Source organism: Neltuma alba, unplaced genomic scaffold (assembly GCF_004799145.2).
Source record: "Neltuma alba isolate B1F8T4 unplaced genomic scaffold, ASM479914v2 tig00002324_pilon, whole genome shotgun sequence".
In the NCBI taxonomy this organism is placed as follows: Eukaryota; Viridiplantae; Streptophyta; class Magnoliopsida; order Fabales; family Fabaceae; genus Neltuma; species Neltuma alba.
The window spans coordinates 1-71,710 of record NW_021632821.1 but is presented as its reverse complement, the minus strand read 5'-3'; the positions used below and the strand labels follow the sequence as shown (position 1 = coordinate 71,710).

General features: G+C 34.3%; 5 protein-coding genes and 1 pseudogene across 8 annotated transcripts; 2 read left to right on the top strand and 4 right to left on the bottom strand.

The window, feature by feature from the left end:
* Positions 1–5,567: 5,567 nt before the first annotated feature.
* LOC114722128 (putative disease resistance protein At4g11170) lies at positions 5,568–9,634 on the bottom strand. Of its 4 annotated transcripts, XM_028908078.1 has the most exons (5): positions 9,503–9,634; positions 8,672–8,903; positions 8,070–8,591; positions 6,907–7,984; positions 6,278–6,797 (listed from the first exon to the last, which is right to left on the bottom strand). In XM_028908078.1, exons 2-5 carry the CDS (start codon positions 8,794–8,796, stop codon positions 6,603–6,605), a joined length of 1,920 nt encoding a protein of 639 aa, XP_028763911.1. In that variant the 5' UTR covers positions 8,797–8,903; positions 9,503–9,634; the 3' UTR covers positions 6,278–6,602. The 4 variants fall into 4 exon arrangements, with proteins under 4 accessions (XP_028763920.1, XP_028763911.1, XP_028763929.1 ...); XM_028908087.1 differs by lacking the exons at positions 6,278–6,797; positions 9,503–9,634 and adding an exon at positions 5,568–5,894 and having other exon boundaries at positions 8,672–9,492; XM_028908096.1 differs by lacking the exon at positions 8,672–8,903.
* On the bottom strand, positions 9,350–23,714 carry LOC114722118 (disease resistance-like protein DSC1). The gene is made up of 9 exons (XM_028908057.1): positions 23,466–23,714; positions 23,132–23,219; positions 20,714–21,589; positions 20,098–20,625; positions 18,264–19,359; positions 17,621–17,926; positions 16,997–17,536; positions 9,503–9,577; positions 9,350–9,373 (listed from the first exon to the last, which is right to left on the bottom strand). Exons 3-9 carry the CDS (start codon positions 20,827–20,829, stop codon positions 9,350–9,352), a joined length of 2,685 nt encoding a protein of 894 aa, XP_028763890.1. The 5' UTR covers positions 20,830–21,589; positions 23,132–23,219; positions 23,466–23,714.
* An 8,886-nt stretch (positions 23,715–32,600) lies between these two features.
* LOC114722108 (protein LURP-one-related 8-like) lies at positions 32,601–34,027 on the bottom strand. Its single transcript, XM_028908047.1, has 2 exons — positions 33,612–34,027; positions 32,601–33,460 (listed from the first exon to the last, which is right to left on the bottom strand). The coding sequence occupies exons 1-2, from the start codon at positions 33,864–33,866 to the stop codon at positions 33,089–33,091; spliced, it is 627 nt and encodes a 208-aa protein (XP_028763880.1). The 5' UTR covers positions 33,867–34,027; the 3' UTR covers positions 32,601–33,088.
* Positions 34,028–40,742: 6,715 nt separating this feature from the next.
* LOC114722097 (bifunctional protein FolD 1, mitochondrial-like) lies at positions 40,743–48,147 on the bottom strand (annotated as a pseudogene).
* A 4,027-nt stretch (positions 48,148–52,174) lies between these two features.
* On the top strand, positions 52,175–57,492 carry LOC114722088 (hsp70 nucleotide exchange factor FES1). The gene is made up of 7 exons (XM_028908025.1): positions 52,175–52,508; positions 52,750–52,841; positions 53,795–53,945; positions 55,600–55,727; positions 56,124–56,282; positions 56,456–56,644; positions 57,029–57,492. The coding sequence occupies exons 1-7, from the start codon at positions 52,292–52,294 to the stop codon at positions 57,236–57,238; spliced, it is 1,146 nt and encodes a 381-aa protein (XP_028763858.1). The 5' UTR covers positions 52,175–52,291; the 3' UTR covers positions 57,239–57,492.
* A 2,741-nt stretch (positions 57,493–60,233) lies between these two features.
* LOC114722081 (probable galacturonosyltransferase 7) lies at positions 60,234–71,179 on the top strand. Its single transcript, XM_028908013.1, has 10 exons — positions 60,234–60,549; positions 61,069–61,100; positions 61,226–61,288; positions 61,877–61,936; positions 64,955–65,027; positions 65,125–65,174; positions 65,274–65,575; positions 69,234–69,589; positions 69,687–70,228; positions 70,551–71,179. Exons 1-10 carry the CDS (start codon positions 60,375–60,377, stop codon positions 70,827–70,829), a joined length of 1,932 nt encoding a protein of 643 aa, XP_028763846.1. The 5' UTR covers positions 60,234–60,374; the 3' UTR covers positions 70,830–71,179.
* Positions 71,180–71,710: the final 531 nt, after the last annotated feature.

Sequence of the window (71,710 nt, the reverse complement as noted above, 5' to 3'; positions counted from 1 at the left end):
CCTGCAGTAAAAAGCCAACTTTTGATCATCTTCGCTAATTAGCAAGTCTTGTAAATTCTGAATCGCACATTTGCTTCCCTCATTAAACAACTTGTAAAAGTAAGCCTCACATCTGTCCTTAATATCACTATCAGTAACTAGAACTTTACCATCTTTATCCTTTATGCACTTCACTTGGTTCATATCTCTCTTTTTCCTCTCCTTTTGCTTCACAATCTTGTAAATATTTCTTTCCCCTGCCTTTGTTCCTAACTCCTTATAACACTCCTTATAAGCTTTAATACGTGCTTCGCTCATTGCTCTCTTCGTCTCTTTTTTAGCCAAACGATATTTTTCCCAATTTTCTACACTATTGCACAAATATATGGCCTTAAAACAATCTCTTTTCTATCTGACTTTCTCTTACATACTCTTATCCTACCACCAAGTCTCCTTATCCCTCTTACCATGACCTCTGGATTCTCCTAAAATTGGTTTAGCAGCCATACGAACCCTTCGTAGCCATCTCTTCCCACATAATGTTCATGTTTCTCTACGACTCCCAGATCCCTTGCTCCGAATTTGAAAAAATCCTGCTTCTCACACTTTAACTGCCACCACTTGATCCTGGGATTTACCAGTTGATGATACTTTTATCTGATACCCTTAAAATGCACATCAAGAATAAGTACTCTATGTTGGGTAGTCAACTCATCCCTAGGAATCACTTTGCAATTAGTACACAGTCTTCTGTCCAGGTTCTTAATCAAAAAGAAATCAATATGTGATTTTGAGGCTTCACTCTTGTATGTGATTAAATGTTCCTCTCGCTTCTTAAAACAAGTGCTAACAACCTCTCGCTTCTTAAAACAAGTATTGACAATCTTGAGATTGTATGTAAGAGAAAAATCAAGATGGATTGTCCTTTATTGTTAAGGTTCTCAAAACCAAAACCCTTCTTACTCGATACCTTCTCCTTTGATTCTTCTCTCACCGAAACAACACCCTTCCCTTGGACATGGATCTCATCTCATCTCCTTGTTGATTTACCAATCTCCCCTAATTCTCCAGTCTCTTTTGCTCACAAGCCCTAGTCCCTCTAGCTTCAATAGCTTGTATACGTTTTCAGACCCCAAGTGGATCTCAATATTGGGGTCTCCTTTGTCTCTTGTCACCGATTGCTAGGAGATGTCGAAGAACCAAGGAACAAAAAACCGAACCGGATATTGAACCGGTCGAGATAGTTGGTTAAGGGTCAATGGTCGGATTAGGGTCGGACTGGCCGTATTAAAATAATATAATTTAATTGGCAATAATAAAATAAAATAACATAACATTCATAAATAATAATCACTCAATAAAATACAAAAAACTACAAAAATCATTTAAATGTTTAATTGTACCAAATTAACATTAATAAATAGAATCCAAGAAGCTTTGGGATCTAATTAATTCCAAGCAGGGAAGCTTCTGTTGATTAATTATTTATTTGATGAAATAATTTATTCTATTTTAGAAAGCTTTTTGAATTTTCTGGCCATCATCTATAGACCTTGTGATTCAAGAAATTGGTTTAACATTTATGAAGGCATACAGCTCAACCGACACAAATACATAAAATATTATCTTAGATTAATTCATGAAAATTTTACCTTTAGTTATCTTCAATTATAAAAATCAAAGAACTTAAATATAGAGTATCGATGTATTGAATATATGGGTAATTCTGATTAGTTAGAGACTTGTGATTGCAACAAAAAAAAAACAGAAAAAGAAAAGAAAAGAACACAGCACCACAACTTCCAGTAATTGATTGAGCTACATTTGGTGTTTTAGATCCCACGCTGCACTCTAGGTGTGAATGCCTTTTGATTCTATTATACTCAAAGTATTTCAGATCCTACATAATAGTAATTCCAGCAACCTAAAGCATATTTAACTGAATGAAAACAACAGCATAGAAGCAAAAAAAGAACTGCAAATCTGCGACCGTGAAGAACAAGGCGACATGCGACGACTTGCGACGAGATCGAAGAAGAGAAAAATAGAACAGCGATTAAAGGATTTGTGTAAAACCCTTTACCTCAAAACATTATAAACTCGTCGTAAAATCACTACTTGGTAGAAAAGGAAAGCTGTTAACATGAACTACCATAGTAGAAAGAAATTTGCATATTTTTAGAAATTGACTTTCAAACTTGGGTCAAACCCAAACTCCGTTGCATGCAACTAAAAATCATTCATTAACATCTACTGGGCCTCCGAGCCTCCGGCCTAGGTAACAAAAGACATCATATCAGCCCATCCAAATGGTTTTCAACAATCAGGCCGGGTAATCAAAATATTTCAAAAGGGGTCCTAGATGTGGCAATATATACTAGCCATACATATACAAGGGCTAGAGACCTAAAGCTAACCAAGCTCAAGCCTCTGTGTCTCTTCCCGATGACACACGCCTAGAATCTTCACCTGAAAACATTGTAAACCACGGGGTGAGACAAACGTCCCAGTAACCAATCTTTCCAATTCAAGGTACTACTAAATAGGTGCTCGTGAGGTATCAAGTGGGGCAGTTCACAAGTAATATGATAAATGATAGCCATACAAGTCATGCAAGTGCAATGATGCAATCCCATCAACCATATCCCTCACTTTGGAGGATTTTCAAGAGCCGAACCTGGCCTATCCCTCACTATGGGGGACGTAAGGAGCCATAGAAGGCCTATCCCTCACTCTGGGGGACGTAGGGAGCCATAGAAGGCCTATCCCTCACTCTGAGGGACGTAGGGAGCCAAAAGGCCAATCCCTCACTATGGGGGACGTAAAGAGCCAACCATCATGCATTAATGGAGGCCTTACCACGTGGTAGTAACAATCAAAACTCTCACCAATTCCCAATTCATGCATCATGCTCAAACCGTAATCAAATAGTAAATAATCATTTCACAATTAACTTCTTTCAGTGGCCTATCTTTCACAAGTTCCAGATTCAATCAATATCAGTTTAAATCCCACAAGACGGTTTTCCTTTTTAATATACAAAATACACTTTAAACACAGTTGTTACTCGGAGCACAAAACATAAATCCACTCACAATACCACAAAAGCATGTACAAAGGATTGGAAAGTGGTTACCTCTCGCCTGAGTAAGGAATAACAAACCAACAATACGGCCCCGTGCACCAACAATGCTCACAACGGGTCTACACAAACACACAACCATCATGTATTAGCTTTCAACTAATAATGTGGCCAAAACAACATTTGGGGACACAAAATTCCTAACTCCAACCAAACTCTACCTAACTCAAAAGGGTATAACCATCAAGGCAACACTCCAAGGTCATAAAATCCATTAAAACCTTAATTCCTTTCTAAACATCAATTAAAACTCATAACCTCAAGGACCCACTATAGGAATTCAACACTCAAACATCCCATTTGAACAATTGAAGTCTTAACAACATTCTAAACCGATTAAACATCTAATTTATCCCTCTTAACATAACCCAAATCACAAAACTCAAAATCAACCTCCACATTATCATTCTCAATCACAAACCTCCCATTTTCATAAACCCTAATTTCAAAAACTCAAGGTTCTTCAAATCCAAGAAAACTACACCGATTAAATACTTAGACTAATCCAAAGCAATCAATTAAACTCAAAACAATCGGTCAAAAACCTCAATTCCATAACAACATAGAAAACTCTAGGGCTTCACCATAAATCCTCAAAAATTCCAAGAAAGAAAGTAGATTAGAGGTTAAATTCACTTACTTGAGGTAATGGATCCTTAGAAACACCTTTCCCAAGCCACAACACCGAAACCCTAGCAAAGCTTCTCTCTCCTCCTTCAGATTTTCTAATTTTCGCACATCTGACCCCTCTAGCGACTATATAGATTCGACACCTTTTGCCACGGCAAACCCAGAACTTCGCCGCGGCGAACTAATCCCGAGAGGGATTACTCGCCTGAAAACCTGACTTCACCGCGGCGAACTTCGCCGCGGCGAAAGCTTCCCAAGAGGAAACTCTCGCTTGCGCAGAAAACCTTCCCAAGAGGGAAACCTGAATTGTGCAATTGTGCAATTGCACACAGCAGATGATATGTTGCACTTGCGTGCAATTGCACAATTCAGGTCCTTCTGCACAATTAAATTTTCAAATGGGTATTTTGCACCAATTTTCCCTAATTTATTTCTGTTGTTTCTCTTTTCAGCATTTCCCAAACTTAGGAGTAATGAACCTAACTACCTCAAAGCATATGATTGAGCTTCCAAATCAGTCTCAAGCCCCCAATATGAGTATGATATATCTTGATGAATGTGAGAATTTGACTCAAATTTATTCTTCAAGTAGCTTGAACAAGCTTTCCCATTTATCCATACGAGAATGCAAAGACCTAAGACATATAAACATTGTGGCAATATTAAGGAGACAAGTTCAGGGTTAGTAGCTGTCTACTATTTTCTGGATCTTAGCAACTCATTATTCCATAAATTGACTGTGAAGCTCTTCGTCTCAAATGACAGCAATATTTTCTCTGGGTTTTGGGTTAAACTTGTGTCAGTATTATTGTCAGAGATATTATTAGAAGATCAGCGCTTGAAAAATATGGAGAGTTCAAAGTTGAAATTGTCATCTTTACTTCCATTTGTTACTTCACTTCGCTGGTTAGACCTTACTGAGTTTGGCAATTTCATCGAACGTTTCAACTTTCTTTCTGAACATGCAGAGCTTAAGAATATGCTTTCAAAAGATGTAGTCAATGAACTCAGAGCAATGGTGAGAAAGCCATTATTGGAGCTTGAAGAAAAGACAATAACAGAAGAGGCAATTATAGATTATAACTCTTATCGTGGAAAGAGGAAGCCATTATTGGAGATTGAAGGAGAGATAATGACAGAAATGGAATGTTATTGTAGCAGTACTACAAGTAATAGATTATTAACCAGAAGAGTTCCTAATAACATCACAGGCTGGCCATTGTTCACACAAGTGACATTACAGAGAAGTGAGATTACTGGTACTCAAGTTCAGGACATTCCGGGGATTTCAATGTTGAAATCACTGGCAGGATCTAGTTGTTGCAAAAGGATTAAACCTATTATAGATATAAGAACCTCACTGGATAAAGAAGCAATAATATGGGGTGGCAATGATGATGATATTGCAGCAGCAGAAACAAAATGGGACATGCCTAGTTTTAGTATCGACATATGGCAAGAGTTGGCTGGAGATTTCTTTGTTCATTTTCCCATTCATGTAGATCATGACTCCATTTTGTTCCTCCTATGGTTTTCAAGAAAAAGTATCAGCAGGTGATTGACTTTTGATGGTTTTCAATATGCATCGATGTGTAGATATTGGTTTTTGTACTCACGTATTATTGCAAGACATCGACTCTATTGTTTTGCTCTATCTTTGATTCCTTTTTTGTTAAATGTAGCGTATGTAATCATTTTGTGAATGTAATGTGTGTATATAAGTAGGAAAGATCTTGTTTCCAAGAGACAGTTTTGATCAATTAGTTAATTTATATTCGTTGGTTTCAAATAAAAGATGCTCATAGGAGAGATATACTTAATTCAAAAATATACGTGACTGTTCTAATTTTTCTAGCTCATTAGTTGAACTTTTCCATTTTGACCTCTTGATATTAAAATCTATGATACTCCCTTGTTTCTAGACCTATCTAACTAATAACTGGTTAAAGTTAAAAAAAAAAAAAAAGTGTGACTTTACATCAAATACCCTTTACAATAATTATGTGAATGAGAATTCTTGTTGATACAGTAGTATGTGTTACGTTGTACAACACTCCTTGTGCCATTAACTCATCATCTTCAACTTCCAATCTCATCTTCTCCTCACTATCATTATCCGCTTCTCTTCTGAACGCCGCGTTCTCTGCCAAGAATCACCATCGCAAGAATCAAATGATCACGCCTATGACAATAGTCTCCATAATAACAATCATAGGAATAATGCATTTTGAAATTCCCAGACTCGAATCTCTAACTTGTAAGGTTTGCTAACAAATGGAAGTAAAGAAGCCAACTGTCTCCCTACTATGTCTCACATTGAGGATCTTCACAATTGAAATATGATTTATAAGTTTAAGGACTCTACTGCCAAATAGATTAGTCTTTTGGAATAGACTCCCTTTATGAACTTGTGCTCGCGATGGTCCCCAATTTTGACATCACTGATATCTCTAACACGTTCAAATCGAACATCAGAGACAGTCCCTCCTGATACAAAGATCTTCATTGTCACCTGGAATGAACTTGTGAAGATCCATATAATAGTGCACAATATCATTGTCAGTGCAACTTCTCCCTTTAATAGTGCCACCGATGTTTATTCGCTTTGGCCCATCATCTCTAAGACGCAAATAGGTAAGCTTACTAGGACAGTTTGAAGAATGGATTTGATCCAAACTTACACAGCCATCAATATTTAAGCATTCAAGATCTGGGGGCTTGAGACATATAGGAGTACGTACTTGATCTCCTTTCCAAAGTTGCCTTATATGACTACTAGGAATTTGAAGCTCAACAAGATTCTCCACACAAGAAGCTTAATGGCACATATGGTGAAGGATATTCTTCCCAACTAACAACCTTGAATTAGTTCACCTGGAAGATAACTCATGTCTTTACCCATAAGCAACTTTGAAGGCCCTCTCCCATCAGACCAATAAAATTTTAGAAATATTAAATTATGCATCTTTCGAAGGTCATTAATTGTCAATGGAATCCTTTTTATCTTGCTCATGTCCAATGACAAGCATCGAATAGACTCAGTCACCTAGTAAGCAAGTCAAAGGAAAAAAGAAAGAACAACGATTATTACATAAAAATTACCAAAATACCATAGAAAATGAGATAAAATAGTAATAGACAGATTAAATTATTACCTTGTTACAAATGAAAAAATCATAGATGTCCCTATGACTTCGCAGTCGAACAGAGCCTTTAGGATTAGAAAATGACTGTTGTCTAGCAATTTCAACGCCCATGTCCCTCACAAGATTATGCATTTCAATATAGCCATTGTGATCAAATGAAGTGAGGGATCTGTCTTTAAGAACATTTACGTCAATATCTACAGAAGAGCCATATAATTGTCCTATTAGGTCCAAAGAAACATCAACTTTTTCCTTGATGAAAAATGCTATGTCAAGAAACATATTCTTCTGGTCCCTATCAAGTCCATCAAAACTCAATTTCAGAACATCAATAATGTAATTGGGTGGAGTTTCTTCTATTTTTTCCAAAGAACTTTCCCATTCTTCTTTTCCTCTGCCCTGAAGAAAAGAACCCAACTTTACAAGGGCAAAAGGATTTCCTTGACAATAATCCACTACTGATTTTGATAGCTCCACATAACTTTTAAATGGCTCATTTTGCTTGAATGCTTTCAAACTAAAAAGATGAAGGGCGTCATGGAAATCCAATCTTGGGACAGAGTATATTGAAAATGCAAAAGCATTTTGAAGTACTTGCATGTCTCTTGATGTGAGAATAATTCTACTTCCTTCTCCAAACCAATGATACACTTTAGTTAAATCCTCAGCTGGTATTGAATTGTCCACATCATCAAGTATCAGAAGAATTTTTTTGCGTCGAAGCCTATTTCTTACAAAAGTGGATTTTATGTCAAAGACATTAATGTCCTCATCTTTTATTAATTCTTTGAGACATTCTTGTTGTAATCTGTCAAACCCAATTATTCCTTGTTGTTTTCTTACATTTTCAACAAAGGAGAGAGCGTTAAACTGTGCTTTCAACTTGTGGAATACAGCTCTAGCAAGAGTAGTCTTACCCATACCTCCCATACCCCATATTCCCACAATGCGAGCTTCATCGAGTAGCTCTTCAATTTTCTGGATTTGATGACTAATCCCAACTAATCCTTCTAGATGAAAGGACGGCTTGCTATTCAATTTGCTCAGAATATCTTTCACAATCTTTTTGATGAGTTTGGGTTCAGTCCTAGCATCAATATAAATTAAAAGAATGATCATGTTTAATGCCCAAAGAAAGAAAATATAAGTGATGAATGAGTAGAAGCTGCTACCTGAAATTCTTTGAATCCCATCCAGAGAGATTTGTTGATTGGTTCAAAGCTTTTTTCCACTCCTGCACTTTTTCTTCGTTGTGCTTAAATCTTTGCTTAAGCTTAGCAAATCCATCTCCAAAACTCCCTTCTTGTTTGCGAATATTTGATGGATCAACGTGGTAGAAAATAGGTATGACATCCCTTTTGTATTTATCCCGACATTTCATAATATGAACGAGTTCATCCATACACCATGTTGAAGAGGCATAATCTTTAGAGAAAATAATCAAAGATATCTCTGATTCCTCTATTGTTTCCAAAAGAATTGGTGAGATGTTATCTCCTTTGTGGAGCTTGTGATCCATAAAAGTATGAATGTTTGCATCGCAAAGTGCTTCATAGAGATAACTTGTGAAGTTGTCATGCGTGTCTTCCCCTCTAAAGTTAAGAAAGACGTCATACTTGGTTGCAAGAGGAGCATCAATGATATGAGAAGGAGAAGAAACTGTGGGAATCGGATCATCAACAACATCCTTACCACTACAGATGGAAAGAAATCATGAATAATATTGCACTAACAGAAAAACCGAACAAAGAGAAATTGCTATAGAGGATGTTACCTATCATCAACAGAAATAGGATGGGTAGCATGAAGTGGAGAGATTAATCTGATAGCTTTAGAAATTGCTATTGCCAGCAAAATCAATACAGCTTCTATGAGCATTAAAACAATGGTTGCATCCATGTCACAGTAATTCCTTGCTTCAACCTCAGACTAATCCTTGTTTTTTGGCTTTACCTTCTCATGAGGTGCTATGGTTTGGCTCTTGGTTCACGTGATGATAAACAGATCTAACAAAAATATTCAGCAAGTGCACAATACACAATATCTTAGGTATCGTTATCCTAATATGTTATAGCATCTTCTGAAGACGCGGATCTAATACTATTGGGCTTCACTGATGACCTTGGTTATTGGACTTCCATTAGGCTATTCTGTTAACAAAACCAAAACAATAGACCAGCGTCCAGGGGTCTGAACTGTGAAGTGAAATATAAAATTCGTAAAACAGCTTGTTGAACTATTGAGGTTGAGGGACCTAACAGTACGGAAAAGGGTATGAAACCGTTTTCTTTTCCAAGGGAGCAAAATTTCCAGAGAGGCATCCGCCGACCAGAAATAAAAATGACTAAGAATTCACCGAACAATGGGTACTCCTAATTCAATGTAGTTTATGAGGATTATACAACATACACGTAGTAAATATAGCATTCAGATCTCACGTGTTTATGTTCCATTAGATACGAGTAAAAGCAGACGACTGCAAGATAAAGATTTAACACTAGAAGAAGAAACTAGCAGGAGTTTTGCACAATTCGTAGGTAAAATAGGAGATGGATGGGATGAAGCAAGTGAATGAAAGAAGAGAAATGCGTTAGGCAGTACTAACCTGGATCTGGAGGAAGCAGAAGAAATAGCTCACAAAGATAGCAAAAATGGCGGCACCGGGATCTGCAGCTTCCTCCTGATCTTCAAAGAGATCAACAGTTGAATTTCTTCGAAGCAAGAGTCTGCGCGTAGCGTTGCCGTGTAAATTCTAGCTTTTTTCTTCATCCAGTCCACACATCTTCCACTTTGGAAAATAATACTCCTCCTGTCCTTAATATAAGACCCATTTAATTAATTTGATTAGATTAAAGAAATTAGGTAAGTTAGTTAATTATAAGAAATGTGACACATTTTTCCTAAAACACCATAATCATCTTTTTTAATACCCCCTCTTCCTCTTCTACTTAGTTATGGTTGAGGAGTATCTATAGGGGTAATTTAGCGAAAATTGATAAATATGAAAAATGGGTCATATATTTAGGACCAAAACCAACTCAACAATTGGGTCTTATATTAAGGACCGGAAGAGTAGTAACATATTGTTAGGTAATTAATTTATTGTCAAAAAAAGTTTATTAGTATCGACAACAGCCTGCTGTTAGTTACTCCCTCCGTTCCTTATTATAAGAGACGAATAACCGAATTACGTTGATCAAAAAAACAGTTAAAATTAGTTAAGAACAATTAATGTGTAAAAAGTATAATTTTTTTTTCAAAAATGCCCTCATTAATAAGGAGAGAGAGCATGAAAGAGAACAATAGTAAATTCTTAAAAGAAAGAGAAGTGGGAAGGAGAGAGAGTGTGAGTTGGAGACAATAAATATGGGTAAAATAGGAAATCAACACAAAAAAGTAGAGACAACTTTTAAGTGTCTCTTATATTTAGGAACATGCTATAAACATCAAATGTCTCTTATAATAAGGAACGGAGGAGTACTATTGAAGAAAGGATTTAAAGACAAAAATAACAATTGATAAAACAATTCCAAAAAAAAAAAAATGAAGTCAAGTTAGGCTGCATAAAAAACCATGGAAGGCTTATTGCAGTTCTTTGTTCTCTACATGTTGAGAGATTCTCTATATGCTGAGAGATTCAGTACTTTAGTTTTTAAATTTTTTTCCTCTAAACATAGGCCTCCCTCTATTAAATGTAATCATATTTAAGATATTATTAGATACTAAATATAAATATCTTTCTCAGCGGAGATTTGAAGTTACAAAGGGATTAATCCTTTTCACTTTGTTAACCTTTCATGGAGTGTTGTTAGTTTGGGCCAATGGCCCACATATAACCTTTAATCTCAACTCAAATGGCATCTTAACTGATTTAATTTTTTTTTTTGGAACTGACCTTAACTGATTTAACCATCCCACTAATTTCATAACATTGCATTATCCTACTGATATCAGACCCCACACACACACAGATCAAATGCATTTCCAAAATGTTGTTCAACTAACAATTTTTTTTTGGCTAAGTACTCCTCTGGTCCTTAATATAGGACCTAATTGTTGAGTTGGTTTTGATCCTAAATATAAGACCCATTTCTTATATTTATCAATTTTTTCTAAATTACCCCTATAGATACTTCCTCAACCATAATCAAGTAGAAGAGGAAGAGGGGGTATTAAGAAAGATGATTATGGTATTTTAGGAAGAACGTGTCACATTTCTTATAATTAACTAACTTACCTAACTTCCTTAATATAATCAAATTAGTTAAATGGGTCTTATATTAAGAACCGGAGGAGTATATGCATTTTGATGTTTGTGTATGGCCTGATAATTCATATGCTACTTCAATACTTAAGTCCTACATTGTTTGGTGTACATATTTTATAATTAAATATGTGTAGATTTTAAGATATATTATATTAATAAATTTATAAATATTTATAGCTATTTAATTTATTTTATATATTGTTCTCCGTAAATTTAATTGTTAGGTAGAATAGAATTTAGATAGAAATTTTATTCATATTCTCTCATTTTGTACAAGAAACATGACAAATGGAGTAGGGAAAAAAGTATTCAAAGAAAAGAAATTAAAAAAAAAAACAGAGAGATAACAGGCAAGAAGCGTGGATGCGGCAGCCGTAGGAGAAGGAAAAAATAAATGAATTTTAAAAAGGGAGAATTACATTTAAGTCCCACATAAGAGAAATAATCACTACAAAGTCCCAAGTAATAATCTGAGCAGCCTGTAATAACAAGTCCTACAGTGAGAATAACAACCTCTGGGACTTGTTTTTTAATTACTTGGGACCTCATTGTAATTCTCCCTTTTAAAAAAGTCAATTATTATCTGAGCAAGACTTCATTTACGGTATAAAAATAGGGAAAATTTCATTGTACACCCTTTGTAGCAAATTTATATGAGATTTCCTTCAAAAGTTTCTGAAATTTCACTCCAACCCCCGGACCAAAATGAAATTAAATTTTTATAAGTAAAATGACATTTTTGCCCCTTGCTTGTTTTCCATTTTTCCCCTTAAATAAAGGGCCACTGTTGCTGTGGTGGGAGCTCTAGACACCGATGATTGATTGGATCTCTAATCAATCCACTGGTGGTCGAAGCTCCAATGGCTGAAAATATGTTTGTTGTTAATTGCCTTATTTTTGGTGTAAATACCCTTATTTTACTTGTTAATGCAAATATTAACACTTGCATTATGGGAGTTGTTAATTTTCTTATATTTGTTGTTAATCGCCTTATTTTTATTGTAAATATGTTCATTATATTTGTTAATGCTGACATTGACACTTGTATTTATATGAGTAGTTAATTCCCCTATATTTGTTGCTAATCTCCTTAACAAGTGGAATAAAGGGATTTACGACAAAAATTTGGTGACAAATAACAAATATAAAGGATTTAACAACACCTTTGAATGCGAATGTCTAGATATACATTAACAAGTCCAATAAACAAATTTACAACAAAAATAAGATGGTTAACAAAAAAAATAAGGGAATTAACAACTCCCATAAATGTAAATGTCTAGATCTACATTAACAAGTGGAATAAGAGAGTTTATAACAAAAATAAGGTTCTTAACAAGAAACATAAGGGAATTAACAACTCTTATAAATGCAAATATCTAGCTCCGCATTAACAAACAAAATAAGTGGATTTGTAACAAAAATAAGGTGATTAACATAAACATAAGTGAATTAACAACTCCCATAAATGCAAGTGTCAATATCTGCACTAACAATTGAAATAAGGAGATTTACAATAAAAATGAGGTGATTAACAACAAATATAATCAAATTAACAACTCTCACAATACAAGTATCAATGTTTGTATTAATAAATGAAATAAGGGAATTTATAACAAAAATAAGATGATTAAAAACAAACATATTTTTCGGTCACTGGAGCTTCGACCACTAGCGGACAGAGATCCAGTCGATTGTCGGCTTATGGAGGTTCGGCCAGTAGTCAAAGCTCCGGCGATGGGCCTTTTAATTGAAAGAACAAAAGAAAAGAAAAACAATCAAATGGCATATATGTATTTTCACCTATAAAATTTAATTTCATGTTGGTCCAATGGGTGCAGTAAAATTTCAGAATCTTTTGGAGGGAATATGATATTAATTTGCTAAAGAGGGGTTGCAGTGAAATTTTCTCATAAAAATATAAACCACACTTTTTTATATTAAATGGACAAATTCGTTGACCACGGCTTATTCTACTTGTAACAATACACGACTTATAAGACCAACTAACGCACAGGAAACAATCAAGTTTTGTTTCAAGGATTAAAGTGGTAAGTTCAAACAATCAAAATAGAAGTTATTTGAGAAAATTATTACTAACATGTTCTATCTCATATATAACAAAAAATAGTTGTTAAATAAACAGAGGTAGGAAGAGTAATACTCCCTTGATCTTTGATAGAAGATATATCTAACTAATTTAATTATATTAATGAAATTAGTTAAATTAGTTAATACGATTTTTTTTTTCTAAAACGCCCTAATCATCTTTCTCAATTCTTTCATTCTCTCTTACTTGATTAAAGGACACCAATAAAGACACTCTGGAAAAAATAGATAAATATGAAAACTAAATTTTATATTCATCGTAAAGATTAACTCCCCAATTAAGTCATATATTAAGGACCGGAAGAGCATTATATAATATTACGGAAAACACATATGGCAATAATTAATGATAAGTAAGCATAATTATTAGTACTATTTAACCTAAAATGATTTAACTTTGAACCACATAAAACATTTTTTTCTCACACAAAAATATTCAAAACATAATTGTTTGAAGGGCTTTATGTCAAACAGTTGTTTGGTCAATGGCTATGCCCCATGTTCCGTTATCAAAAAGAAAGATTTTGGCAAAACCATATAGAAATATAACGTATGTCAAATTTATTGACTTTGAAAATTAAATACACATAATATCTTTGGTCAATGGGCTTTACAATGCATTGTTCTTGTCTCAGTACGCGGCAAGGTGGTACGACAGAGAAAAGAGCATGGGAAAGCGTATGAATTGGGTAAGGGGATTCTATGACTACATGACTCCTTATGCTTCAAGCATATGTGAATTATAGAGAACTTGGTCTGGGGATGGAACAATTCAATGGAACAAGCTTCCTGAGGTCAAGCACTTGGGGATTCACGTAGTTTAATAAGGATAATTTTATAAGGATGGTCAAAGTGAAGTCTAAGGTTGATCCAAGTAATTTCTTCAGGCATGAGCAGAGTATCCCTCCATCTCCATTATTGGAAAGTAACAAGGATTAAACAAGTGAAAATCTTTATTGCAATTTATTTCATATTGTTTGTGTGTATGCATATGCTTCAAGCATTATGCAAAATAAATTATTGGCATTCTAAAAAAGGTGTATCACCATGATCATTCATGATTGTCGATCCATGTTTACTTAATTACTTTGATGATGATATTAATTCTTTAAACAATTGTCTGATTGAGGCTCCTTAATGTCGAATAGCATTGCACAAGAGGGATTTTCTTAAAATTGTCATTTATTTTTAGAGTAAAATATATTGACATCCCTTCAATTATGTCTTAATTATACAGACCTTCCCTCTATTTTAAAAATATATAGTTTCATCCAATCTCTTAACACAGTTAGAAATATTCTCAAAATAAATTTTATTTACCATTTTACCCCTTTCTAATAAATCACTACCTATATTATTATTTTTACCGTTACATAAATCTTATTTAGAGAAAAAGAAAGAAATAAGATGACTTTATTTTGTATTGCATATTTTGACTAAAATCATTAGAATAAAAAATTGTGTTTAATCCGGCCAAAAAAATTTATGTTTGATATATATTTTTAGCCATTTAAAAAATAAAATAAATAAATTTAAAAATATAATAAAAAATTAAAATTACAAATTTTTACAATAAATCCAAAATTAATTAATTTTATAATATATTAAAAAGTTTTAAAATTTATGTATTATAACTATTTTTTGTTGTATAAAGTTTTTTGGGAATATAAATGCTTAATTAATTCTAATGATAAAGAGGGGTATTTTGGTCCAGAAAAAGGTTTGAAAGTTAGACTAACGGTCAACTAACGGTTTGGGTAGATGGAAATGGAATCTTAAATATATAGGAGAAATTAGTGTAACATGTATTTTGATTTTGAGAGAGGTCCATATAAATTTTCAAAATACAAGGGAGGTTTGGGTAATTAAGGTAAAATTGAAGAGCTAGAGTATTTTACTCTTATTTTTATTGTATATGAACAACGTTTTATGGAATGGAATGCTAATTTTGCTTTTTAATATGTAATTCACGGAAGGCTTCCGCAATACTGGTGCTTTATAAATTACTTAATGTTGCTTCACAATTGCTGCGGGCTCTATTGTGTGCGTTACTCTCCATACGTGTATGACTTAACCAGAGAAACAATTTTCGTTGATAAAACTAGCATATATGATTTTTCATAATTTGTCATATGTAGAGTATCCTTTAACTTATAATACAAATTAAAACATGTATTTCCCAAATCTTGACTACATAGAGTTTGCAAAATGGATATTTGTCAATTTTGAAATCACAAGCAGAATCTGATTACTGCAAAAGGATTCATCAGACTCTGATACATGTTACACAGTATCTGAATATCAATAAGCATCACAAAAGAGCGCCAACAGTTAAACTCCTCTCGGAAACACAATCCCAGCCCGCTGTACTATATATTCATTCACATTTCCATGCCCATCACAATTCTCAAACCAGACACCTCACTTTTATTCAATAAACCTATTAGGCCCTATGCTATGGCAAAGTTGAGTCTTGAGAAAGACCTGGGAAAAGAATGTCGATTATTCTCTGAGATTCCTCAGGAAGTTGTGCGTGTGGCAAGAGATGAAGAGGCGCAGATGATCTGGAGAGACACGGGTTGAGGATGTTAGTTTTGTGTTGGTTTTGTCTTTTCTTGTTCTAGGCCCTGGGCCTCCATACTACCCAAAAAAAAAAACCTATTAGGCCCCAACCTAGGCCGAACAATAGTAGAATATCCATCGATGGATAGAATATAGGGAGAATCACTGCAAGATCAAGCCAAGGAAGCTATTTACCGAAAAGTCTTAGAAAATGTTTAAACTACTAAAAAGTCCCTTGGGACATAAAAGTAATAGGTGAAAATAATGCAGTTATTATTATGTTCTCACTTGTCAATGCCTGACCTTCATATGTCAATTGTTGGATAGTCACTTGTCAATTTCTGGACCATCAGTTGTCACTTGTCAATTTCTGGACCATCAGTTGTCAATAGTTGCTTGCGTCATGAGAGTTGTTTAATATGCACATACCGAGCCAGTTGTCAATCCCAGAACCCACACTTGTCAATTGTTGGACAATTACTTGCCAATGTCTCGGCCTTGAGTTGTCATGTTTGGTTAGTTAATTAGAATTTATACTTAGTTATATTTTGATGTGCAGTAGCTTGTCAATTTTTTTTTTCTCTCACTTGTCAATGCAATATCATATTGACAGAACATATTGTCATTGCATGAACTCTCACTTGTCAATAGTTGAGTTTACAGATCTAATTGTCAATGCCAAGACCATCACTTGTTAATGCTTGGTTCCTTACTTGTCAATGAGGATAGAATGATCATTGCATTATTTTCAGCTCTCACCCTCATGTCTCAAAGAACTTTTTAATTGTTTAAATATCTTTTGGGACTTTTCAGTAAACATTTTTCTTGACTAGGACAGTGATTTTCCCTTAAATATATTTAGCCACAATTAGAGTCGGTAACATAGGTTGAGCCACCTAAAAATGGCAGCTTAAGGCTTGGTCAAATGCCACCTTTTCAAGGGGACAGATTCTTCCAACCCGTGACGCTTGACCTACTGGTTCGCCCGCATTGTCGGCTATAACCATAATAAAATGCTTTCAAAATTAAATCTCGAGGAATATTCTTATTTAATGGCTCCCGATAATTCATCAATTCCTTGGGAGTGATGCTGCTGTGATACCTTGTTAATGTAACACTGTTATTACTATCATAATATTCCGTTGACGTGGTCGTAGTTGCCATCGTTGTCGCCATAGCCGCCACTTGTGTTGTAAGTGGTAGGTCATTATCTGTGGCAAGGGAGTAAAAAGGATCGGTATAATGCAGATGGTAGTTATAATGTTGGTTGAAATCATCAATTGCACTCTCCGACCATTCAACTCTCTTCACATATGGAAGTAAACACTCCAATCTCTGTCTCAATTCTGCATTCTCTTCCACGTGTTTAAATCCAACACCCGACATGATCTTGCCACGTACCTCGACCTTCATTGACAAATTATCGCAACCGTCCAAACTATAACTGCGAACAATCTCAAACCCTGATGGACTAAGCCCTTCCATTCTAAAAATGCCCTCAATGTCCATCTCCAATGGCCTACTATCTTGTATATATAGGGTCACATTCCTTCCCGAGACATCTGAAGAATAATGGATATGAGCCAAACTCACACAACCATCAAGACACAGCTTTTCAATCTTAGGGGTATGGCATAGATCTGGGATAGCAGTGAGATCTTTTGAATACTGTACATCCATTCTCCTTAGATTTGGAAAATGCTGAAAAGTAGAAAGCACTTTGCATTGTGAATGATTTAATCTGGTCAGTGTTTGATGCGATCTATGAAAAATGATAGTACATACCTGAGTCCCATTGCCCAGTTGTCGGATATTACTATTAGGTGTTCCAAGGATAACAAGATTCTCGGCACAGAAATGCAATGGTACATATGGTAGTGGATATTCTTCCCACCTAAAAAACCTTAATTCTTCTGGGAGATAATCCAAATGTCCAAAAAGGTTCAGCTTTGAAGGCTTTCTCCTTTGATCTGACTTGTAAATTCTAAGGAATATTAAATTGTGCATTTTTTGAAAATCACTAGACCTCCATTTAATCATTTTCATCTTGCTCATGTCTAATGACACGCATCGAACTGCCTCCACCGTCGCCTAGTAATAACAAGTTAAGGGAAACAACAGTTAAGTATATCTGCTTTCAGAAATATGAATATTAATGACGTTATTGTGCATTTCATTAAAAAATTCCTGAAAATTCATGTTTCCCTGATAATAAATTATTTTCCAAAATTTAAGAAGATTAATAAATTACACCCAACACAAAGGCTCTGCACCCGAACCAATTTTAATCAAAGCAGGGAACATTTTTTTAAAAAAAAAAAAACTACTTAGACAAATATTGAGACTTACAGAGGATTTTAAATTTCTAACGAATGAAAAATAAATTTTTAGGAAAATAAATGACAAGAAAATAAAAATAAATTATTACCTTGTCATTGTTGAAAAAACGATAAATATCCTCGTGCCTCCATAGTCGAATGGGTTTTTCTGGGTTAGATATGAATTGTTGCCTAGAAATTTCAAGCCCCATGTCCATTAGAAGAGCATGCATCTCAATATCACCATTTTCATTCACTAAAATGAGGGATCTCTCTTTAAGCACACATATGTCAATATATGCAGAAGAACCATATAAGCTTCTTAAACAATCTAGAGAAACCCTCCATGCTCCTCCCTTCAAGAAAATTGTAAGGTCAAGAAATACATTCTTCTGCATCTCATCAAGTCCATCAAAACTCAATTTTAGAACACTAAAAATGTCTTTATGTGGGGCTTGTTTTAGTTTTTCCAATGCACTTTCCCACACTTCTTTTGTTTTTCGATAAAGAAAACAACCCAACACTACAAGAGCTAATGGATTTCCTTGACAATAATGACTCACAACAAACTTTGATAACCCCAAATAGCCTTTAAATGGCTCATTTTGCTTAAATGCTTTCAAACTGAAGAGATTTAGAGCATCATTGAACTCTAATCCCTTAACATGATATGTTGTACTTGCAGAAGAATTCTTAAGAATTTGCATGTCTCTGGAGGTAACAATAATTCTACTTCCTTCTCCAAACCAATCACACAACTTGGTTAAATCTTCTGCTGTTAATAAATTGTCCACATCATCAAGTATCAGAAGGATTTTCTTGCGTTGAAGCCTATGTTTCACAAAAGTGGATCTCATGTTGTAGATGTGAAGGCCCTCATCTTTTAATAATTCTTTAAGGCATTGTTCTTGTAATTTTTCAACTCCATTTCTTGCAAGTTGTTCTCTTACATTTCCAACAAATGAGGAAGCTTCAAATTGTGATTTCAATTTGCCAAACAAAGCTTTGGCAAGGGTAGTTTTACCTATACCACCTGTGCCCCATATTCCTAGTATCCGAGCATCAATCAAGAGTTCTTCTATTTTCTCAATTTGATGATTAATGCCCACGAGTCCTTCAACATGACATGATGATGTTGATGATGTATAGTAGTTCAGTTTGCTCAAGATATCTTCCACAATTTCTTTAATGAATTTGGTCTCAGGCCTAGTAAAAATTCATATTTTTTTAAGAAAAATATTCAGTATAAAAATGTCAAGAAATTAGGTAGACTAATGAAATTAAAATGGATTAGCAAATTTACAGTCTTATGGTCCTAAATATAAAAGCTAAATAATTAATTTACAGAGAATAAGAAAATTGGTTAAATTATCTATTTGTAAATAATGTATATCTATAGTTTCACTAAAGTATCCATTTTAATTATTTCTTGGTGTCTCGAGACCTCCAAATTAAATCCTTATGATTTTACTATGAAGACTAAATTTGTTAATACCATTTTAATTATTTCTATTGACTACTCTCTTGATCAAAAACCCCCCAATATGTGCAACTAATAAGGCAATAGTTTAAGAAAAAAAGAATATAAATTTAGTCGATAAATTGAATTGAGGTCTTACACTTACCATTAATTTGGATGAAAAGAAAATTGAAAAGAAAAGAATATTATGAAGGATAACTCCTAAAAATAGTTAACAAAAATTATTACTTTTTGAGGTTTTTCTTTGTAGTATTCTCTCCCTGATTTTCCTAATTCTCATTTTTCCCCATTCACACCAAACTTTAGAATCAAAACAAACATAGCTCTTACTATTTAAGATCGAAATGAGTACTAAAACTCTATTAGACATGATCAAATTAAAGCTCTACTTTCTTTTTTTTTTTTTTTAATATATACAAGGCACGTGATCTACACTAGTATATCAAAGAATGACTAGAAGGTACCTGATATTCGTGGAATCCCATCTAGAAGAGAGGCTTGTTGACTGGATCAAAGCATTTTCCCACTTATGTAGTCTCTCTGGGTTGTCTTTAAATCTTTGCTTCAGCTTAGCAAATCCATATCCAAAGCTCCCACTTTGTTTGCTAACATTTGATGGGTCAACTTTGTAGAAAATAGGTACCACAATCCTTCCAAATTTTTTCTTACACTCTAATATGTGAACAAGCTCATCCAAACACCAAGTTGAAGAAGCATAATCAGCAGAGAAAATAATCACAGAAATCTCTGATTCCTGTATGGCTCTTAGAAGAATGGGTGAGATATCATCTCCTTTGTGGAGTTTGTGATCCATAAAAGAGTGAATGTTTGCTTTACAAAGTGCTTCATAAAGATAACTCGCGAAATTTTTGCGAGTGTCTTCGCCTCTAAAACTAAGGAACACATCATACTTGGTTGCAGGAGGAGGATCACCAACAGCAATACGATCAGAAGAAGAAACTGTTGAAACTGAAGCATCTTCGCCTTTACAACTATAGACAGACATAGATAATTATTGGTCAATGGAGCAAGAAAATAAAGAATATAAAATTAATCTGGGGATTATATATTAATAATCACCTGATCTGATGAACAACGTGAAGGGAAGGACAGAGAAATCTGAGAGCTTTATTAGTTGCTATAGCCAATAAGATCAACAAACCTTCTATGAGCGTTAAAGCAATGGTTGCATCCATGTCAATATAATCTCTTGCTTCAACCTGAAACTAATCCTTGTTTTTTTTTTTTTCAGCCTTACTGAGAAATGATAAGGGTTCTTGATCAACGCGATATACAGAGATTAAGCAAAAATATAAAATATTTCCAAAATGGGACAAACTTGCGAATGATCAACAGCGACTAGTTAAGTCCACCCAACATCTTTACTTATTTATTGTGCAAAATACTCTAGCTACCTTTACATCTTGTCTTCTATTTTAAAAATATACACCTAAGTTCGAGCTGTCAACTATATTAAAAATATTTTATGTAATTATTTGTTTAATATTTTTATCATATTGGGACAGAATGTAAACTAAATTAGTTAATATAGACTAAAAAACTTGATTCAAAGTTATACTTGAAAAAAATAAAGAACTCGAGCAGTTTGCTTTTGCATTGACTTCTTTAAAAAATTCTGAATAAGATAAATGAAGATCTTAGTCAATAGATCAGGTCTACAGATCTACGACAGTAAGGTAGCCAACAAGGAAGAGCCAAAATCAACAACAAATCTTTTTTCAGAATTTCCCTGAGAAAAATCCGGGGAAAAAGGGCAAGCAAAACAGAATAATAAATAAGTGAAAGAGAAGAAATAACCTGGATCGATGTAGAGGGAAGCGAAAGAAAGAGCTCAAAAATGGCAGATTCAGGATTTGCTGAGATTTGCTTTCTCTTCAAAAAAGATGCCTCTCACCTATTTATGTCTGTGGGGTTGCCGTGTTGCAACTTGCAATGCTGTTCCAACAATGATGTCAATTTTATAAAACTAATATCCGGGAGGCAATTCACATGTTTTATCTTTCACCAGAGAAAAAAAAATCCATATTATATTTATATATAAATATTTAGTGGTAGGTGTTATTATGAGAAAAGGAGAGAAGCAAGGAAACGTGTGAAATTTTTTAAAGGTAAAAGTACAATTTTAACACTAAACTTATATAGCAGGGACATATAGTATCATTAACTTTTTAGGGGTGCAAAGAATATACATAAACTTCATAAAAAGGAGCAAAATTATCATTTCGGTCAAGAGAAAATTAATGAAAAATACTCATTTAAAAATTTAATTATACAGAAAGACCTGTATTAATTTTCTCTTCAGTTAAAATGTTAAATGTTCCAAACGTCCGTTCCAGTCTCACCAAATGTAACATTCTCTCTCTCCTCCTTCATCTCTCTCTCTCTCCTTCTCTCACAAACCTTCCTCCGTCTCCGGCGTCCACCCACTGGTCTCTACGAAGAACTTGGAGGCCGCCTATGTTATCTTGTAGAAGAAATGCGAGGGACGACGGATTTGAGTGCTGGGTTGTATATGTTTTGCTTACTCACAAATTTTGACGAAATGAAAACCTTTGCTCTCCTTTTTGAAAGCTTGCTTCTCCTCTTCTCTTCTTCAATCTCGTGTTTAGGGGCTTTAGAGACTGTACTGATATCCCTGTAATTATCCACTTCTTCACTTCTGATTCTAACCCCGATTCTCTCTGTGACTTTTTGGAATTGGCCGAAAGAATGAAACTCGATTCTTGCCTGAGAAACTGAGAACGAAGGGGATCGGGAGTAACATAGGCGGTAACAGAACAAAGAGGGAGGGAGGGAGGGAGGCAGGGAGGGAGAGAATGTTAACGGACGTTTGGAGGTATGGTAATTTTGCTCCCTTTCACAAGGTTTATATACCGGTCCTAATTATAAGACTCAATTGATTTATTTGAGAAGATTAAGGAAGTAAGTTAAGTTGGTTATTTATAATAAATAAGTGTTGTCATTCTTAAAATATCCTTGCTAATTAAGTATATTGGCTAAAACTATCATTATTAGAAGGATTATCTTGAAAAAAAATACATAAATATAAAAGACAAAATGGATTGGGTCTTATAATTAGGACCAAATAAAAAGTCAAATTGGGTCTTATAATAAGGACCGGAAGAGCATATTTTTACAACTCTAGAAGGATAATTGTGCCATATGCCTATAGCATATAAAGTTATTGTTAAATTTACACTTTTCTCCTTCTTTTTTTTTAATTAGGAATGAGGGGGCGTACAGAAAGAGAGAGAATGGGGAGGGAGGATTTGCGGGGTTACTTAGAATATCTGCCATCTTTTCAGAAAAAATAGTTAAAAAAGAAAAAAAATTAGAGCTGAAGAACTCGTTCTCAAGAACAAGTTCTTTGTTGATCTAAAATTCACTTTGCCAAGAACAATTTTGCCTATAGCATCCTGATAGTCGTTGCAGAATTTTTTCAGAGAGAGAGAGAGAGAGAAGAATGGAAGTATTAACCTGTATGTGAAGGGAAGATCGTTCACAAATATCGCAAGATACTTCCACCGATCCTGATCTTTAAACAGATCTACAGTTGGCTCTCAACCTGTAGAGTTCATATATATATAAATAAAAGAAAGTATATGCATATAAAAATAAATGAACTGGTCAGAGGACGTGGAAATGTGATTAGATTTCTTGCTTCAATAACCTCCAACTTTAAGCCATCTGAAACTAATTATTAAGTCCTTGCTTTTCAGCCTTAGTGAGAAACAATATGGTTTGGTGTCTTGATTAACGTAACAATAGAGATCAAACAAAAATATTTCCAAGGTGGGACGAAAGAAATAACCTGGCCAATGTGGAGAGAAGCGAAGGTCTCAAAAATGGCAGCTTCAGATTTTGCGGACTTGATTTCTCTTTTCAGATTCAGAGATCAGCGAATGTGAAATGCCTACCTCGTATGTTTATTCCTTGCTTCAGCCTTTGTGGTGAACAAGTCAAGTAAACTAAAGTCCTCCGGCGTATTCGTCGCTTTTGTGGATTGCCGTGTTGCTTCATTCGTATCTGTCACTTTTGTAATCTGGGGGGCCTAGTTTATGGGGGCATGTGTTCTCTTTCTCTTCCTAAATATTTCGAAAGGGGAGCCAAATTGAGCATGATTAACGGCAACTAAGTCCACCCAACACCTTTACTTGTTTATTTTATGTTTCTAGAACAAGTTGCGGTGAATAAAAGTAAACGTGTATTCATGGCTGTTGTTCCTTAATTTCTTTATTTTGTCTTTTACATTAAAATTTCCAAGCTCTTGCTGCCCTCACAAACACGGGTTCTTTGTGCGCGCCCCCCAGGGCCCGGAGTCCCATCTCTTTCAAGTATGTTTTTTTTATGATATTTACTGGATCCATCTATCGAGGTTTGTCTGTCCTTATTCCTTATTGATATAGGTGTTTTATCTAAAAATCGAAGCCGATCTTTTGAATGATGTTTGTAATACTTCAACTTCCTAATTATTTTTTCTTTTGATCTTTAGATTTTAAATCGTATAAAAGACACTTTTATTTCTCTTATTTTAATTTATAAAGTGGCATGTGCTGCCGGTCTTATAAGTCACATTGAGGGGGTGTTTAGATGGAAACAAAAAACCGTCGTTTTAAAAATAATTTTATGGTATACGAAATAAATATGTGAAAAAATTAATCTCGATCTACAAAAAAATACTTTCTAAAAGTACTTTTATTAAAACCTAAACACCCCTTGAATCTGTGATCTTTTATTTTGGGGCATAACCACTTGTTCCATGACCCATGCTTTCAAATGTTTGAAGCCATGGTTTTACAGAAGTGGTGAACAATAGCTTTTGAGGATAAAATTCAGAGATTCCTTATTTAAATGTCAATTTTGCACTTTGTCCTTTTGCTGCCAGACTGATTTGTTTGAAATTTAAAATTACACTTTATGTAATTATCAGATATGGTAATTTTGTTCCCTTTCACAAAGTTTACATATATTTTTACAACTCTCAAATGTTAATGGTGTTACATGCCGATAGCATATAAGCTTATTGTTAAATTTATACTTTGCTTCATTCTTTTTAATTAGGAATGAGGGGGCGTACAGAGAGAGAGAATGGGGAGGGAGGATTTGCAGGGTTATATAGAATATCTGCCACCTTTTCAGAAAAAATATTTAAAAAAGAAAAAATTAGGGATGAAAAACTCGTTCTCAAGAACAAGTTCTTTGTTGATCTAAAATTCACGTTGCCAAGAGCCATTTTGCCTATAGCAGCCTGATAAATAGTTCGTACTGAGTAGTATTTTATCCTGTAGAAGAAATGTGAGGGGTTGTATATGTCTTGCTTACTCACAGGTTCGGTTCTTTTCTTCTATATATTATCTCTCTCTTTCTTCCCCCCAAAATTTCTCCGGCAAGCGTCTATTAAAAAAAAAACAAAGAAAGAAATCCACAATCAGGCAAAAACCCTTTCCTCTTATTATGTTATTCCCGATCCCCTTCATTCTCAGTTTCTCAGGCAAGAATCAAGTTTCATTCTTTCGGCCAATTGCAAAAAGTAACAGAGAGAGTCGGGGTTAGAATCAGAAGCAAAGAAGTGGATAATTGCAGGGATATCAGTAGAGTCTCTAAAGCCCATAAACACGAGATTGAAGAAGAGAAGAGGAGAAGCAAGCTTTCAAAAAAGAGAGCAAAGGTTTTCATTAGATCGTCAAAATTTGCAGCAAGAACTGGGTTTAACGCATCAGAATAAGAGATGGGTTCATCTGCCACTGATGATTTGTGAAGCTCTGAGAGCGTTTGGGGCCGAGATTGATATAGAGAAGAAGAATGAGGATGGAGAAGATAAGGCGAGGGTGAGTAAATCTGTAAATGTATTCTTTTGAAGAATGCTCTTTTCTTGATGAGGTGCAGATCTGATCCTCTGAAAATGGCTGCTCTCACTAATGGCTTCTGGGAGCCACCTGCTCTGAAAGATGAAGTCGGTGACAGAACAAAGAGGGAGGGAGGGAGGAGAGAATGTTAACGGACGTTTGGAGTATTTAACAGATATGGTAATTTTGCTCCCTTTCACAAAGTTTATATATATTTTTACAACTCTCAAATGTTAATGGTGTTATATGCCTATAGCATATAAGTTTATTGTTAAATTTATACTTCGCTCCATTTTTTTTCAAATTAGGAATGAGGGGGCGCACAGAAAGAGAGAGAATGGGGAGGGAGGATTTGCAGGGTTATATAGAATATCTGCCACCTTTTCAGAAAAAATATTTAAAAAAGAAAAATTTAGAGATGAAAAACTCGTTCTCAAGAACAGGTTCTTTGTTTATCTAAAATTCACTTTGCCAAAAGCCATTTTGCCTCCAGCATCCTGATAAATAGTCCGTACTGAGTGGTATTTTAGTAATAAATTTTACTGTTCAGCCTTTACAGCATTTGCGTAAAAAAGCCCAACGTACGTACACGTAGTCTATATAGTTTTCAGATCTCACGTGTTTAAGTTTCATTGGATTTGCGAGCAGAATTTTTTCATAAAAAAAATTCTTGCTAAACAGTGTGTGGATGGGGTGAAGGAAAAAAGAAAAAAGAAAAAAGAGGGAGAGAAGAATGTAAGTATTGACCTGTATGTGAAGGGAAGATCGTTCACAAATATCGCCAGATACCTCCACCGCTCCTGATCTTTAAACCGATCTACAGTTGGCTCTCAACCTGTAGAGTTCATATATATATATATATATATATATATATAAAAGAAAGTATTGTCACCAAAAAAAAAAGACATGTATATAAAAAAATTAAAAATAACTGGTCATAGGACGTGGAAATGTGCTTGTGGATTCTTGCTTCAATAACCTTCAACTTTAAGCTATCTGAAACTAATTATTAAGGTTCCGTTTGGATCAGCGATTGAAAAAGTAACTTATTAAAAAAATAGCTTTTGAAAAAGTGAAGTTGAGTAAAAATTAAATTAGATGAGTTGAATTGTGTTTGAATTGAAGTTCAGAAAAGATAATTTGTAAAAGTGATATTAGTAAAATGTTGTTTGGATTATGATTGAGTAAAAATAACTTTGGTTATAAAATGACTAAAATGAGTCTAAATTTTAATAAATAATGAAACATGATTTAAAAAAATGATATCACATAATACAATGAAATTAAAATAATTTAAATGAAGAAGTCAAATTTAATAAGTGAATTCAATTTTAAAACTCTAGAGAAATTATAAAAGATATTTTAAATATAAAGTGAAGTATGAAAAAGTAAAAGTATATTTCTATGAGCATAATTAAAAATAAAAGTATATTTCTAACTTATTTATTACTTTCAACTAATTTTAATTGATTTTTTTGTTATCTACAAATTAGTTATTTGAGGCTTATAATAAGAACCAAAGAAGGTAATAAATTTCTTAACTTTTTCTCTCTCTATATTTTAGAAGTTATAAATAATAAGTTATAAGTTATAAGTTGTTAATTTTAGCTTATAGTTTATTATATCTTTTCATATAAAAACCCGATTGCAAAAAAAACCCATCCAAATAGTATTACCGTGTCAGTCGGGCTTATGCTTATAAGCTATTTATAAGCCCATAATAATGGATACCATACAGTCATTAAGTCCTCGCTTTTCAGCAACGACATGGTTTGGTTTCTTGATTAATGTAACAAAAGAGATCAAACAAAATATTTCCAAGGTGGGACGAAAGAAATAACCTGGCCAATGTGGAGAGAAGCGAAGGTCTCAAAAATGGCAGCTTCAGATTCTGTAGACTTGATTTCTCTTTTCAGATTCAGAGATCAACGAATGCGAAATGCCTCTCATCCAATTATGTCTTGCTTCAGCCTTTGTGGTCAACAAGTCAAGTCAACTAAAGTCGTCCCGCGTATTTGTCGCTTTTGTGGATTGCCGCGTTGCTTCATTTGTATCCGTCACTTTTGTAATATGAAGGGCCTACTTTATTGGGGCATGTGCTCTTTTTCTCTTCCTAAGCATTTCGAAAAGGAGGCCAAATTGAGCATGATTAACGGCAACTAAGTCCACCCAACACCTTTGCTTGTTTATTTTATGTTTCTTATCGGCAACTTTATTCATTTTAAAACAAGTTGCGGTGAATAAAAGTACACTTGTATTAATGGTTGTTGTTCTTTAACAGAAAAATGCTACTTAAACTTTATAATCCCCTAATAGTATGTTAAATTTCATAAATCCCAATTTGGTCTCAAGAGACCAAATTGGGATTATCATGTGAAAGGAAAAGACCAAATTGCTCTTAATTTTAAATATTGTTTTTAAAATATCACAGTCCCCACTGGCCGGCCGGTCACCGGAGCTCCGGCGACCGGCCGACAATTGGTCACCGGAGTTCTGTCGATCGAAAAAAATTTTTTTGAAAATTTTTACAAGTTTAGTATAACGGTTAACAACTTTTGTAATGATATTAACAACTTCAGTATAGCAATTAACAACAGGTTTTCTAGGAAATTCAACAAACTCCGGCGACCGGAAACAATTTTTTTGAAAATTTTTACAACTTCAGTATAACGGTTAACAACTTTTTTAATGATATTAACAACTTCAGTATAGTAATTAACAATAGGTTTTCTAGGAAATTCAACAAACTCCGGCGGCCGGAAACAATTTTTTTGAAAATTTTTACAATTTCAATATAACCGTTAATAACTTTTGTAACGTTATTAACAACTTTAGCATATCAGTTAACAATAGATTTTTCAGAAAATTCAACAATCGGTCGTCGGAGCTCCGGCGGAAGAAAACAATTTTTTTGAAAATTTTTACAACATCAGTATAACAGTTAAGAACTTTTATAATGCTATTAACAACTTCAATATAGCAATTAACAATAGGTTTTCTGGAAAATTCAACAAGCTCCGGTGACTGGAAACAATTTTTTTGAAAATTTTTACAACTTCAGTTTAACGGTTAACAGTTTTTGTAATTATATTAACAACTTCAGTATAGCGGTTAACAATAGGTTTTTGAGTTTGTTAAAGGCATTACTGAAGTTATAAAAATGCCACTTTTTGAATTTTTTGAAAAACTTGTTGTTGACTGCTATATCGAAGTTGTTAACCGTTATACTGAAGTTGTAAAATTTTTTTTAAAAAACATAATTGTTAACGTTACACTGAAGTTGAAAATTTTTACAATTTCAGTATAACGGTTAACAACTTTTATAATGCTATTAACAATTTCAATATAGCAATTAACAACAGGTTTTCTGGAAAATTCAACAAGCTCCGGCGACCGGAAATAATTTTGTTTGAAAATTTTTACAATTTCAGTATAACGGTTAACAATTTTTGTAATTCTATTAACAACTTCAGTATAGCAATTAACAATAGGTTTTTCGAAAAATTAAAAAAGTGACATTTTTATAACTTCAATAATGCCTTTAACAAACTCAAAAACCTATTGTTAACCGCTATACTGAAGTTGTTAATAAGGTCATAAAAGTTGTTAACAGTTATATTGAAGTTGTAAAAATTTTCAAAAAAATTGTTTTCGGTCGCCGAAGTTTGTTGAATTTCCTAGAAAACTTGTTGTTAATTGCTATACTGAAGTTGTTAATATCATTATAAAAGTTGTTAACCGTTATACTGAAATTGTAAAAATTTTCAAAAATATTGTTTCCGGTTGCCGGAGTTTGTTGAATTTCCCAGAAAACATGTTGTTAATTGCTATACTGAAGTTGTTAATATCATTATAAAAGTTGTTAACCGTTATATTGAAGTTACAAAAATTCTCAAAAATTTTTTTTTCCGATCGACGGAACTCCGGTGACCAATTGTCGGCCTGTCGCCGGAGCTCCGTTGACTGCCGCTGTCAGAGCTCTAGTGACCGGCCGGCCAGTGGGAGCTGTGATATTTTAAAACCAATATTTAAAATCAAGGGCAATTTGGTATTTTCTTTTTACATAATAATTCCAATTTGGTCTCTTGAGACCAAATTGGGATTTCTGAAATTTAACATACCATTTGGAGATTATGAAGTTTAAGTAGCATTTTTCTGTCTTTTTTCCTTCTTTAATTTCTTTATTTTGTCTTTTACATTGAAATTTCCAAGCTCTTGCTACTCTGACAGGCGCGAGTTCTTTATGCGCACCCCCGAGTCCCATCTCTTTTGATTATTCTTTTAGAGAAAATTATAATTAAATTTCATAAAAAAATTGAATTACTCTAAATTCTGTTGACAATTTGAGGAACATGTATTGACAAGTTTCAGTATAGAAAATGACAATTGATTTATGCTGTTTAGTTGTTATTGAGATTTTTTAGTAATTAAATCTTCTTCGTGAGATTTCATAGTAATTCTCCTTTTTTTTTAATGATATTTACTGGATCCATCTATCAGGGTTTATGTCTGTCCTTATACCTTATTAATATAGGTGTTTTATCTAAAAATCGAAGCCGATCTTTTGAATGATGTTTGTCATCCTTCAACTTCCTAATTATTTTTTCTTTTGATCTTTAGATTTTAAATAATACAACAGACACTTACACTTTTATTTATAGAGGGGTAGGTGCTGACGGTCTTACAAGTGACATTGAATCTATGATCTTTTATTTATAAGGAAACTTTTATGTCATTAATTACAAAGGCCACTTTGATACCATGTGGTGATGGCTACATAAAATTGTTCAGTTATCAGATTTCATGCCCTCGGAGCTGATGGTTTTAATGCAAGATTTTAGTCTCCAAGTTTTTTCAGGCGGATCAATTTTCGCTAACTCTAGACTACAAGGATTGAGATCTGTCCATATCTGTAATAAGCTTTACGTGTAATGTTAATTAATTTTGCTAAAAAATTTAAATGTTTCATCTTTCATACGTAGTGTTTTCAAATGTCTTTGTAATTTGGTGATATGAAAAAAAATTTTATAAGTGAGAAGTTACAGATTTTATCTCGCATGTAATTTGAAATCGTTAGTATTTGTTTTCTTGATTAAAAAAAAATATAAATTCACCATTTCTAGCCATATATTTTTAAGGATTAAGGTGCATCTAAGTATTTCTTAAGCAGGACTCAGTATTCAAAATTAATTTGTAGATTATTCGACATTCTAAAGGTAGAATTACACGGAGATCTCATGGTTTCAACTTTATCACCAAAAGATCCCAATCGTCATTGACAACTGATTGGGACCTTATCGTAATAGAGTTAAAATCATGAGACCTTAGTGTAATTCCTCCTATTATTTATGTACCATTCAATATTTTGAGTTTAAGCGTTCATCGTTGCAAAGAAAATACTATAAGGTCAAAATTTGTGCCAAAACCACGTTAATAGTTTAGTATATAATTTGGTGTTATTAAAACGATATTTCGGAGTGCTAGATAAATCATAAATTAGTTTAATTATATGTTGAATGGAAAGCTTGTGATGAAAATGGATTTTATTTTTAGAAGAAATCGCATTGAGATCTTGCCTAAAGAAGATAATTACTAAAAGATTACAATCAGTTGTCAATAATAAGTGAGGGTATAAATATTAACAAGTGATGGTTTAATTATTGATAATTAATTAAATTTTTTTAGTAATTATGTTTTTTTAGTTGGATGTCAACACGATTTTCCTTTTATTTTTTTGAAACTTTTCAGTTTTTACCCTCCTAGCCTCCACTATCGCTCGTAGTCAATTCGTCCAGCGTTGGTCAATTTTGTGGATTGGCGAGTTGCTTCATTGCATTTGTACCGCACCGACCCTTTGCTTTTGCCTTTCGGAAAATATTATTGGGCTCTGGAGGGCCAACTTATTTGTGTATCTTAATTCGGGCGTATGCTTGTTTGGATTTTTTTTTTTAAATGCTTTAAATACATAATGCCTGAATTAGAAACAAAAGTGAGAATAGGAGGATCACTTGACTCTTAAAAAATTTGGATTAGTTTTTTGGAATTATTTTAAATAAACATATGAAAGAAGTTTAGTATAAAAGCACTCCTGAAACTATGATTAATTTGGGGTTATCCAAACGTACCTTAATGTTCTTGTTTGGAATGGAGTAAAAATTTAGTAATAAATACTGCACTGAACCGAACCACTTTTATTACGCCATCTCCCCATATCATATCCCAATTTAATGTGCCTACAAATGCAGCTATAAAGTGTAATGGTATCTTGATTAAGCATTACTCCTTCCATTCCTTTTTATAAGAAACAATTAACCGAATATCTGTAATCAAAATATTAGTCAAATGCAATGAATAGGTAAAACTTATAACTCTTTCTTCAAAAATACTCTTATTCATGTGGAGAGAGGGTTGAGTTAAAGAAGAAAAGTTAGCTAATAGCAAAAGGAGACTCGTTAACAATTCAGTTTCATAATAAATACAATGATATTAATGTGAGTAATTAAATGAAGGTAAAATAGGAAAATAACAAAATTTTTTAGAGACATCTTCTAAATATCTACTCCTCCGGTCCTTAATATAGGACCCAATTCTTAAGTTGGTTTTGGTCCTAAATATAAGACCCATTTATCATATTTATCAATTTTCTCTAAATTACCCCTATAGATACTCTCTCAACCATAATCAAATAGAAGAGGGAGATGAGGTATTAAAAAAGATGATTATGGTGTTTTAGGAAAAATGTGGCACTTTTTTTATAATTAACTAACTTACCTAACTTCCTTAATCTAATCAAATTAGTTAAATGGGTCTTACATTAAGGACCGGAGGAGTATTATAAATAGAAATAAGAGATATATAGAAAGTGTCTCTTATAAAAGGACGGAGGAAGTAAAGAAATAAAGAGAATAATGAAATCTCATATCATGATATCTAACACAAGATGGAGTGTTTTTTAGCAAGGATATTTTAGGAAAGATAACAAATATTTATTACAAATAACTAATTTAATTAATTTTCTTAATCTTTCTAAATTAGTCAACTAGATTTTATATTAAAGACTGGAGGGAGTATACACATAATCTAATGGCCGGATAAAACACTTCGAACAAAACTGAGATATTGCTGACCAAAAAGAAAAAGTTGCTACATAACAATGGGAATTTTCAAAATGACGTGAGAAAAGCAGCATTCATGCATGTTTTCTTTATTGATTCTTGTGTTATTCTCTTTGAGAAGAGTACAGAGTGAGTTTGGAGGAGCTTGGAATTTTAGATAAAAGAAAGAAGGACCAAGCTCGAGCCAAGAGGGTGGTGGGACGTTTATGTATATACATAACACTGAAGGAGATGAAGGATGTTTATAGAATGGGGGAAGCTGCATATATATAGATGGCTGGTGCCCAGTACTCCTTATAGTAAAATGAAGAAGTAGGGCGATGGAACCCATGAAAGATGCATATTTGCTTTTGTGTGCGCCTCATGATTCGATCTTTGATATTAATGCAAATATAGAATTGGAAAGGGAAAGAAAACAAAGTGGGAATAAATTTTAATATTAATGGAGGAACATGATCATTATCAAGTGCGTGCTAGGAAGAGGAAGAGCCGAACATTTGATCAAGAAGGATGATGAAAGCCATGGCAAGGGCGGAGTCCATATCGGGGTGAACGATGAGACGGAAGACGTCAGCCCCAAAAGCCACTCCTCCTACCGCGGCTTCCTTCTTCTTTATCTCCGCCACCCTTCTCCTTTTCTCGTCGTACACCTCGCAGCGGCGCTGCGTGTATGATCCCCCTATCTCATACTTGCTCTCACCTCCCGACGACGACGGCGGCGACAAGCTCATCACCTGAGCCAAACACTTTGCTTTCAGCAGATTCACCTGCCTTTTGGCTGAGTATCGAGGTTTCACCCCGCTCTCTCCTTCGAACACTAGCCATTTGTCTGCCAAACCCAACCTCTGCATGGATGGCGTTCAAATTCAAGCACTAAAAAAGTTACAATTCATTTTCCATGATCCTAATCATTAAAAAAAAAAAGTGTATATATGTACAAATCAAATCAAAGGAAGCACTAAGAAATGACTGATAAAGTAATATATGTTGTGATACCTTGCGGCGGATGGTGAGGAGCGGAGTCCCGGCGGCATCCATGAGGAGGATCTCATCCTTAGATCGGGCGGAGTAGTTATCGACCCTGAAAACAAGATTGCCTTGGCAGTCGAATACCGTGAACCCGTTGCAGTTTAGCAGAAGGGACTTCTTCCAAACTGTGAGCACCACCGGCACCTCGCCGTCTATGGAGGATGTCTTTTCATGATCCGAGCAGGTTGCAGCGGCAGCCGCGTTTGGGTGGACCTTTGTCATCGCCGAGCTCAGGATTTCCAGCTTTTCTATTGGAGATCTAGAGAGGGAGAGAGACGATTAATTGGCAATAATAGTTTCCCGATCTACTCTATTGACTTTGTTGGGAAGGTGTTAGAAAATCCTCCTCCTCAACTCTTCTAATATAAAGCTAGGAGTCAGCTGGGGATGACAATGTCAATACACGAGCCAGTCACGAGTACATGAAAGAGGAAAAAAAATCGATATGGTCTGGGTTCAGTTAAACATTATTAACTGAAAGCTCAGCTCCACCAAACATCGAGTCTTCATTGGACCACGAGTGCGCCCCCATTACATGATGCGTCATCCGACCTGTTGACCCGATTAAATCGCCCTAAATTCACGTCCGGACAAGTTATGGTGATTGCTTTTCTACGCCTAACATGTATGTTTATGATAATGCATTCAATTAATTAATTAATTAAACTAATTATAGTTAGCACTTAGCAACCGACATACGCACATTAGCTGATTAACCCCATCCTGTGGCACTTGAAGCTTCAAAGTCACCTTTCAACATGATTTTTAATTGATTAGCATCATCATGCATAATATTATACCATTTACGATACAAATGGGCAACACATTAAAGAAAAAATTTGTGTGGCTCAGGAACGTTTTGCGGTGCAGGGGCAGGACGGCCCTCCCATATTCCTCCCAAGATATTTTTTTTGCATCTTGTCAACTTACTTTCTGTTTATATGCTTTTATCACCATTATGGCTGTCGAATATTTTCATTATAATAACAATTGTAACATTATTTTGTTATTAATTAGTCCATCATTTTATAATCCTCAAGTGATGCAGACCATTAGACTGCATCTTATCCTGGCTGGGTCCGGGCGGTTTGAGCGACTCCTCATTTCTCCTAAAGACAAAGGAAAATGGCAGACCCTGTAACTCTATAAGGGCATTAACTAATTACAATGAAATTAAGATCACGAATTTTAAAAATTTCATAACCACGCCATTTGTATATTTTTAATAGTTAGATTACACAAACACAACTAAGGGTGAGTTTGGATTAGCGGTGAGAGAAGAACCCGCATCATGCATTCTCTCTCCTCCCTCATCATGGGCCCCACCTATCGAAATGTGCAGTGGAGAAGCTTTCTTTGACCAGCAACAGCGGAGAAGCTAAAAGCAGGAGCTTTTGGAAAAAAGTTCGTTTCCAGTATAAGTGCCTGTTTGGGTCAATGTTTGCTGGCACGTAGCATAAATTCAAGATAAGCTCAATTCAATTTTTTGGTATTGTTTGGGAGGGCTCACTTGCATTAGGCTTATTGAATTTTAAGGTGTCTAACCGTGCTTTTAAAATAAGCCAGAGGAGGGAGTTTATTTTCAACTCTGAAGAGCTTATTACTGTTCTACGTGTGTTAGAAAATTTTTATTCCCTCTTTCTCTCCCTTATGGCATTATTATTCCCTTGTGATTTCACTTGTTTATTTTTATCCAAACACTACCCACAAGTCCTCTGCCATTCCCACTTGCTTCGTCGCCTCCTCCCAGAAGCTTTGTCATTGGTCGACGTGAACTGCATTGCATCACTAGCGTGAGATGTAGTGTTGGGTGTGTAGCATGCTGATTGTTGCTCCTTTATCGTAAGTCCAAGTTGCATTCGCCTTGTGCGAGCTGGTGTAGCCATCTGCAACCGAGTTCGCCACCGTTTGTTAGTGCATGTGACTTATGCGTCGAGATCTCAGCTTCTGAGTGCAATACATTGTTAGATCTACCTCTAGCAGCCTTCAGGTGGTTGGATCTATTACAAGTTGGCTGACTTATTTTGTTGTCCTACTTTTCCCGTTTGATCCCTTGTGCTTGCTTGAATGTGCCGTCGTCCATTCTCATTGGTGGAAGGCTGAAAAATAAAACTGATTTCTAGGTCGATTGAAAATAAGCAACTTGTTTTCCATAGGGAAGCTAAAAATTATAACTGGAGGAATAAAATTCTTGTTAGTTTGTGATGTCCTATGAATTCATATTTCAACAATTGTTATTCGTGCTATTGAATATTAATTTTGTAAGACTCTCTTTGTTAGGAAGAATATTCTTGGCGATATCAACAAGTTTATAATTTAATGATAACAAAATTATTAGATGGTAATACAGTTAAAAATGGTAATATAGTGCAACAATTTCCATTCATAACCTTATAAGAAGACATTCAAGCTCTGACACCTTTTTTGAACAAGTTGAAAATGGTAATATAGTTGGCGAATATGATCAGGCTGAATCTAGTCAACCATCGTCTTCAAATGTTACATCACAGTCTTCATCGCATATAAATTGTGTCCGTGATGCAATCAGAGATCAAATTATCCATAACTTATCAGTTGATTAATTATGTAATACTATTTCGTTTCACTTTGTTGCAATACTACAAATTGGAGTTCAAAATATTTTTATCCATTCAAATTATATTTCGCTTTATATTTGCAATATTTTTTTTTCATGTCTCTGATGTTTTTAAATTTAATTCACTCAATAAATTTCACTTCTTCATATTAAATTAATTTAAATTCATTGTATTATGTTAATTTATTTATTTTTATCATGTTTCACTTTATATTTAAAATATTTTATATGATTTCTCTAAAGTTTTCAATTTTAATTCACTCATTAAATTTCACTTCTTCATTATATTATCTCAGTTCAATTTTTTTTCATGTTTCACTTTATATTTAAAATATTTTTTATTTATGTAAAGTTTTAAAATTTAATTCACTCATTAAATTTGACTTCTTCATATTAAATTATTTTAATTTTATTGTATTATGTAAAATTATTGTTTTTAATTATGTTTCATTATTTATTAAAACTTATACCTATTTTGGTCATTTTACAACTAAACTTTTTTTACTTAACCATAATCCAGACAAACTTTTACCAATCTCACCTTTGCAAATTAACTTTGCTAAACTCCAATCCAAACATAATTCAGCTTATCCAATTTAGCTTTTATCCAACTTTACTTTTTCATAAGTCAAATTGACAATAAGTTACTTTTTTAATCCTTAATCCAAACGGACTCTAAGTCCATTTACCTCCACGGTGAATTCAAACATATGTTTTAAGAAAAAAGTTACTTTTTTCAGCTTTTACCGGTGGAAAAGTCAGTTTGGTGGCCTTCACTGTGATCCCAAACACAAGCTAATACTATTGAAAATTCCCAAAAAAAAAAAAAAAACTGCTGAGATGACAAAGTTTGTACATGAAACTTACATAACTTGATAACTAAAAAGCTCATTAACTAAATTATTCCAAGAAGTTTTTTCCCCCCAAAAGATTAATGATCTACGAAAAGATAAAGTTGACCTTGCCACCCAAAAGTTACCTAGTGACCGGTCGATAGCTGGCGGCGGCGGCGATAGAGCTCCAATATACAAGAGCATCCCAGTCCACGCCTAGTTTCTTTCATCCCCATACGAGAATCTTGGTCTTTTTCCAAAATTTGAAGCCTTTCATTATAATTAAGGCCCTTTACAGAGTTTTATAAATGCCATTGTATACTAAAGACAAGTCCCTTTGAATAATACACCTTTAATTTAACCAATCACTTCTATACAAATTCTATGATGGTGTTTTACCCAAAAAAAAGAAAAGAAAAGGAAGTTATTATATTATACTCCTTCCAATCTTATTTATATAGGCTTACGTGTTGGTTCTTAATATATGATCATTTACTAATTGATCTTACCCTTCTCTCTAATTTTGATAAGTTGTAAACGTCTTTAAGATTTAACAAATTACAACTAACGGTATATTTGCGTCATCACTTATCTTTTATCTCTATTTTTTCCCCCTCCCTTGTTTGGCTGACGTGTAACATGTTAGATCTAGAGCATCAAGTATTCCCTTTCAATTCTTTGAGCTCACAATTTTGTAATTTAATTAGCACTCCAATTATTGGTTTATTGGTCTCACAATAATTGGGAAGTTAAACGATCGTGAAACCAAACTCAACAATGCATAGATTTAAATAGCGCTAAACAAGTGCAATTTAGCCGTAGCTTTTCTTGTTTGATGTTCCTCGCCAATGCCAGCTGATTTTGTTAAAGATGCAAATTAGTCAACGCATGAAATCTGCACAATTTCCTCCCAGTAAAAATCAATATATTTTAGTTCTTAATATGAGAGCTAATTTGACTTTTAATTTAGTCCTAAATATAATATCCTAATTCACTTTGTCTATCATATTTATCTATTTTTTAAGGTAATCTTTGAAGTAGTTCCATATGTTAAAGATTTCATCAAATAGTAGTTCTAGCTAATACATATGATTAGTAAGAATATTTTATGAAAAACAACACTTATTTATTATAAATAACTAACTTAACAAACTTTCTTAGTCTATTTAAATTAATCAACTAACTTTTATATCAAGTACTGTGGTAGTATTTTACTTTGAAATCAAGCATTACTTGAAGGAGTTGTTAAGTTTCTGTAAAACAAAAAAAGAGTTGTAAGATATTGTAAGTTAAATTATACTGTTATAAAATTGTAACAAAAAATACCACTATAAAATTAATGGAAAAATATACAAACTAATAAAGCGAGTAGATATGGCCTCTAAACCTTGGAGAATAAACCGAATTAGTTTCAATTACATAATGAAGATGATTATTATGCATATAGCATGATTTTACAATGTGAATCCTTTATGCCCCATTTGGTGTGCTGGAACTGGAGGCAGATAATTAGAATTGAAATTGGAATCAATATTTTGACACGTTTGGTAGGCTAAATCAGGTGTCATGGAACTACAGTTTATAAAAAACGATGGAACTGAGTTCTATTGGCTGTCCCATAAAACTGAGTTTCAGTTCCATTTTCATGGTCATATTTTCCCCTATATCCTTCCATCTTCCATATCATTCATCCCCCTCCCCCACCCACCTCTGTCACCCCCATCCCATCTTCTTCTTCAACCAACAAATGTCTCCATGGAGCTTGATCTCGGATGGTTCTCTAACATACTCCATCTTGATCTTTGATATCGACTTTGCTGAGGGTGTTGCGACTCAGCTTCTTCATCTTCTCCTTCTCTCTCTTCGATCTACGACCTTCTCCCTCTTCGATTGTTTACAATGTATCGATTATGAGTTTTTAATTGGTGAATTATCTTCTCGTCTCCCCTTTTTTTTTTCATTTCTCCTGGCGACGGTGGTGGTGAGGCCACGGTTGGCAATCTGTTGGTAGGAGAAGTGGAATGGATTTTTTTTTTTTGGGGGTTGAAGAGCATTTTGGTATTTTCATATTATAAATACATATTTTAACATGAAATTTATATTAAAACAAATTTTATTTACTATTTTACCTCTTATTTTAATAAATTCCTAAATTATATTTTTATAGTTACATGGATTTCATTCAATTAAGACAAACACAAAAGACTTGATTAAAAATTTAACTAATTTTTTCGATATATATGTATACTTAATTAAATATGTTTATAAATTTTTGTATCAAAGATATGTTTAACAATTTTGAATGATAAATTTAGATAATTTATAAAATCTTTTACATTTATACTATTTAAACTTTATGATAAATAAAAATGATGTATTTGAAACATATGTTTACAATTTAAAAAAATCAAAGTAAATAATTTCTAATGAATATGATTAAAAAATTTTATGATTTAAATCAAAATTAATAAATTTTATAACATATTAAAAATTTAGAAAATATATGTATTAGAGTTAGTTTTTGCTTTTATAAAACACTTTCTGAAAAATATAATGTCTAAATAATTATTAGGGACAATGACAAAATAAAAAGCTTGAAATTTTGTAAACACTAAATAAAAAATGTCAATAAAAATTTATTATTACTTGCAAATGCAAACTTGTTAATATTTTTAGATCTATAATTTTCAACTTTTTTTCCTATCATTCTCCCTAATTATTATGTTAAAAAACATTTTAGTCAAGAAATAATTTAAAATTAAATTTAATGATCAACTAATGATTTAAATGGATGAAAATAGAATCTTAAATATAAGAAAAAAAATTTGTTTAACATACATTTTAATTTCAGGGTGTATTTGGATGAAACCAAACCGTGGTTTGAAAAAGTGATTCTGAAGAATAGATTCTGAGAAGAATAGATTCTGGAAAGAATAGATTTTATGAAAAAATGATTTTGAGAAGTGAGAGTGTTTGGATAGTTGTTATCAGAAGCACTTTTTATATATACAAATTACTAAAAAAAAAATAAGTTAATATGATAATTACAGAAAAATAGATTTTATAATATATTTTAATTTAGAGGAATAAAATTGTTAATAATATATTTTTTATTAACATAATTAATAATACATAAGATAATATAATCAATAAATAATTAATATGTATATATATTTATAAAATATAAGATTAAATATGTTTATAAAAAAAATAACAAGATACATATTCTATAGGCCCTCACACTCTCCCTTTTTTCTCCAAAAGCAAAAAAATTTTGCTTTTTTCAAAACCATGGTTTTGGGCCAAACCATGATTTTGGGCCAAACCACCAAAATCATGGTTTTGGTTTTTGAGAGGGGTGTTTGGATAGCATTTTGTGCAAACCATAGTTTGGACTTCCAAACCATGGTTTGCAAGTGCATCCAAACAGTGCCTCAAACGAAGTTTATATACATTTTTAAAATAAGAGGAGATATTTCTGTAATTCAGATAAAATAAAAAATTGTTGGTGTATTTTACTTTAAAATTTATATTAAGCCTCTAAAATTGTATTTACTCTAAATTTTATATATTGATATATTGATAACTTTTTCCTATGATATTGATAGATTTGTAGTAATTACATAGGAACGACATAAAGACATAAATTAGTGCAACAAGAGTGAGTCATGATTAATTGTTGACTCTGGCATTGCATGCAGTTTCTTGTGGCTCAACAACTAATCAAGCCACAGCACAATAATTTCATATTTCATTTTGGGGGTTAAACAGAACTAGAATTGTAAGCAACTAAGCCTACGCCAGCGGCTAAGTGAAATCAAGCAGGCGTTTTGCAGAATCTAGAGTGTTAGACAGTAGCATGGCAACGGTCACAGGCCCAACTCCACCCGGAACAGGAGTAATAACAGATGCCACATTTACCGCTTCTTCATAGCATACATCCCCTATAAGACGGTAACCATCCTCGCAGCTTGAGTCCTGCCAGTGTTTTAAACATATACACAAATGCACAGGAAATATTATAACCACTAAATTTTCCAAATATTATGACCATCTTTCTAATATTTAAACCCTATTAAAGTATATGACGGAATATTGAAGGAATAAGAAAATTGGTGCTGATGGACTGTAAGGAAATACTGAGAGTAAACGTTGCAAAGCTGGGGATGAAGAGCACAGCTTATGATTTAAGAATATTATAGCTGCTTATAGCTTTTATTTTATGTTGATGTATTGAATGACCCTTGAAAGATGCATCTTTTTAGAAGAAGGGGGGGAGGGCGGTTTAATATCTATCCTTTTAGCCTTGCCTTTGTTTCTCTACTCCTGTTAGTCCCTCAAAATTAGAAATTGTCTACATGTTAGTTCCCCAGTCAAGTCAAACTACGTATTTATTCTATTATGAAAGACTAACTCAATGTCTGCGTATAAACTGCTCAAACTTTAAGGAACAAATTTGTATGAAAGAATAACTCCAGCAATAAAAGTTCATGAGAACTATATTTTTGGACCCTTTCCAATTATGTTTTGCTGAACAAACCTTCCCAACCAAATGACTCGCTAGGGACCAAATATATGCACTTGCTAAAAAATGAACAGCCATTTCAAGTGATAACTCACCTCAACTGGACTTGTTCCAACGTCAATGACTATTGCACCAGGCTTTATCCAGTTGCCGCGGACCATATTAGGTACTCCAGCAGCAGAAACTACAATATCAGCTTCTGAAGTGATCTGTTCAGGATTTTCTGTAAATGCATGTATAACAGTGACCGTTGCATGGTGTCTCTGCCAAATAAAAATTGTATTATACCTACTAAATACACAGAAAAACATAATTGGAAAAATCATTACTTCATCTACCTCTCCTTGTTTCATATTTACCTGCAATAACAAGGATGTAGGTAAACCGACAATATTACTTCTTCCAATCACAACAGCTTTCTTCCCCATGATCTCCACTCCAGACCTAATTAGTAACTCAACGCAGCCCTTCGGAGTACAGGGAATAAATAGTGGTTCCCTTCCAATTATGGCGAGATTCCCCATATTAAGAGGATGAAAGCCATCCACGTCCTTTTCTAGACATAGAACATCCAAAACTTTGCCTTCATCTAGATGCTGATCCAAATTTTTACAAGTCAATCACAAAACATAAACTACAGCTAAATATTGAGAATTAATGATCACCATCATTCCATCAGTTAAATACTACTCTTTCGGTCCTCAATATAAGACCTAATTAACTAATTTAAATAGATTAAAAATGTTAGTTAAATTAATCAACATGACATCTTCCTTAATTCCCTCACTCCCTCCCTCTTTAAGGGAATACCAACAGGGTTAATTTTGACCCAAAAAAATGATAAATATGTAAAATAAGTTTTACATATAAGACCAACATCAACTCTTTAATTAGCTCCTCTATTAAAAATAGGAGCATGATAGGATTTTTTTTTTCCAAGTTGATATGACTATTACACTTCTCACTGAATCAAAACAAACCATCCTCAGAATTTTTTATCAAAACATTTTTAGGTAAGAAAAAAGGCCTACTTATTAGCTCGTTGTTATGGTTTCATATCCTTCACAATATGAACCTTGCATTCTCATGTCCAGCTTGGTATCTTGGACAAGGTTTTGATGGAAGTGGAAACGGAATGAAAATGATGTTTAAAAATATATTTGATATATACATGGAAACTAAGCATTACTTTTATTTAAAATTTGCATTTTATAATATGCAAAGACTAATATGCCCTTATCCAAGAGGAAAAAAATAACAGCCCTACCCCAGACATCAAAACCACCGTCCACCATCACCAAACAGGAAATTACAATCAAACTCAAACCCAGAAACAATTTTGTTTTTTTTTTTTTGTTAAATCATGTGTTGAGCCCCAATCTGTTGAAAAAGTAGAGGAGGGGCACCATCTGTTAGTTGCTGTTGAATCTTCAAACCAATAATCTTGTCGATTCCAGAACAATCGCTTGGCATTCACAGAAACCACAATAGTTGAACCATTTAGAATTTTTTTCCCCCCCTGCGGGTTCAAAGACCATTTATAAATCAAAGGATCATTATTCAGAAATCAGAGGGGACCACCACAAACCCTAGAAATCGTGTGAAGAATCAAAACTCACAAAAACAAAAGTCACTGACCAGATATTGCAGAATCAAAGACCAAAATGAAATCAGAGAGACTCAACCAAGTGAACCCAAAAATCAGTGTCTAACTCGAACCATTGGGCCCAAAACCAAAAAGCAGAACAGAAAGCGAATGGGTTCCAACCATGGTTATCAGAATCGTGCGATTTGGGATACGAATCGCACGATTCGTTACAAAATTTGCACTGGGAGATATGAATCTACCAGTGTATCTTTAGTGCATCAGTATCGCGGCTTGAATCGCGCGATTCACACCGGAATCACTTGATTCTAGGTAACGTCAGGTCACGCAAATCTGACCTGATTCTGTGCGCGACCCGATAGGGTGAAACCCCCTATTTTCTCTCTTTTTTTTTTTTAATTTTTTTTTCCAGTTATATAAGGGAAGTAACTGCCAAACCCTATTTTTTATTCCCCTCTTGCTCTTCTTTTATGTTTTACTCCACATCTTGTGCCCCACGCTAGTTGCTTTTTTTCTTCTCTTCTACCGGTTCCATGCGGCTGAAATTTGGAAGCTTTGAAGTTTAAATATTGAAGTCTTCTTCTTTGCTGGTTCTTTCTCTAATCTTCTACTTCTATTTGATAATTTTTTTAACTCTATTTTTTTATTAGCTATTATATTGGTGGGAAAAATGAGTCAAAATCAGAATAAGAAAAAAAAAGAAGTTGACATTACATGGAAACATTGTGAAAGTGTTCCTCCCCATAAACTTATGGTTAAATGCAAATATTGTTCACATCAATGTTAGGGTGGGGTAGCCAGGATGAAACATCATTTGGCTGGAACTAGAGAGAATGTGAGTCCCTGTACAAGTGTTCCTGATGAAGTTAAAAATTTATTTGTTAAAATGCTAGAAGATAGAGAAAAAAATAAAGATGCTAGTAGTGTTGAAATATTTGAAGAAACAACTACTCAAGATGCTAAGGGGAAGGAAGGGACATCAAAAACTATCAAACAGAAAACGATGAATGAGATGGTAAAAGATAGAGAGTTAGTAATTCAAGATATTTGTAAATGCATCTATGGTAATGCTTTACCATTCAACTTGGTAAGAAGTCCACTGTTTATTCAAATGTTAAAATATGTTGGTGAATATGGTAGGGGTTTGAAACCTCCAAGTTATCATGAGGTGAGAGCTTCTCATTTGAAAAAAGCTGTTGATAAAATTCAAGAAAGTTTAGTGAAGTATAAGAGAGAATGGGAGAAATGGGGTTGTACTTTGATGTATGATGGTTGGATTGATGGTAAAGGGAGGTCTCTTACTAATTTTTTAGTTAATAGTCCGGTGGAACTGTTTTCCTAAAGTCGGTGGACACAAGTAGTGTGATTAAAGATGCTAAACAAATGTTTGAATTACTAGACAATATAGTTGAAGAAATTGGGGAGGATAATGTGGTGCAAGTTGTGACAGATGGTGCCTCAAATCTTGTGGTAGCAGGGAAGATGTTAGAAGAGAAGAGAAAAAAATTATTTTGGTCCCCTTGTGCAGCTCACTACCTTGATTTAGTCCTTGAAGACATTGGGCAACTTCCGGTATTTTATAATACTATCACCAATGCGAAGAAAATAACAACATTCATTTATAAGCATACATGGGTCCTTAACTTGTATAGAAAATATTCCAAAGGAAGAGAATTAGCTAGACCAGCAGTGACAAGATTTGCAACAGCTTATCTTACACTAAGTTGCATATTGCAGCAAAAGAATGCTCTTCGAACCATGTTTGCTTCAGATGATTGGGTTTCTAGCTGTTTTGCCAGTAAAAGTGAGGATAAGCAAATGGCAGACATGATTTTTGGGGATACTAGATTTTAGAGTTCCATCAAACATTGCTTAAAGTGTGTGAGTCCACTTGTAAAAGTTTTGAGACTTGTAGATGGTGACTCTAAACTTGCTATGCCATATATTTATGAAGCAATGGATAGAGCCAAAGAAGAGATTGCTGACAATTTTGAAAAGAAGGAATCAAGGTATAAAAAGATATGGAAGATTATTGATACTCGTTGGAATTTACAACTACTTAGACCCCTCCATGCGGCTGCCTACTTTCTTAATCCTAAGTAAGTTTTATACAATTTAAAGTTTAAAATTGAAATATTTATTACTTAATTGTATGTTAGAAAAAGATAACTTATTCATTATTTTTTTAGGTTCCATTATGATGAAAAATTTAATGCGGATCAAGAAGTCTATTTTGGTTTATATGAAATTATTGAGAAAATGATTCCGAATAGGAAGACAAGATTTTTAGTTGATCAACAGCTTGAGGTATTCAAGTCTGCCAAGGGACTTTTTGGAAGGAGCATGGCAATAGATACTAGAAACAAAAAACAACCCGGTCTCATTCTCTAGTCTATACTATTTATAAGAATTTAATTTTTAACCTTGCTAATAAATCTGGATTTTGAAAAACATTCCTAATTATTATCATTTTTTTTAGCTCTTTGGTGGGAAAGTTATGGAGGAGAAGGCAAGGAGTTACAAAAGGTAGCTATGAGAATTTTGAGTCTCACATGTAGTGCTATTGGATGTGAAAGAAATTGGAGGACATTTGATCAAGTGCATACTAAACGAAGAAATCGCTTAGAATAACAAAGGTTAAATGCACTTGTATTTGTCAAGTACAACCTTCAACTTGAGATGAGACAAAAGATTAGAGAGGAAAAAGGATAGACATATGATCCAATTTGTTTATCAGATATTGAATCTGATGATGAGTGGATGACTGAAAAAGAAAACCCATGCTTGCCAGTGGATGGGTCATGGATGGACATACATGAGAGTTTCACTCTTGATGAAGGAGCTCCAAGCAAGAAAAGAAAGAGAAGTATAATATTTTAAAACTAAATATAAGTTTATTTTAGTTTAAATATAAGCTTTTTGTTTTTCCCTTAGGTCCAAGAAATTTGAATGCCAAAACCAGTAGCAAAGGGAAATCTATAGTGGAACAAGAGAATGAGAATGAAGATAATGTTGAAGATGGGGAAGAGGAGGACGATGAAGAAGTGACATTATTAATGGAGGATGATCATGAATTGAGTGACATTGATCTTGGAGATGATGAATGATGAATTGAATTTTATGTTTAGTGACTTTAGTCTTTTTAAGTTAGGAGTTTGGTTTTTGAATTGATTTTGGGGACTATTTATGTTTAAAATTTCATATGTTGGCTATTTTATTTTTTTTGGACAGTGTATAGCACCTAATGTTTACAAACTTCTAATATTTTTTCATATGAAAATTACTTATATATTATCCTTAATAATTGTTCATGAATCTTATGATTCACGATATGGTACGATTCAAGATTCATAAAACCGGCTTTCTGATACACGATTCGTATCTCGGTTTGATAACCATAGTTCCGACATCCCTGCTTGAAACAAAGAAACGGTTTTCAGACCAAGGAAAAGAGTACCAAAAATCAGAAGAGCAAGTCAAATGCTATTGCTTGGGAAGAACTGCAACCGATGCTAGATGTTGAATATTATGTGAACCATCATCACTGTCACTACAACTGACGCAAGGGATGAATGCTGGATGCTGAATGGTTGAGGGTAAAACAGTCATATGCAGTGGCTTCCATGGAAGTTAGACAAGTCATGTAGCGGCTAAGAAGGATTTGAGTTCCATGCTTTTTGATGGAACTCACTTCCGTGCAGAACCAATGCTGGTTTTTGCTTCAACCTGTGTTTCCCAAGTCCTAGTTCAATGGTACCAAATGGGGCATTAATATTTCATTATTGAGTACTTATTTTCCAGAAGTCGAAGTTGAATCACTGATATGACCATCTATTATAGGCTCGTTAACAGATTAAAGTAACCTCAATCTATGGTAGCAATTACAAGTGGGCGTTGACCAGACTCCAGAGATTCAATGCACATGTAAATCACACACCAAGGCGAAAAAGAAATAGATACTACCAAGGCCAGGAGGGGGGGGGGGATCACATACCAAAAAAAGTAACTAAACCAACGAAAACATCATTTGTGCGCCTTTTGATCCATTTGTAACCGTTACACAAGGGTAAGCATTATTCCCTTTCTTTCAACAACTGCTTGAAGGGATGATAAAGGGTAGGGTATATATTGTATGAATTAGGGTATTATATTCAAACCCAAAACTTTTGAAAAATACTTTCCTCATCCCCAGACCTAAAACCTAACAAGTCATGCCTCAGCCCTTCACTACTGAATAAATCCCAAACCCAAAGACATTTTAAAATGAGCAAGTTTTTGCCGAGTACTCATTTCATAAAATTCATACGTATAAAATCACAACAAAAAAAGTCCCAGACAATCATTAAGATAATTTTAAAACAGCAACTCAATATTGTCTAATCTCAAGGATACATCCCCCGCTACCCATCAGATGTATCAGATCCAGACATTATGCCTATCCCTATCTACCCTTCAAATTCATATTTATCGCTCATCAATTCATTGTGGTATCCCCCTTTACTTGAATTATAAATAAGCACATAGTAAAGTCTATGTATTATCCAATTAAGTCACAGATTCAGAAAATCACCTGGGGTAGGGGAAGTTGCACAAGAATACCATGAATTGATGGATCTTTGTTAAATCTCAACAAAGCATTACGAACTTCAGCTTCTGTACAATCAGTCGGTAGTTCAGTCACAAAGGACTTGATTCCAACTTCTTGACATGCCTTTATCTTGTTGCGAACATAAATCTGAGAATCCCATCTCTGGCCGACCATAATCACAGCTAACCCAGGAACTTTCCCAATGCTTCTTCATCCGGCTTACCTCACCAGCTACGCTTGATCTGATTTCCATAGAAATCATTTTTCCATCCAACACCCTAGCAGTCTGCTCATTAACTGTGACCAACATCAATTTAAGAAACAGACATGGAAGAAGCACATTTGGAACCACTTTTATCAGCAATGAAAACCAGAATTACAATTTTCTACTGGAATAGCATATCCACAATCTAGAGAGACGAGTTGGGTTTTCTCCCCTTTCTTTTTTTTTTTTTTGGCTTCAGCACACCCTGTTAAAATATTGAGTATTATTTATCAGACTCCTCTGAGAAGTTTACAGAAAGTACAAATTTCCAAGGGATCTGTGCTTGTTGCTTTTTCAATTTCATACTCTCAAGTCTAAACTGCTAAATTATTACCAGAGTGCAGCTCAATTCCAATTCCAAGACCAAACTTTTAGGAAGATTGCTTGTTAATCAAATCTGTGCAATATTGCAGTCTAAACATTCTGCTATCACTCGACTTCATCCCGATTTAAAGCAATCCCCATCATAACAGGGCAAAACTGGAGGTCTCGAGTTACAAGGGTCACTCTATACCTTTCTCTAGTGAGCAGCTTAAGGAAGCTAAACAACATTGTTCCACTTGTGATGGGAGGTGTTATACTATTGTGAGGTTCTTTGAGCATCCTCCTTAAGACTTTGTGTTGGATTCTAACAATTAAGCTCTCACGTTTCTCCACTTCTTGAAGCATCTTAATGATAAGTGTGCATGGTGAGAAAAATTGTTTGAGGGCTTCATTTTTGTTGCTGCCACATTGATGTGGGTTAGAAACAAAGCTTGATTTGAAAGATTAACTGAGGCTATTAAAAAGCCTAGGCTCACACAAGGCCAAACCAACCACACCTCTTTTCATTATAGCTACTGATGGTGAGACTACTGTTCTAAACATCCACGCGGATGATAAAATAGTGATAAGAAATAATGAAGAGGTCATCAATCTAAAAGTCTTGAACAAGGAATTTGAGATTAAATACTTGTGTACTTTAAAGTATTTCTTGGGGATTGAAGTAGTTAAGTACGGCCAAAGAATTTCTAGATCCCAAACAAGATATATTCTGAACCTGCTTAAGGATACCAGCATAACTGTTTGCAAATCCACTAATAGTTCTATGGACCCATCCAACAAAGTATGAACAAAGTAAACTTCAATCTCCAAAGACAACTTTCTCTCTGCTCGTGAGTAGCATGTAGTTTCACAATGCCTACACTCTAAGTCTGACTAATATCTCCGATGGAAGCTAAAACAGTACAGTATTCCAAGTCCCACATTGAATAGCATGATTTGCTGCATGGAGTACTTAAGTAGGTTATTTCTCCCTCATCCATATCTAACTTTTGGGAGAGAATTCCCCACCTCACTTGGATGCCTATCAATTAGTATCAGAGTTGGTGGCTACCTCATATATCATCTTTCCACGGTTGACAGATGATACACGGGTGTAGCCTACTACAAACAACTGCAAAATACCAGCTTTTGCTCAATCAAGTAAAAGATGAAAGGGACCAATTAACCTTATCGTAGGAGATAAAATATTAATCAAAGGAATCTCACTAAAACAATAAAAGCATCGTCAAAATGAGGAAAGCCTTGGTGAAAGGGAAGAGGAGATACTTACAGCTCTTGTGTACTGATGAAACACTAAAACGAGATGAATTTGGAGTCCAAATGTCAGGTAGGTCCAGAGAAACAAGAGGTGGAGACATTAAAATTTGGCTCCTTTGTCCTTTTACCGTATGAAGAACCCTCGTTTTTAATTGAAGCTTCCTTCTCAAAGGATTCCATGCAGTCGCCAATAAACCCATCATCCTCGTCATCAACTTCCCTCAGCGAGTATATCACGCTCTCTCCCCGTTCCCCCCGGGGATCATACAAGGCTTGTCTCTAAGAACGTTAGTCAAGGAATTTAAAGCAACAAGGCCTGGCGCATTTGCTTGAGATATTAAAAGAGGAAAAAAAAAAAAAAGAAAGGATGAAAAAAGAAAGGAAAGGACCGTATTCGACGATGTTGATGAAGATTATCCCATTATTCGGCCGAGCCTTACTATAGCTTCAAAGGCAGTCAACAGATGTTTCAAAAACCCGACTAAGAAATTACTAAAACCAAATGACTAATACGATCTGCCTATTAACACTAAATAAATTTAGGCTTCTAAAATGTATCATGAACTATGAATTATAAGTCATCAGTCAAACTAAGTTGATTTGGCCTGAAAACTAAACCGGTTCAAGCAATTTAAGAAAGCAGTAGGCAAAAGAAAATAAGAACCACAAGAAATATCAATCCATAAGAATTTAATGTCAACCTGAATAGAAGGAAGTAGCAACAAGCCGATAGGTTGGACGAATCAAGCAGACTAGTAAAATTTAAGGCCGACAAAGAACTAATCAGTAATCACTAATCAAAATGCGCGGAAACCTGAGGGAAATAGACACCGGTTTTTCGCTGTCGTTGTGTCCCAGAAAGTTTCGGTCGCGATGGCCGTTTTGATCTTCTGGTCCAGCCCAGCTTCAGCCCATGGATTACCTAAGCCGCCACTAAGCGCATGTGGACATGTTGACATAACTGTTCTTGTAGAAAAGCACAAACTGGTCCTTGAATACTTCTGGGAAGGAAATGGATCGTTGATCCGAACTAAGGTTTAGTACAATGCGCAGCCAAGCTTTTTCTGCCGGAAACGCGGACTACATGAGGGGTTTGCGGGGATTGACTCATAAATAGTTTTTTAAATATGATTTACAAAATATAAGATAAGTATACAAGCTCCACTTATGTAAAATTGCTTAAAATTCCGTTCTCAGCGGAACTCCCGAACAAGTCCATAGTTATCCATCGGCGAAACTAATCTGCCCATGGTTTGATTTGATTTTAATTTCAATCAAATTTATATAACTTTTTTATTATATCATTGGTCATTTTTCTTTGGCCGGAGTTACATCATTATCATTATACTTTGCATTTATTTTAATTTGGATACCTAAAGTTTCAAACCGTTATTTTTTCAGCTAAAATTTATTCTGTCTAAAACATTGATCTTCGTATTTTTGAAAGGATTTGGATAATTTACGGACTCAATTTCCATGCTAACCATAATGACAAGTACCAAGAGCTCATCATTTATGCGCACCGTTTTAATAATCATTGGTCAAGCAATGTCGTTTTGCTGGATTGTGTAGATTTGTGCTTATGAGTTATGATATCATTTTTCTTTATCTGAAGGAGGAGAAAACGCTTAGCAAGGCAAGTTCGATGGTGCTGCTTCACAATTTTGTCTAGGTCTTCGCCATTTTTCTTCCAATGTAGACTACATAAATTTGAAGCGATCCAATCCAGAATCCGTAATTGGAAAAATTGCTAAAAAAAACTGTTGAAATAAAAAAATTTGACAGCAATAGTACCAGTTTTAATAACAAAAAATGCAAAATTTCAATTTTAACAGTCTTTTTTTTACGATTTTCATAATTTCCTGCAAGAAAAACTAAACGTTGATCACCTTTGCATGGGAGCACACGGCAATCTGTGCAACGGAAACTGCAATGCTGGGAGGTGGGTATCCCGGGTCTCTGGAAAGGCGAGGAGGAAGAAGAAGATGGTGAGTTGGATGCTCCCCTGGAAGAGGAAGGGGAAGACAATGAGGTGAGCCAGATGACATGGGTGCAATTTTTGCGAGGATTAAAAATAAATTATACAGCCTCCTATCTTTAGTTATAAAAGTTTGTTTATAAACTATATAAACAGAGTTAAATTTAAATTATTGAATGTAAAAAAATTAAAGTGATAATTGATTTTTCCAAAATTATGTTACATCTGATTCTAATTATAAGAGCTAGTTGATTCATTTAAAAAAATTAAAAAAATAAATTAAATTAATTATTTGTAATAAATAGGTATTGTCTTTTTTAAAATATCTTTATTAATCAAGTATATTGGTTAAAATTATAATTATTAAAATGTCTACATCAAAAAAAATTTATAAATATAAAAAATAAAATAAATTGAGATATTATATTTATGATCAAAATAAAAATTAAATTAAATTTTATATTAAAAATTGGAAAGGAAAGTGTTAATCTTTAATCTTTTTGGTACAAAAATTTTAATCGGAGCCAAGCCCAAGTCAACTCTTCCTAAGGAAAGCACCACCCAGCAAGCGCCGCGACCTGGTCATTTGATTGGAGTTTTGAAGCAGGAAGGAACTTCACCCCTTACGTATCGGTTGTCCCCCAGCTAGCCTTGGCTGGATTACTTATCCTTTTAATGGGAATCCGGATTCTAGGGTTGATTTTGCTGCTTCCGTTTGTACTGGGGTTGCCGAACGCAACGGCTGATGGCGCAGATGGTAATCTTTCTTCTGGAGGGCCACTATGGTCTACTGTAAAGGAGGAAGAGAATCTGCTGCATAACGATGAGCAATACAACGGTGACCTTGACGGCGGGTTTTCTTCACTGGACGGGATGTTACAGTGGGCTATAAGTATAGTCATTTTTATTATCGATCAGTTCGTTAGTCTCTAATTTAGAATTTGTAACTGTATTGGGTGTACAATGTTGTTTGCTATCTTTTCTTTAAAATCTTTTGATTGGCTGCAAGATAATCAATTGATTATCTCTCTCAAGTTCTAATGCCATGCGGCTTTTTCATCTAATAAATAATATACGAACTTGCAGTTGATGTAAAATTGTACTTCTATAATAATATTACCATTTTGTATTAGGTCATTCTGATCCTGCAAAATTAAAAGAAACAGCTGATGTACGGCTGCAATTATCAGAAAGTGAGCTCAAGAAGCGTCAGATGGAACTAGAGGTAGAAATCATCTGCATTTTTTGTAGGAAAGATATTTGGCTTCTTTTGCAATTTGTGTTTTAGCTGAATTTAAGTTTTGTTGATCATCATCGAAATTATATGATTTAAATGATGTTTTGTGCTTCACGTCCCTCTTCAATTGGATTAGTGATTGATCCAATCTTAATGGGCCTCAGACTTTATAAAAGAAAGAACAAATAAAACAATAAAAATAGAGTGGCCCGTTGAGGGCAGGTGCTCAGGGATAACCAGCTCTCTCATGATGAATGCTGAGCTGATAAGCTGAAGGAGAGAGGAAACAACTAGCATGAGATGGCTACCAGTTCATTGGAGGGGACTCAGGCTGCATAGATAAGAAGAAGGGGAGGAAAGATGTTGGGACTCAGAATTCTTCCTTTCCGATGCAGGAAGCCATTTTCTTACTTCTACATTGTTCTTTTATTGTTTCAGCTGCTGCTATCTGGGTTACAGTCATTTTCCTGGCTAGATTACCATTGTAGAGGAGAATCAACCACATTCCTTATGTAAATAAGTAAATAGTACTAAACTTTTCCATCAATCATCAACCGTATATTTTAGTATGTGCTGTATTCCTGTTTGGTTGGTGTTCATGGTGCGTATGGATATTGTTTTATGATATGGCGTTTGCTCCCTGTGGAAATTGATAAGTTGTATTTTATTGAGCAATGCAGTGTCATCAAACTTTCGAGAAGTAGTTGCTGACAATAACAAAATTGCTCGCTTCTTGTTTAGTCAGGATATTGGTGGGAAAAAAATTAGAATAGGTGGACCCATTCTGCACTTACCTGTGACTTGCAGTGAAAACAGCTCATTTGAAGTGTTATGTTACAGTTTGGCTGCATGTGTATCTCTTTTGTTTTCTCTGGGTATGTCATATGCATTTGCATACACCTGCTCGTTGGGAATTTTGATGATGACAAGAGCTCCAACAGGAATTGATGGAGGAAATGAAAGTTCCATCAGATGCTGAATTGATGAAAATTGCAATAGGTGATTTGAATAATTCATCTCTAACTTCGGAAGAGCGGCTCCGGGCTCTACAGGAACTTAATGTACTTGTTGAGCCAATAGATAATGCAAATGGTAGGTTCATATAAATTCATATAATCCCTGTTCTGATCTGATGCGCCTGCCTTTTTATACTTGTTGAGTGTCCAGCAGCAAGCATTTTTGTGGCTGTGGGTTAACTGAATACTTCGTCTGCATGTAGCACATATTTCTTTTCTAATTTGACTGTCTATTATTATTATGCACATGAAAGAGTTCACCCTTCTTCCTCTGTTCACTCCCTATATTTTTTTGTATTTATTTTGATCAAATTGATTACTAACCTATCATATAGCAATACTTTAAATTTGTTGTAATTGTATTCTAGACAAGTCCGTGCATGCATTTGCAAAGTCACTTTTTGCTACTTTGGGTGCTCTGTAATGCAGAAGACTAATTCTGTTTCTTGGGTGCTTGAAATCCATTTGTATTGGATTTACCTGAATGTTTGTCCATGCAATTGCCCGCTTAATGTGTTTCAGAAACAAAGGAGGAAAGAAAGTCATACCATGAATATTCTAATCTCCTATGAGGGAAAGGGAGTTGAGGTAGTTAATGAGACAATATGGATATAATATTTTTGAAAAATAAGTTATATTATGTTATTTTAATTTTAATTACTATTATAAAAAATTATTTATTTAGTAAACATGCAGAAGCTGAAATTTGATGTCTGGTTGCCTAAAAAAATTACTTCAGTTTTCAAAACTCCTTTGTTTTCTCTCCATTACTCATAAGTTACTTATATAGTATTTTGACTTCTTGAAATTTTTATCATTTTCTTAATTTTTTCACAATTTTAAATGCATATATAAATTCAAAAATATTTAAATTGAAATGCAAGTGATAGAATGCCAAGCCACAAGTATCTTTTATTAATTTATATTGTCTGGTGGACTTTGGACATTTTAGAATGTGGGGTTAAAAGGCATAGAAAACTTTTCTTAGTCCTCCATATTATGGGTTTACCCGACTACTACTGCCGCCAACTCTTACAGCAGGAGATAAAATGGAGAGTAAAGGGTTGGTGAAGCTGGAAGTCTTGGTCCAGCAGAAGGTATGGTGGTAGACATCTGAAGAACCAGAGGAGCAGATGGGCAAAAGGGGAGTTTCATTGTGAATAAGATGTAAGCAAGGGAGGCAGATGGAAAAGTGTTTAGAGGGGTTGGCAGAGAAAATTTGGGAGGAAAGTCAGGGAGAAAGCTGGCTTCACAAATGGCTGTTACTGATTCATTTTTTCTTGCTTTTGTGCTTGTGTCTGGAATTGCAGTGATCCCTCTTGTACTTTCTATTGTGATTTGTGTGAAGCTTGCATGTTGTGATCCGCTGTGTTTCTGTGATTTGAGAGTGTTTAACACTTTTGTTTTGGAAAATTCCTGTATTCTAATGCCAATGTCAGTCCCATATTGTACTCTTTTGTTGTTTTATTGTATCTTAGCTGGGGAATCCAATCACAACATCTTAGTTCAAGCATCAGTGGCTTCCCTTGGATTATTTCATATGTCGTAACAGATAGTCGTTTGTGCTCTCTCTTTGTGTGTAATGTCACTTGCCAACCATTTTCTTTTTCTTATAATATTGCAGCACAGATGTTTCTATAAAATACTAAAAATTCTTAGTTAAGGATCTACATCTGTTTCAGTTTCCGTAATCTGTTGTATAGTAATCGTGATTATGGTTATCATATCAGATTTTGGCAAACTAGGGGGACTTGTTTGTGTGACACAAGAGCTTTATCACCCTGATCCAAATATTAGGACTATTGCTGCATGGATCCTTGGGAAAGTTAGTCAAAACAATCTTGTCGTTCAGCAGCAGGTATGTTGTTTGTTTGAAAAGCAATTTATTCCTGGTCTTGAATCTAGGTCACTTGGGAAAGTATTCTCATGGTTCAAATTATAAGTCACAAACAAAAATATTTGGAGTATTGATTTTTTTCATTCCTACCAGTCAAAATGCAATTAGAGAGAAATTAGAGAAGTATTAATTGACGATCATTTAATTGGGTGGAATTTTTGGAAAATAATTTTTAACATATGTCAAATTTAAGAAGTCTATATGTTTTTGACCATTTTTCTTAATATCTGTAAGGTAACTAATGGTGGCTTATATTTAAGGCTGAGGGTAGACTTTTTTAAATGGATTGGTGTCATAATCAATCAACTGAGATAAGCTCGACAATATTATGATTTGTCCAAATTCCGACTCTTCCAGGTTTTGGAACTTGGGGTGCTTTCAATGCTGATGAAGATGGTAAAATCTAATTTTATAGAGGAAGCTAATAAAGCATTATATGCTGTTTCAGCTTTGATCCGAAATAATTTAGCGGGTCAGGAATTGTTCTCTGCTGAAAATGGAGATTTGATGCTTCAGGTGACCTGCCTAAGGCTATTTTTATTGTTATTACCACTATTATTTTCACTAGTATAATTTGCTTTCTCTGTATCATTATTATTTCTGTGATTTTTTTGGGTAAACTTATTTCTGCACATCAGTTTTGCTATTACAATCTTTTAAATTGTTATTGAAATTGACACTTCTTTCAGAATATTTTGAGGAATTCAAGTATTGATATCAGACTACAGAAGAAGGCTTTGATTCTCTTGGCTGATCTAGCGCAGTGTCAGATAGAAAATGCGCATAAAACTGAACTACCTTTCTTAAGTGATCGAGATCTGCTGAAATCTGTGGTTGATCTCATTGCTGCATCAACCGATTTGGATCTCCAGGACAAGGTGCATTGTTTACATGGCATCTTTTTCCCCCATTTTTAGCAGAGCAGTCACATGGCGTCTGATATTATTGACAAGTTCTCAAAACTCAAAATATCAGTTTGCTGTTGTGATGCCATGTTTTTTTAATGCAATGTCACTGGCACACCTTTCACCGCCTAATGATGAGCATTTTGAGCTGCATCGTTTCCATTTGGTAAGCGTATGTTGAAATATGTTTATTAGCGGGCACGTTCGGTAAATTCACACACAAGGACACTTGGAAGGTTGTGTCTTCCTTTTTATGTGTCTTGCCTACGGTAGTTTGAGTGTTTGACCCTTTTGCTGTTTTTCCATGTCGTGTATTTGGCTTAACTTCTGGCATTGCTTGCCGAATGCAATAAGCAGGCCCTTGTTGCAATTAAGAGTCTCCTGCAACTCAGGACCACTGAAGCTCTGGTTGTGAAAGACTTCTGTGCTTTAGGTGATGCATTAAATAAAATGAGGCAGTTGCTGCTTAATGTGATGGCGGATGAATTCCAGAGAGATTATGCGATAGATGTGGAAAGCCTTCGCAGTGAAGTAGAATACATTTTCCAGAGAAAGCTGTCGAAGTAGCGACGTCAGTTGAACTTTTTTCCTGGAGCTGGTTCTTTCAGATTAAAATGAGGCAGTATTTGGTGATGGATGTATATGTCAGATCCTGTTATGGATTTGAAAAGCTTTAAAATGCATATTGCACATAAAAGATGTTACGGTGATAATGTATTGATTTCACTATGTATTATCCCATAGATTTTTTCCCTGGGTAAAATTTTGGCCTGCTGTGATGAATTTATGAGGGTGATTATTCATTTTAGTCCATTGAAATATCTAGACTTAGCACCGTATTTACTCATGTTCATATTTTGGGTATTTGTACTTTTTAATTTGTAAAAAAAAAATCACTTTTAATCTTAAATATAAGTTATTTTTAACCATCTCACTGAAATGAAAAAAGCTGGTCGCCCTAGTAAAGTAGTCTTAGAATTGAAAAAATATTCATATTTACCGCCATTTAAAAAGATGTGTGTCTACGTAAATAGTCTTGGAATAATTAAAAAAAAAGAATCCATATTGACCTCTATTTAAAAAGATGTGTGCGCGTGTGTGTGTATAATTAATAGAACCATCTGGGAAATCCGGTTTCTGAAAAATAGCGTTAAATATCCTAAGAACTTCCGCAAGATGACCAGTGTTGCATAGGCTTCATGGCAAGTACTTGACTGGATTTGCCTATGGGTAAGACGCACTAGCCTGTGTAGGGGGGACAAATCGCAGTGACCTCGGCAAAATGATACTGTGTGAATACAACTATCACACAATTGATTGTGATTTGGACAGAAGTAAAAGACCATGAACCCAAGAACAGTCTAAAACAAACAAACTCATGTACAAAGAGCATATAATTGACTAAAGTTCACACGAAAGAAAAAGTTCTGGAAAATAAGGATAGAGTAGGTGAATATAGCAAATGATAATCGAATAGAAGTTTTCTAGACAAAATTTAAATGCACCAATTCTCGTATTTAATCATGTCACTTCATAAAGTAAGCATATTTGAGAATAACAATTGCATATTTGACCATGTTCTGAACAAAAGCAAATTTAGAGTGTATTTGGAAAAGACAATAGTTGAATATCATCACCCATAATTGATTATGAATGCGACACATCAAACTAAAAATAATTTTGAAGCATTATAGTTAAATATAACATTACATGCTTGAATACCTATTATACAAATGACACATGAATTAAATATAGTGATATATAGCATAGAATGTTCGAATATGTTTCATCCATAGGCCTAAACAAAATACATTAACTATAGTGAAATATCCATTCATATATTTAAATAAGGAGAATTACAATAAAGTCTCATGAAAATAATATATTTATAAAAGGTCTCTTAATAACTAAATAACTTATAATGACAAATTGTAGAGCAATAAATGACAATAAATTTCAATTATTCGCTTGTTATTGAAAAATTTTAATAATTATTTCTCTTTATTAAAATCTTCTAGTAATTTTCTCGTTTAAATATATTAGTCAGAGTTAAAGAAATAATTTCTAAGATATTTAAAAAAACAAGTCTAAAATTAGAGATCATATCAATCAATTTCACACTTTGACAAGTTAGAAATCACCTAAATTTTATAAAACATTTGGATTATAAGAGCCAAGCAGCTAGATTATACGGATATGTCTGAAAATAAACTTACTGCGACTAAGACTTCACTTGCTGTCCTGATTCCTCTTTTCCTCTCAAATCTTCGATCAATATATAACTAGCAAAACAATGTAAAAGAAATCGTCAAAACTATAGACACCGATTTCGTTTCAAACCTTTATGTTATATCAACCGAGGTTCTTCCATTCCATTCTTCGTCATAAGGTTGTTAAACCTGTGTAGTGTTATACTACTCATTTAGGGTATTAGTAGCACACTAACAATATTTAAGAAAATTAATTTCCATGTTGTTATTTTGTTTTTTTTTTCCCGGTGTATAAAAAGATTACTTTCCGAGTTTCCATTCACAAATTAAAGCCTTATCATAGCACTTGTCCCTTGATATCTTTTCCAACCCTTGTTACCTATTAATTCAATTGACATTAGTAAGCCTAGATCATCTATCATGACTAACACATTATTTTCTGATCAAATCATCATGTTCAATTCATTATTTTTTTTTTCAGATTTCTCCCAATATCACTTAACAGTAGTTGGTTGTTTACCCAATTAAGCCCTCAAGAAACATGTATGAATTCATGAGGTTTAATTGTAATTCCGTGCATGCTTGTAGTTTCTAGATCTTATATACACAACATTAACTATGCTAACACAGAACTGCTGACAACAATTCACGTAACGTGGATAAATTTACTTACTAATCTCATGCGTGAAGGGATAAATTTCAAATCACATTTATAAAATTAGTCCATTTTGGGATGTCCATGGAGGAGTAATGCGTCTCTTGTGGTCTTTGCTGCGGCCTTTGGGTTCTGGCCCGGTCATGAAATAAGTATTTTGTGCAAATTTAAATATCATTGTTTGTTTTATAGGTTGGTAAAAAAATTGTTTGTTTTAATAGTTTATTCCAATTTTAATTTTGATTTCTATAGTTTGAAATAGTGAATTTTAATCCTTATAATTTTATAAGGACTTACTCTAAGCTTAAGTATAAAGAGTAAAATCAAGACTATAGAGAGTAAAAAAGACCAGAACTAATGATTTAAAACTATAGGGAATAAAATTAAAATTTGATCAAACTATAAAAATAATTAATCTTTTAAAAATGAAAAAATTTACATAATTATACCCTACATAATATATAATTCTAGAAAATGAGAAAATACCTCTGACTAATCTACTATATTTTATTCAATCAATAAATTCTACACATTATTTATGCCTGGGGATAATGCATAGCGGTAAATCTGACCTGTAATCCTCCGTTGGGATGCGCCGTAAAGTTTTGAAGTGATCCGCACAAAAAAATAAATTTTGCTTTGGCTTGAATCTGCTCAGAAACTTTGTAGCATGTTCGATTGACAGACCGGATGAGGGGTGAAAAAAATAGTCGTAGTAATAAACCAAATCAAAAAGGCCAAAAACTTACGAGGAAAAATCCGGCATACAGAAGTTATTAGAAAAGTACCCAAGGCAAAAGCAAGGCTCGGCGAAGCCGGGAGAGAGCCAGAAAGGAAGATGAAGGGCGCTTCTGGGGCTGGTAGTGGTGGTCTGGGCGGGGTTCCTTCATATGCATTCCCTTCTAAAAGACGATGGAAAGGACTGGTAATTGGGGTACTGGGCCTTGTTATCCTTTCCATGCTTGTTCCTCTCGTCTTTTTGCTTGGTCTACACAACGGCTTTCACTCTGCTGGTACTATGCCGATAAACTCCCTTTAGTTGCTTTCGCGTAGCTTTTGAAATTTTTTAGATCTGTTTCTCGTTCTTGTTCATTAATGTCTCTGGGTTTCATTATGTAGTTTTACCTAAGGAGGGGATGTTTTCTTTTGATTTGCAATGCTCTTCTGTATTGCGTGCAATCTTTTCCCGACGTTTCAATTGATATGAAATCATAATTAAGAAGTCGTGGATGTGATCTCTGATCTGCATCGGACGTAACTTCCCGCCAAGCTTTAAGACAGAAATAATACAAAAAACTCGTTGAAGCAATGTGCGTTTGTTTCTTTCTGTTTACCAATACCACGCTTTGTTAGGAAGGCAATATAACTCAGATCGACTCGTATATTTCTGTACTTGTATCAGAAATCAACTTCCATCACTCTGAAATTTTTATCCCATGTTTTTCCCGGCAAATGATGCGATATTAGCGTCAATGATGCCGCCTTATTTTAGTAAAAATTTCTCCACTCAAAATTATATTTCCACTGTGCAGGATATATATATGAACGACAAAGTTCTCCTTCAGTAAGCATTCAAGCATATCTCTGAATCTCTTTAAATTTTCCATTCCATGTGCTTATCTGTTAATACCGCTGGTGTTCCGCCTTGTCCTCTTTTCTACATTCTTTCGATTTTTTTTTCCTTCCCAGAATCGTGATGGACTTGGAGGATATGATAGATCCAATATTAAGAATATGCCGAATCAGTCTGAGGTATTCTTTCTTTCTTTTCTTTTCTTTTTCTTTTTCTTTTTTATTATATATACAGAAAAAGACTCCTTATTTCTTCCAGAAAGCTTCTGCAGTATGTGTCTACATATTATAGTGGGTCTTAGATAATCCGCTGCTTGAACTTTAAAGTTAATATTGATTTTTTTTTTTTTGGCAAAAAGTTTACTTAATATGCACTATACGGATGCTAAGCAACATATTCCTCAGAGGGAAGAATAGTGGGGCTTGAAAATCGATCATTTTATTATACTTGCTGTGAAGTATAAAAGTAATGCATTGCTGGTGCATGAACCTGAAGAATAATGGGGCTTGAGAATTGATCTTTCTGTTATACTTGCTGTGAAGTATAAAAGTAATCCATTGGTGGTGCTTGAACCTGAACAATAATGGGGCTTGAAAATCGATCTTTTTATTATACTTGCTGTGAAGTATAAAAGTAATGTATTGCTGGTGCATGATCCTGGTGTGATCTATTATTACTTCCAACCGAGTATGTTATCTCCCAGTAAGCTCAAATCAATGGTTTTTTTTTTTTTCTTTTTTTCTTTTCCTTTTTTTCTTTTTTTTCAGGGAGAACAGTCAACCCATGTTGAAGAGCTGATGAAAAAGTTTGAATCAACACTTCCAAAGGTTCACTGCATCATACGCTGGTGTTTAGTTCTTTTATTTCTATGTGATGCATAAAATATATAGCTAATACTTGTCCAGTACTATTGCCGAGCATCATCTCTGCATAAGTAAAAGTAAAATGTAGATATTAACCACCTGTTCTACCATTAGTGGATCATTCTAAGCTTCAGCTGTTTGGATTTTCTCTATTAATTAATGAAATATTCACAGAAGGAAAAATGAAAAGGACAAGGAAGATACAAGATTCTTCTTGAACAAAGCAACACATTAAACGAAGAAGGACATTGATAATATTAAAAGAGCTCTGGGATCCCTGTACAGATCTACCAATGAGGGGTTTTATGAGCTGGCGTGTGGTGAAAGCCATAGAGAGGATATAAAAACAATGCCATTTCAGCAACGGAAAGGACAAGGCTTTATATAAGAAATTTTCCTTTTGCTCTTGCTGTAACCTCTCAACGTGATAGAAAAGACATTGATTCGGTTGCTAAGGAACCCAAATACCAAGAGACAAAGCTTTGTCTTTGGGCCAACAAAGACAGCTTTGACAAGCCTGCAAACTTGTAACATATCAGTACCATGGTTCAAGTAAAGGACTTGTTGTAAGAGGAAACTTTTGGCTTTTGAGGAACTCTTCAAGAAGGATAATTCATTGCTAGGAAAATTGGAAAGAAAATATAGATGGAATTGTCATAGGATACTCAATTAGTCATATCTTCAGAACTTATGTATATTAGGAAAAAAAAAATAAAATAAAATTCAAGCCAAAGCAAGGAAATTGTTGGCATCCTTGATCGATGAATGTTAGAATTAATAGGTGATTATTCGCCAATTGATGGGAGGTTTCATAAACCTACATGTTACTTCCTTGCTCTCTATTTAATTGCCATTGATTGAAGGGTTTTGTGTGATTTAATTTCCAGTGATGCAATCACAGCATTCGTCAATCTTTGTAGTACCAAACAATAATAGGAAGCAATTGAGCTAGCTTGCCCAAGGTGTGATTTCATGAATGGACAGATTTTCCTCTTTTGGTTGTCTACCGATAGACATGGCTTCTCTAAAATTTTGGTTGTTGCTTTAGTGATGAATGAGATTGTGAATGCATGAAGAGACAAAGAGACCATAGTATAGTTTTAAATTGGACTTTGAAGAAGCATGTGATAGTGTGATTTTTGGCTTCCGAGATAAAGTTCTTGCTAGAATAGCTTTTAGAGTGTAGATGATTTCAGGTTGTCTATTTGAGTCCACTTCCTTGCATTAAGATAAGATTTCGTTAAATTTGTTAGTTATTTGGATTTTAAATAGGATTTATATATATTTAGATGATTTAAATAGATTTAGATGGTGTAAAGGTATCATAAGAATATTGTCTTGTTAATATAAATGGTGAAATTATTCTAGGATTGGATATTATTTTGTTAGAACATCATTATGAGCCATTAATACCAAGACTCCTCCCTTTTGTATATACAACCCTGTCCTGTTGATATGAGAAATTGATTCTATATTTTCCTATTTCTCTGTAGATAGGATTTATTTATATTATTGAGATTTGGATAAGATTATGATATTTATTTATATTAGGATATTTATTTATTCATATTTATGCCTATAAAGAAGTGTGGATTGCAATAAGGTTCACCTTTTTCCAGATTATTCTATTATTCTGAAATCCTTCTGTTTTCTCAATATCTCTTTTCTCTGTTTCCCAATCAAATTCCATATCAGTGGTATCTCAAAGTAAGGTTTCCTTGGGAATATGGTTGAAATGGGGAACTGGGTTGCCATTAAAAGATAGAGATTGTCAAAAAAAAAAAAAAGAAGCATAATATGATTATTTATTATGTTCTATAATGAAAGTATAATGATAATTGTATGGTTTATTTGGGAAATCATACACGTTTTCGTGTTATTACTAGAATGGCATATTGTCATTGTATTTTGATTGTAGGACCTGACGCGAAAGACGTAAGGAGCTGCCATTAGGTGATAGAGAATGTCATAAAAATAGAATATTGTATACATATAATCATCATAGGCACAAGTTAGAAATTTTGACGACTCCTCTAATTTTACTTCTTTTCACTAAAAAGATAAATAATTGAAGATCTATGACTATTATGGTTTATTGCTGTGTTTTTTTCCTATTATATGTGGGGTTTTTTCTGTTTCTTAGTTGAGTGTGTCTTCTATAATCAGGATCACCTGGATTTTGACTGTTGTTTCTTGTTCTAGTGTACATTAGGCTTATGAGATTTATGTAGATGAGGAGGTTTATGTCTGGAAGTTTCTGTTGGATAAACGGATTAATGAATTTGGTATATCCATCCTCATATATTCTGTTGCGGAAAAATAATGAATAAATGAAGTTTGTTAGTAGTTAATAGCTGTTGGGAGTAGGAGAGGTCATATATTATAAATAATACCCCTAAACAGTAATTGTACTCAGTTGTTGAATGTTGAATAAACCTAAGAGCATTTCACTTCTCTCGTCTTCCTTTCTCTTTGTTTCTATCTTCTTTCAGCCTCTCTGTTTCTCTTCTCCCTCTCTCTTTTCTCGTCATGTACCACAACATATTCGCTTTTTTGTAGTCTTGTTTACCAAAGCTCCTTAGGATCCTAGATCAACAACCCCCCCTTTTGGGAGGGGGTTTACATGCCAATTGTGGTACGCAACTGTGCTAAAATTATTACAAGGAAAGATACAAATGACGAGAAGGATAAGAATCTTTACATAAGGGTGGTTTATAGGAGTCTCTGTTTCTGATATACTAAAGGGATCGGATAGCCTTGTGATGTTCATTAACTTGCTTGGTTTTTTTCTTCTCTCTCATTTTGGATGATAAGTTATAGTCTCTTCTAGTGGTAAATCTACCCCACTCTTTAATAATGTTTTTACTTTTATGGAAGACTTCATTACACAATGCTTTAGAAGTTATGTGCAGGGTTCTTATTCTAGGCTTCTTCAAGTTATATGCTAGATTTTTATTATTTTTAATTTTAATTGCATGCCAGAATGCTTTAGAGAATTATGTTGGAATAGCCAAGAATGAAACAGTCAAAACTGCCAGGGATGATCAAGAAAAAGGTGATCTTATGGATTCAACTTTGCGGTTTTAACTGTTTAATGTCACACAATGTCTTTTTGCATCTCATTTCCTTTTTTCTGCTTCTACATAATGCAGGTTTCAAGGGACCACCGAATGGTTCTCTACAATTAGTTCCAGCATCAAATGTACTAATTTATTTACCATCATTTGCTAAAAACTTATTTACATGATATTTTATTTATTGTTTCATCTTGTTGCATGAGTTGATGTAAATTCTGCAACAGAAAACTAGAGTTGGTCACCTAGATGCAGTCATCCGCCAAACAAGAAGCTCTACTGATGAAAATGGAAAGTCATGCGAGCTCACATTTGGGAGTTACTGCTTATGGCGCCAAGAACATAGAGAAGATATGAAAGACGTTATGATTAAAAAATTGAAAGACCAATTATTTGTGGCTAGAGCTTACTATCCCAGCATTGCAAAGCTTCCAGCACAAGATAAATTGTCTCGTGAGCTCAGACAGAATATACAAGAGCTGGAGCGTGTCCTCAGTGAATCTACTACGGATGCTGATCTTCCTCCACAGTAAGCTATGATAACCTTGCATAAGCTTTTTGTTTCCCATTTAGGTAAGCTAGCAAGGTAGCAACCTGATGGATCAATGTTTTGGAAATTGCTTATAACATTATATCAGTATGACTTTCAGTGAATCTCTCACATCAATGTTAATCTAGCAGCCCATTAAAAACTATGATTAAGTTGTACTTTCAATTTTTTCCCCAGCTGGTCTTGAACATGAGCAGTAGAATTTATTAGGCTTGTGTTGATTTAATTTGTGAAAAATTTGGGACAAATGCCAGAGGATTGATTTTCTTTGTGTGCTACTCCTTACTGAGATATTGGTAGGTATAAATAAATACATAAAGCTAGGGAGTTGCGAAGCAATCCCTGAGAATAAGGACTGAGACAATCTAGAAAATCTATGTCAATAGCATTCGTTGCTTCCTTGAATCCCACTTCACAGGCAGTCTTCATAGGCGTTTCAGCTTGCATGCTGGTTTCCTTCAAAAGATTGACGGTATATTTTCTCTGAGACATTACGATGCCTATCTTTGATCTTGCAATCTCCATTTCCCAGAAGTACCTTTTAAGTTTCCACTACGGTTAATTGTTTGATAATTTGATTTCCTCCTCTTAAGTCACCTATAACAACTATGTTATCAACATATACTATCTAAATAGCTACTTTCCCACTGGGCTAGAACTTAGCAAATAGACGGTGGTCAACTTGGTTGAGTTTACCCATGATTCTTAATGACACTAGTCAATTGGTCAAATCAAGCTCTTAGTAGCTATTTTAGATTGTTTAGTGACTTGTGGAGTTCATAGGCTTTCTTTTTTCCTTTTTGAACCTCTATCCCATGAAGAACTACCACGTATACGTCTAATCCCATTTAGGAAAGCATTTTTTTTTTTCCACATCAAACTAACGAAGTGTCCAGTCTAGGTTAGCAACTCGGATAATAACACTTTTATGGTATTAAAATTTAGCAACAAGAGCTAATGTTTCTTAAGAGTCAATACCTAGCTCTCATTCCATCCTTGATGATGGCTTTTGCCATTCCCATTCGTTAAGTTACTTATTCCTCTTAAATTCCCATCATATTTATAATTTTGAGTTAGTGTCATGTTATTACCAAGGTTTGAGGGATATTAACCATCATGTTATTATCTAATGGTGTTGAAGGGGGAGTTACATTTTTTTTCCCCAAGTAAACGAAGGTCTTTATCGTACCACCATCAGATCACGATCTGAAGGTTAGGGGACCCAAATCTGTTACTGCCTTGATGGACCTGGGGTAAATAGACATAATTTGGGACGATCTGAATTTGTTATTATTGGAAGTTGGGGCTAAAACTTTAATAGATGACAGACTTGCTTAATCTAAATAAATGGGAGATTTGAAATAAATAAATGGGATTACACAAAACTGGATAAGCTTGTCCATTAAGTCTTATCCCATTTAATTACTATCCTGACATAAACAAATGCCTTCCTTCTTGGAAAACTTAAGAAAGAAAGAAATCTACATGGATCAATCTCCTAGATTTATTGTTTGACTAGGGTGCAGAACGCATCATTCTGTTTATGGCTATGCACTCAAGCAGTCACCACGGGCTTGGTTTGGAAGATTTAGCAGTATTTTTCAGATACCAGGGGCAGTTTAGGGAGTTGAATTACCTAACAATGACTCTAGTCTCTCCTTGATTGTGAAAGAAGTGAGTCAATTCTTACAAGCACCGCACACTATTCATTGGAAAGTAAAAGGGTACCTAGCAAAGGACCACATACAAATCCATGTGGTAGGATGTGCTGACTTAAAATGGCATATGATTACCTTCTTGGAGGAAGTCTTGCTTTTTTGGAAAAGCAAGAAATAAAAATGTTATGGCAAGATCTAGAATAATTAGTCCAAGACCTTCAATTTGAAGATCTTGACAAAATGACACTAAAATGTGAAAATAAAGTTGATCCACACATTGCCTTTAATCTGGTCTTTCATGAGAGAATTATAACATTTAAATTTAGGGTTAAGGTGCGTTCAGCAGCAGCCTGAAGTATTTTTTCAAATGTGGCCAACACTCTAAAAATACTGAAAAAAACAGTGGATATATATTCATTTAACAGACCTTTTGAGAAGTTAATGACAATTAAAATTGCTCATGAAATAATACTTTAAAGGTACAATTGCTTCTGAAAAAAATTAATATTTTAAGAGCAAAATTATACCACAAAATATTTTTGGGTGTTGGATATACTTAAAAAAATATTTTAAGGTGCTGAATGAAGTATAAAATACTTTAGAATACTAGATGCACGTATTTCAGGGTGCTGGAATGCAACTTAACCCTTAAATTTATGGTCATTTTATCAAAGAGAATATCATATCTATAACCATTACCGCCTGCCATGTCAACTCGAATAGTCGACGAGTTGGCATTAAGAGGACCACAAGTTTTGTAAATTGTGACAAAGTATGCTTCAACTTGAGGGAGAAGGCTGATTATGATTATTGAATATAATTGATTGTGAATAATTAGAGAGATTAAGAATGAATGATTTAATTCTATAATTAGTAGGGAGAATACTAATTAGTCATAACTATGTTTTGTAATCTTACTGTAAATAACGCAAATCAAAACTCATTGATTACATTTTCCATTCTCCTCTTGTCTTCGTGTTCTGGTCCTCAAAGTTTAAGTTATTAGCAGAAGCAGCAGCAGTTCCCTACTATTATTATTTTTGGTCTTGCTCTAATTTTGTGGCATAGGTCTATGATTCCTTTTGATATACTAACAAGGGAACATGGGCAACAAGGAGCGAATTCCTTTTCACTTGGTCAAAGTGGTTCTGAATCTCCAGTACCAATATATCATGTCTAAGACCATATCTTCCGGACCAAATGTGACTATAATCTCCTCTTGTTCGTTCAATTGAAGCATGCAACCGTATATGTAGAAGCAGCTGTCACAAAACCCTAGAATCCTTGTGAATTGCAACATACTAGATTGCTGGAATCTAGGAATCTAAGATATAAAGTAAATCATAACAGGAATTATTTTGAAATCTGGTTGTAATCCGCTGAACAAGATAATATAAATACAAGATAACAAAACTTGATGTGCCTTATACCCAATAAACATGTGCTGGGGAACCGAGCTAACAAGGGAACTAGCTTGGGAACTGGTCAGTACCCTATACTTCCAATGCTACCAAAAGTTCGAGTTGTTTGGAGAAGGCCCAAGAACTGTTTGTGATGATATTTGATACATTTCTCAGCAAGATTTGTTGTTATTGATCCAAGTCCTATTGTGTGGTGATTTTGCTATACTCAGCTGGCCTGAAATATCTATTTTAAAGCAACTGAAATGACTAGGTGTCACTGTTTTTTATAATCAATTTTGTTTGTGCTAAGTTATTCTACCTTCAATCAATATTTGTAGTTCTTTGGATAATTATTGGGTTAATCAGCTACTTGTAAACACATAGCCTTATATGTACTTTTCCCAAACGTTATTATGTCATTTCTTTTGTTCTTACCCAAACCAATATTGTCACCGTTGCCTTTCAGATTGGTTGTTTTCCTGCCTTTATTTACTTCCTTTATCTTGTTTATTTTTTTGGCATGAAATGCTATAATGTTGCAAGAAAGTTCACAAGGCAATCACAAATTGTTGCCAGGATTGAGAAGAAGTTACAGAGGGTGGAAGTCACTATAGCCAGAGCTAAATCATTCCCTGTAGATTGCAATAATGTTGACAAGAAATTGAGACAAATATTTGATTTAACTGAGGATGAAGCTGATTTCCACATGAAACAGAGTGCGTTCCTTTATAAACTTACTGTTCAGACCATGCCAAAGAGTCTCCACTGCCTGTCACTAAAACTAACTGTAGAATATTTCAAAACTACTCGCGATAAGGAGGCTGATGCAGAAAAGTTTGTGGATTCTTCCTTGCACCACTATGTTATTTTTTCTAAGAATGTGCTTGCAGCTTCAGTAGTAATCAACTCCACTGTTACACATGCAAAAGTATGTTATGACTGTTCCTAGGTACCAATGAGTTGTAGAGGTTAAATTTGCGCACTTGTAATAATTTCATTCTTTTTTTGCCATGTGATTTTTCAGGAAAGTTGGAATCAGGTTTTTTCATGTGTTGACAGATGGACAAAACTTCTATGCAATGAAGCAGTGGTTCTTGAGGAATAAATATATGGAAGCTGCTGTACAAGTTTTAAATGTTGAGAATCTTGACCTGGACAACCCCAGAAAGGAAACTTCAGAGGATGTATCTTTGCCTGAGGAGTTCCGTGTTTCAATTCAGAGCACTAAAAATTCATCTATTAGTCAGACTAGAACAGAATATATTTCCATTTTTTCTCATTCACACTATTTGCTTCCTGACATATTTAGTGAGTTGAAGAAAATTGTGGTTCTGGATGATGATGTTGTTGTCCAGAAAGACTTGTCAGCCCTGTGGACCCTTAGCATGGGGGGAAAAGTTAATGGTGCAGTGCCATTTTGTTCAGTAAAGCTGGGTCAGCTCAAAAGTTATCTGGGAGAAAAAGGTTTTAATCAAAATTCCTGTGCCTGGATGTCTGGATTGAATGTAATCGACCTGGTCAGGTGGAGAGAGCTTGGCCTTACTCAAACCTACAGAAGGCTGATGAAAGAGGTGAGTGCTCGTAGCTCAGCTCAGAGCCTGCAACACTTAAAATATTATGACCCCTCATTTATTTATATCTTCCTGTTTTTCCTTTTATTTGATGAAATCGTTTTAAAGGGTCAGGCGTTGGTTGCAGTGAGATGACCATTTTATGCCTGTTCAACAACAATAATGCCAAAAGTTTTCTGGTATATTAGTAATTGTTATGATGTCCCTTGTAATTATAAATCGGTACTACATGGCAGCCATTACTTTTAATCACCAGGCCCATTATGTGTCAAATATTTTGAGCTTTTTCCATTTTCTGACACTTTACATGCTTATGATGTAGTTGAGCTCGCGAGAAGGATCCATGGAAGCCATTGTATGGCGTGCAAGTTTGCTCTCCTTTGAGGCTAAAGTATATCCACTCGATGGTTCATGGGTTCTATCAGGACTAGGTCATGACTATATGCTTGATACCCAAGATATCAAGAGAGCTGCAGTGCTGCACTACAATGGTAATATGAAACCTTGGCTTGATATGGGAATTCCGAAGTATAGGAGTTATTGGAAGAAGTTTCTTAACATTGAAGATCAGTTCTTGAGTGAATGCAATGTATATTCTTAATAAAATGCTCCCTGTATGAGCATGGAAGTTCTGGAAACGTCGGAGCGAGCTCTCAACAAGCAACAAGGAAATGCCTGTGTTCTGGTGCTATGAATATTATGAGCTTAACACACTGATCCTAAATTTTATCAGTCAATAAGGAACCTGATGACTTAATTGCGTTTGTGGCAAAGCACAAAGAGGTCTCGTGCCCTCGCAGTCTTAAGGTAGCTAAACGGGGTTGTGTCCTATCCAATCCACCATGCAGGTGGACACTATGAAGCAAGCAGTGATGTGGGAAAATAAGTCGGAGTATAAAGGTGGTGCAATTGATTGTCTTTTCCAAGGAATTTTATTATTTTACAGGATGTAAATGTTTCCCTTCTGAGAGATGTACATTTTTTCCAATCTGAGGAGAGTAGAATTATGCATCCTAGTTCCTCGAGTAATAATCTATATCTTCTTGCGGTAGTAATTTTCATTAAAGCCGTCCTTATTTGACAAGGAATGCTCCAATGTAGGACAAGTTTAATAGAAATTCAGGTTTTCTGCAGTTGTTTCTTGTGTGGGCTAAATGTATAAGGTGCCTATTGAATTTGCGTGAATAATTGAAATTCATCTATTTCTATCTTAGGCTAAATTGTTGGTAACTGATGAGGCTGGTAAGGAATTTATGCAGCCCCACAACAAAATAGTATTAATCTCATCGGAAAATTTACCATTTGATGTCACCGCTTTTTAGAAGCATACGCAAATTAAATGGGTACCTTACGTTACTTGACCATTTCTTTTACAAGAAAATTTAACGGGTACAAGAAAAACCAAAACGACCAAAACGATCCGGGGTAGAGGAAAAAAAAAATTTGGTCTCAAGATTCAAGTTTAGGGTCTTGGGTTTGGAA

Coding starts and splice junctions, on each gene's coding strand:
- LOC114722081 (XM_028908013.1), top strand. CDS start 60,375: ATGAAGGGCGCTTCTGGGGCTGGTAGTGGTGGTCTGGGCGGGGTTCCT. Junction 61,101..61,225: donor AACGACAAAGTTCTCCTTCA/GTAAGCATTCAA, acceptor TTTCCTTCCCAG/AATCGTGATGGACTTGGAGG. Junction 65,576..69,233: donor GATGCTGATCTTCCTCCACA/GTAAGCTATGAT, acceptor AATTGTTGCCAG/GATTGAGAAGAAGTTACAGA.
- LOC114722088 (XM_028908025.1), top strand. CDS start 52,292: ATGGGAATCCGGATTCTAGGGTTGATTTTGCTGCTTCCGTTTGTACTG. Junction 55,728..56,123: donor ATCTTGTCGTTCAGCAGCAG/GTATGTTGTTTG, acceptor CGACTCTTCCAG/GTTTTGGAACTTGGGGTGCT. Junction 56,283..56,455: donor ATGGAGATTTGATGCTTCAG/GTGACCTGCCTA, acceptor CACTTCTTTCAG/AATATTTTGAGGAATTCAAG.
- LOC114722118 (XM_028908057.1), bottom strand. CDS start 20,829: ATGGATGCAACCATTGCTTTAACGCTCATAGAAGGTTTGTTGATCTTA. Junction 20,626..20,713: donor CACGTTGTTCATCAGATCAG/GTGATTATTAAT, acceptor GTCTGTCTATAG/TTGTAAAGGCGAAGATGCTT. Junction 17,537..17,620: donor AACTGGGCAATGGGACTCAG/GTATGTACTATC, acceptor TCTACTTTTCAG/CATTTTCCAAATCTAAGGAG.
- LOC114722128 (XM_028908078.1), bottom strand. CDS start 8,796: ATGGATGCAACCATTGTTTTAATGCTCATAGAAGCTGTATTGATTTTG. Junction 7,985..8,069: donor TGGGATTCAAAGAATTTCAG/GTAGCAGCTTCT, acceptor TATTGATGCTAG/GACTGAACCCAAACTCATCA. Junction 6,798..6,906: donor ATTTTTTCATTTGTAACAAG/GTAATAATTTAA, acceptor CTTGCTTACTAG/GTGACTGAGTCTATTCGATG.
- LOC114722108 (XM_028908047.1), bottom strand. CDS start 33,866: ATGACAAAGGTCCACCCAAACGCGGCTGCCGCTGCAACCTGCTCGGAT. Junction 33,461..33,611: donor TCCTCACCATCCGCCGCAAG/GTATCACAACAT, acceptor CCATCCATGCAG/AGGTTGGGTTTGGCAGACAA.